Source organism: Poecilia reticulata, chromosome 5, assembly GCF_904066995.2.
Source record: "Poecilia reticulata chromosome 5, P_reticulata-male-v2, whole genome shotgun sequence".
Taxonomy (NCBI): domain Eukaryota; kingdom Metazoa; phylum Chordata; class Actinopteri; order Cyprinodontiformes; family Poeciliidae; genus Poecilia; species Poecilia reticulata.
The window spans coordinates 18,216,780-18,288,614 of NC_088834.1; the positions used below are offsets into that span (position 1 = coordinate 18,216,780).

The 71,835-nt window shown below is 38.6% G+C and overlaps 1 protein-coding gene across 1 annotated transcript; it reads left to right on the forward strand.

Annotated features, from left to right (window-relative positions):
- The first annotated feature begins 11,652 nt into the window (after positions 1 to 11,652).
- On the forward strand, positions 11,653 to 21,587 carry gata2b (GATA binding protein 2b). Its single transcript, XM_008409885.3, has 6 exons — positions 11,653 to 12,261; positions 12,456 to 12,884; positions 13,231 to 13,830; positions 15,670 to 15,815; positions 19,063 to 19,188; positions 20,573 to 21,587. The coding sequence occupies exons 2-6, from the start codon at positions 12,656 to 12,658 to the stop codon at positions 20,858 to 20,860; spliced, it is 1,389 nt and encodes a 462-aa protein (XP_008408107.2). The 5' UTR covers positions 11,653 to 12,261; positions 12,456 to 12,655; the 3' UTR covers positions 20,861 to 21,587.
- The last annotated feature ends 50,248 nt before the right edge of the window (positions 21,588 to 71,835 follow it).

The following is a 71,835-nucleotide window of genomic DNA, read 5'->3' on the forward strand; positions in this document are numbered from 1 at the left end:
CAGGACTGAACTGTAGGGTTTACTGGTATTTACAACTGCTTGTGTTTTCAGCATTATACTACTGATTCAAGACTATAACCATTACACATATGTCCCCCATGTTAAAATCTGACATAAATAAGAATAAATAGCTGATTAAAAGTCTATTGACAGAAAATAACGTCGCTGCTCCTTTAAGGAACCAGCGGCACAGACGCAGCGCCTGCGATGCTACAGATCACAAACCTGACAGAGAGCGGAAGAGGATTCGTAGGAAAAGAGCGGTGATGCTCAGCAAGGCAGGTCATTAGCATTTGTACAAAAGTTAGCATTTCACTGTCTATGACTAGTGCACTAGCACTTTTACCTAAAGTTAGCTTTTACCTAATTTCTCATTAATTAGAAATGTTTAGTATACTGAATAGAGTAGTAAAATTAAAACAACATGGTCGTGTTGCTCCACATCCTACTGCCAGCATTTGAGCTAACATTAGCATATTGGCTAATTTTAGCATATGCATCAATTTTAACATAATGAATAGTACAAGTACAGATTATTCTACCTGCTTCTGCCTCTCCACAGGTTATTGACTACGTTGCAGCTTTCTTTAGCATTAATGCTAATTTTTAGTATAAAACAATGGCTCAAAGCCGACGGGCACACTTTGGCATGCCCCTTTAAAATTTCTGCAGGAATTTCTAGTTATTTACATGTTGTTCTAAAAGATGCTTCCTAATGATTGATAATCAGGCAAATTAGGTAGCTCCAATTTTTTTTTTGGTCTGTTCTAGTTTGAGGTTGGATGCTATAAATCTTCTTTCTTTATAGTAAAGCTGGAAAACTTTGAAACCAAGCGCTGATGTTTTTATATCAGTAATTCAGAAGAGATCACCAAAGCGATGAAGTTGCAGTTCTGGGACTTCACATTTCTGGACACAGCATCACTAAAATGTTGCATGAATGCTGTAAATTCAAAGTGCCTCACAGAGTTAATGATGACCCACGCGGTCTTTCACTTCCTGTCCTGTTAAAAAATAATACATGTCCATGTGTTGCTTTGTAACTTCAGATGAAACATCAAAACAAAACAGCAAATGATGGTGAAATGTAAGGAAAAGAATGAACAACGTTAAAAAAAATTACAAAAAAATGTTTAGAAAAGGCTTGGAGGCAAGGTGAACATTTTCTTGTTGCTTACAAGGAAAAACTAAAATGGCCACCCCTGTCCGCCATTCTCCAGGGTATTTTCTTTTTCCAATCTTGCATGACACATTGAGGATTCATCAATCACAACTTACTTCATCCAGGGACAAATCTTCTCCACACTTGGTCTTGTAATCTTGCTTCTTTTGAAACCGACTCATTTTCATTGTGGGTATTTTATTGCCTTGTGTTTTGCTGACCCCTCAGCAGAACATCAGCAAAACCAAATCAGTCATTAATCACTCAAATCTAGAGTCCAATAAACAGAAAGGTCAGAAGAAGAACTCTTCCTTGTATTCCTATATGCCGTGATGGGACAGTGAAGAACGTCAACAATAACTAAGGAAAATATGATACAAAACTAGATGTCGTTCTCTTTCCAAACCTCATATAAAGATAAAACAGAAACTGATCAGGGAGGCTGCTGAGACGCTTTTCAGCAAGCAATGCTTAATACCTGATTAAAAGTCGTTAATGTACTTTTAATCTGACAAACGGGCCTTGTCTGAATGCATATGCTCATTTATTGAATATGAGTATTCCATTATATAATGCTTTATGCATTAATGTTGGTATATTACGTTGGTGTATTTATCTCACTTTCAGCCCAGCTGTTTTTCATTTATTTATTTTTTTATCTTGGAGTTTTAGATCCATTTTCAGACTGCAATTTGGTCTAAAGCTTACAAAGTGCCACCTAAATCAGTGTGATGTTTGATTTTTTTTTATTATTATTATTTATTTTTGTATGGTTCCCCTACTCTATCCAGTGCAGGAGCAGAATGTCCTTGTCTGACACTCCTGGGACCTGCCGTCGCCTCTGTTATTCAGATATTAGTGTAAAGCAGTTTTTGCCCAGCAGCTCACCGTCTTCCCAAGGAGCTGCTGCTCCATTGTGATTCACCAAGTGAATCAAAGGAGGATAAGAGGCAGCAAACGGCAAGAGAAAGGAGAAAAAGATGCTGATCAGGCTGACTCATTTTAGGCAAATCAAAGGATTATCTAATCTGATAATACCCGCTGACAAGAAAGCAAATCCAGAAGGTCAAAAGCAGCTCATCCTAATCCAGTAAAATCCAATAAATATGCACACTGTGTTTGTCAAATCATAAAACATAAAGGGGAAGAGCGTGTGTGTGTGTGTGTGTGTGTGTGTGTGTGTGTGTGTGTGTGTGTGCGTGTGTGTGTGTGTGTGTGTGTGTGTGTGTGTGTGTGCGTGTGCGTGTACGTGTGTGTGTGTTGTGGAAGAGGTAAATTAAAATATAAAGGATGTGGTAAAGCAGCTCAATGGGCAGCTGTGTTTCTCTTCTCTGTAATTTGCACCTGCAGACTTGTGGCAAAATGATGAAAACCGACAGATAAAAAAAAAATAAAAAAATCTCCCCACTGTGGTTTCACCAGCTGGAAAAGGATGAACTCATCAGAATGCCTTTAAACTCCGCTGTCGCATTGTCGTGCGCACGTTTGTGTTTGCACGTGTGCACGAGGAGCTCCTGGTTTTAAACAATGACCGAAAAGGAGATGATGTGAGACAACAGGTGGATCACATCTGGTTTGTTTGGCATTTTTCATGAATGGGTGAGTTTTATTGTGGAGAATGAGAGGAGTAAAAATCTGAAAACAGCAAGAAAATAATACAGAAGAGGGTGAGAGATCAAAAATATACCTGGAACCAGAACCATTCCCTCTCTTACTGATATGTCAAATCATTAAAGCTGCAGTATGTAACTTCTATAAGTTATTTGTTTGGGGGTTTTTTTTGTTTTTTTTTACAATTGTTGAAATTCTCATCATGTTGTGACAGTGTAGTATAAAAAAGATAATCTGTGAAAAAAAATCCATCCAGAACTTTCAGGAAAAAATCAGAGCAAGGAGGAGGGTCTTAGTGCTGTCAATCACCCTCTGCATGGTGCTGCTCATGTCCCCCTGCTCAGGCTATTTGGCATGGCAACTGATGATGGCAGATAAATGGTTTTCCTCTAACAGTAAGTTGTTTCTCCAGCACATTTTAGCAGTGAGTACATGAGATTGACTGACAGCGCTACAACCCTCCTTCTTGCTCTGATTGGTTGTTTTAGGTCAGGGCATCTCAGGAGCGATGCATTTACTCAGACGGCAGTTCAGGGAGGAGGTAGAGCAGATCGATCTTTTCACAGGTCATCTGTCATCTGTAACAGTTTTAATATGTAAGAAACATTTTTCTTCATCTAAAAGTGCATACAGCACCTTTAGATACATGTTAATGTCAAATAAAGACAACACAAAATGCATTTTAAAAACTGCAGTTTTCCCGTCTGAGTAAGTTATTGTCCCAAACTGGTTGTGTCAACTGTTGCTTTCAGACATTACTGGTGAGCAGCAATGAGCCTTCTATGCCGCTGTGGAGGACTGTTTCCACACAAATCAACAAAGCAAAAACAGAACAAAACCAGACGATCTCAGATCAAACCACACTAGTTGTAAAACCTTGGCTTTCTGCTGCAGAACCCGGGTCTCCTTAAGCCATTCTCCTTCAGGTTCTTCACGTAAAGAGAAAATAATTATGTTTCTGTTAGTATTGGATATATAATTTCCAAAATGTTTCAGTGCTGTCTTTTCAGTTCAGAAAATATTTTCTTAAAAGTCTTGGAGATTATAATTTTTTTATGGCTCGTTTTGGATGGAACGGCGTGATTTTCTGCTTGATATGGTTTTTCTCGTTGGAGCTTGACGTACTCCTGGATTATTTTTGGTAGATCAGTCACAGCTGGAAATATCTCTTACTTGGATTCCCTGGGGTCTCGAATCATTTCAAAGTGCTTTGATCCCCTAAAGACTGATAGAAAACAGAGACTGTGTTTCTCATATGGTTTTGAATTTTGTGAGATAACAGTGTGCTGTGTTGCTGTTTGGGATCTTTTACCTCATTTCAGGAGAGGCTCTCTTTAACTGAGTTTTTGATTATGCAGCCCTGATTGTTATTAATAAAACTGAAGCAAAAAATAAATAAAAAATCTAAATTTCAAAACTAAAATTTTAATTTACTCAGATCCAGAAAGCAGCCATTGTGATTTTTAGCAAACTATATCTGCAACCGTTGGCTCTTCCACAATATCTCCTAATAACTTTGGTTAAAAAAAATAAATATTTTGATGTAGGATATTGAAATGTATGCATCCTATTTTCATAAAAGTTTTTTATGTGAAAACCTGAAAACAGAACACTAAAATTGTTCTACTTTAAAAATGACAATAAATTTCCTATAGTAAATATTTATCTAACAAAAAAGTTGTCTTTTTCCAAAGTGTTGTGTAACATTTGTGTTCATAACTGGACTGAATTCATAAATGGCTCTTTGGACTGTAAAGGTTTGAAACGCCTGTTTTAGACTGGACCATAGTAAGGAGAGAGCTGAAAGAAAGGAAAAAATATGGATGGAGAGAAAACAATGCAACGAAATAAAATAAAAGTCAAATATAAAAATATAAAGACGCAATGAAGAACATCAGAGCAAAGATAAAATTAACAAACACAACAAAATAGTCTTCAAGGCAATGCATATCAAAATAAAAGCTGTGCTGTGATGATGAAGCCAGGAGAATGGAGGCTGGAAAATGGACTCAGAAACTTTAACTCCCAATGACTAAATGTTGTTTTTCTGACCAAATCCACTCTGCTGCCCACAAACCGTCACGCACATAAAGTATGCACACACACACACAGGTACTCAGACCAGGCAGTGCTGCAGGATATGGATTCCTGCAAAGACAAAATAAAGGTCTGTTGATGTGAGTTTTGATGAATCCTCACAGGTTTCAGTTGAGACGGGGCGACCGGGTCTGGCGGCAACGTTGTTATGAATTCTGCAACTCCCCAAACACCTCTGGTGAAACAGAGATTGACTGACAGCTGGCTGATGATGAGGTGTTGTAAACTCTCACTTCCTGCTGTTTTCTGGGCAGGAAGTGAAGTACTGAACCTTTGACCTGTAATCATTCTTGTGGTCACAACGACCAGCCAGAACAACTGGGCTCAATTACAATTAATTGCTAAAGATACTGATGATTGTTTGATTGATGGACAAAATAAAAATGTAATCTAGGAAGGGAATTGAAGTGGTACATCATCAGTGTTTGATCAATTCAAGGCAAAAACAAGTTTATCTAACTTGTACTGGACCCACAGTTATTACAGCAGTACTCTGTAGCTTATTTCCTAAACATTACATCGGGTAGTAATTGATGTAAGAACCAAAACTCAGATTAAAATGTTTAAAAAACTTTTTCCTAGACATTTTTGAGGTTTTTGTATGAGTAATATCAGTAATGTAGATTCAGCTCAGCTTTCCTAAAAACATGTAGTTACTATCTGTAAGATACTATCTACATAGTTACCATCTGTAAGACAGTAATTATGCAGTTTCACTGCATTATGTATATTAGTCATATAGGATTATAGCTAATAAAAACACCACATTAAATCTGCCTGCTATTTGTCTGTCACATAAAACCAACAAATAAGGAAAAAGACAGGATAGGTCACTGAGATGCTCCTATAGTGTGCCCACACAAAATCTTTTTTCTTAAAAAAAAACTTTAAAACATATGTAGATTATAATATTGTTATTCTTTTGTTATTAATTAACAATCATGTTTAGTTTAGTAAATAAACAAGACGTGCTGTAAGTCAAATGAATACAAATTCATCTGAAATAATTGTTTTTAACTAAATATTTTCTGGCTCCTCAGGATAAAATCCTTTTAAAATCTCTTACAATCCCAAATTTTGTATTTTATCTGGATTTTTTTTTTCATTTTATATTTATTAATGAGTCCAACTCCATTTTTCAAATAATATTAATAATAGTATTAATATGAAAATGGGTGGAATATCGTATTTGAGCCTTTTTGGCTTTACAGCCACATTTAGCTGGACTAAATGGTCCATTATGGAGATGATGACACACACATCAAGTCTCGTACAGCTGTGAGTGTCGTGATTTGACTTTTTTTTCTTTTCCTAATTATAGCACAGTAAATTTGATGAAATTAAGAGGCAGGTGCTTTTTCTCCGTCTATGTGACGATTAACAGACCAACAACCTTCCTCTAGGTGTCACTGTTCACCTGATTACTTTTACAAACACCAGTAGGAATCCTCTTTAAAGGGAACTCCAGGTTCAAAGCAATAAGTTTCATTCTGTTCTGCATCTTTTAAAGCAGCAGCGACTTCTGTTAAAGAGATGGATTGAAGCCCGTTTCTCTCTCCCAGTGGGGGGGGGGGAGGGTGGGTCTATGTCAGTCAATTTAGAATAAAAGAAAATGTCAAATAACATAAAAATCTAAACCAATCAAGATTAGATTTTTCCTTTAAATAATCCTTAAAAATTACTGAAACAAAAACAAAGAAAAAAGTGTGCAAAAATGGTTCTTTAATGGCCATAAAATTGACTGTTTAAGCATGTATGTCTTTATGATCTTCTTTATGACAGAAATGTAATTTTTCATGAAAACTTGTAATTTTTTTCAACTTCATCTTTACAGTGTCCACGAGTATTTGAAAAATACTCATGGACATTTCTTCTATTTCCCTTTTTTTTTTTTTTTTAAATATTAGTGTTTCAAAGCAAGATGCATAAATAACATTAAAATAAGTGTGTTCAAGTTTGACTGCGGTAGGGCTACTCAGCTGTAGATCACATTCAGAGCCTATTCAGAATAAAATGCCTGTACTGTAAAATACTCAAACCTTAGTGAATACAGCCTGTTATCTAACAGATGTATCTGCACGACATGAACAAATCTTGCATGTCTCGGCAGTTCAGTGACGAGGCATTGCGTCCTCATTTTTATCATTTGAGTCAAACGTAAAACAAAGTTTGTCAAACTGAACAGTTCAAGTGAAATGATACAGATTTTATGCGAACAATACCTGTGTGAATCAGAAGAAAACACAAACAAGAAAATGTGATGAGTAACATGAGATAAAACAAGAAAAACAGAAAGTACTGAAAAACATTCGGGGAATTCTTTTGTTTGAGATCGAAGGCCATTGTGGATCAAAATGTGTGTGTCTTTATCAACCGGGAGAAATGGAAAGAAAAGGTAAATGCACTGTTACTGCGAGGAAGAGGAGGAAGAGGAAGAAGAAGGAGAAGAGGAGGAGGACTCCTGCCTGGCTTGACTTTAGGTTTGACCTTTGTGGGAAGGAGAACTAATCCTTGAATATAATAGACTGTAAGATATGGAAAATGACTATGCTGTTATCTCTGTTACCCTGGAGACCATCAGCAGACACAGCAGGGCTGCTGCAGCTGCCAAGTTATTAAGCATCCAGTTATGGGATAGATTGGAAAAATACCTTTTCCCTGCCGTGACAGATCATTCTGAAAGCACATGCATATGCTTAAATATAAAGTATAAAGGGCATACACTGAAGTATAAAGGGGTTTCCTCTTGATTCTTAATGTCCAACAGGACACAGTGCATTTTAAAAAGCACATTTTACTTATATGAGTAATTAATTTTATGAGACAAAAATTATTATTATTATTATTATTATTATTATTATTATTATTATTATTATTATTATTATTATTATTATTATTATTATTATTAGCACCCAATTTGTTGCTTAGTTAAATAAAATAAATTATGAATCAATCAGTAAATAAAATGTACAAAAGTAACATTCTGCGTCCGTGAGTTTGAAAATTGTCAAATAAAGACTGAGTGCGAACCAACTACTTAATATTATTGTTGTTTGGATTTGCAAAAATTACCGACACATTGAAATATTATTCAAATATGTATTTTTTTCCCCCCTTGGATGAAGTCTGCTGCGTCTGTTTAGCTCGTATTCAGTCAAATCCAAGATGAAAGTAACAGGATACCACAACAAAGACGCTGAATCTCTGATGACTCTCGCAGATAACCTGGAAAATAATGAGAACCCAAAGAGCCGCGCTGATGCTGTCAAATTCGCGGAATAAAGACTTTTTCACATGCAGAACATTACACTTGTTAATAACAACCAAAAGCGCAATCCCCCTTCCTCTTTCTGCACTCCTCCTCCTCCTCTTCCTCCTCCTCCTCTTCCTCCTGCTCTATCTGCCCATCTATCAATCAAGCTCGCAGATCTGGTCCAGTAAGTGATGCATTCGCAGCATTAGCTGTATTTGTTGTTGCGAGTTTGAAAAGACGGCGATAATCTGGGAGCGAGAGATAAGAAATGTCATTTATTCCGCGGCACTTTGGAGCCTATTGCCCGGGCCGATCAGCTCCTTTTCTCCCCGACACCTCCAGCAGCTCGCTGATAACGATTGGGCTATTTATTATCTTCACAAAGAACAAAGATTAGGCGGCACCGATGAAAAATTACCCCGGGATAGGCTATAATCAGTGCGATCCGAGGAGACCAGCCATGGATTTCTCTTTCTGTGATATTCTCAACCACACGCAGGCACAGATTTATTCAACAGAATGAATATATTAGACTATAACGTCATTATAACTTGATACTAATTTTTTATTTTTAAATACAGCAAAATGTTGACATTTTTATGAAATAATAATAATAATAATAATAATAATAATAATAATAATAATAATAATAATAATAATAATAATTTAGGTAAAAATGTATATTTTTTTATCTAGTATATTTTTGTTTTGAACTCACGTGAGGGAAAAACGACGCGTAAATAAAGGCGTGGATTGAATTAGTGTGAAATCCTTTTCTTTAAAAAAAAAAGGGAGAGAGAAAGAGAGAGAGAGATGCAAGTGGATGTTCTCCGCTGATAAGGATTTTTATCGCCTATTCCAGATCAAGAAAAGAGGGGGTCACAGTCCAAGCATGTGTCTGCTTCCTACATTATCATGCTGATGAGCTCTAATACACGCTCACTGTTCTGCTTTTTCTCAGTCTGTTTGGTGGATTTCCTCTAAACAGGCTTTATCTGCAGGAAAAGGAAGGGAATTTTAAATCTGGGTAAAACGAAGATTGTCAAGCTATTGACGCTAAAATAAGCATATAAATACATAAATAAAATTAAACCCAAAGAATGGGAACAAGTTAAGATACAGTACAACTACATTAAAATAAGCACGATAGATAGATAGATAGATAGATAGATAGATAGATAGATAGATAGATAGATAGATAGATAGATAGATAGATAGATAGATAGATAGATAGATAGATAGATAGATAGATATATAGATAGATAGATAGATAGATAGATAGATAGATAGATAGATAGATAGATAGATAGATAGATAGATAGATAGATAGATAGATAGATAGATAGATAGATAGATAGATAGATAGATAGATAGATAGATAGATAGATAGATAGATAGATAGATAGATAGATAGATAGATAGAGTCTGTTTTTATTTACATTTACCTAATTAATCATGTCGCTGATATTAGGCCGCTTCGGCAGAAACATGTTGGTAAAACGAAAAGATAAACTAATTTAACATTTCTAACATAGCCAAATTGATCGAATTGAAACGAATCTAACCTAATATTTCTGTTATTCAGGGTTTGTTGTGCATTATAAACGCTTCTACAGCGTAAATATTAGCATCTCTTGCTCAAGTTCATCGGCTCGAACTGCAGAAGACCACCAAGCAGCCCCACCCTCCCTCCTCCCCGCCCTGTCCAGCTCTGTCCTCGACTCGGTCTGTCAGTTCTGTTTTTGCGGGAGAAAGTTCATGTCCTGCTGTATCTTGATTTTTTCTAAAATGCAGTGACGTCAGGAGACGGCGTCAAGCAGGCGGCTACGTCGGCCAGTCGGGACTGCACGCGCTCCCTCTACAATTATTGTCTGTCAATCATGCACGAGACAGACAGAGACACACACACACACAAAGAGAGAGAGAGAGAGAGAGAGAGAGAGAGAGAGAGAGAGAGAGAGTTGCAGTGGTGCTTTAATGTTCCACCTTTATTATCAGATTATTAATTTTAAGAGACTTAAATTAACTTGAAACATTGTAGCCTCTACTTAAAGACAGATATTCTGTCATACTTTCCTGCTAGTTAGTGAAAAGCACTTTAAAATTACCAGCCAGATTTTGGTGCAACATGAATAAAATCCACTAGGGACATATTTTGTCCCTTTAAATAATACTTGTTAGCCCCTTGTGTTTGTATAATGCTCTAAATCATTACTTGAAGTAATGATTTTCTTTAGGTAAAGTAAATTAATTACTTTACCTAAAGTAAAGTGAATGATTCCGCATTGGTGAGGTCACCAATGCTTCAAGGCCCAGAGACTCAAATGCAACTTTGGACATTTTTTTATTTGTCACTTTGCATATTTGTTCCGTTTCTGCTGTTGTCATACTTAAATATTTCAACTCATCAAGCGATTTTAAAAACACAATAATTTTTAATAATCGGGGCACTCTTTAAAAGTGAGACATGCAGGCTGACAAGATGAAATTGTATCCCCACTCTTTAATTTGAATGCCTGCTTCAAACATAATGCTAATGAAAAAAAAATTGGATCATATTTTATTTATTATTAGTTCGTAGAATGCCAGTTTCTTTACATTTTAGATGTAGGCCTTACCAAGCTAAACTCGGCTTGAATGATTCAGGTCTGCTGATTCTTTACGTAGATGCATAGATGCAATACCTGATAACAGCTGGACAAGATCTAAGGCCACACCGTACACCTTGAGTCTCGATGTTATTCTCAGTCATTCAAATTCTTCTCTTGTTTATAGGTATGCCAAAGATGGGCTGTATATGAAAGCAAGAAAATATTTTGAACAATGCAATTTTAACATTATGCATTGTGAATGCATTTGCCTGCCCGTAAAGTTTGCTTTGCTCCCCATGCATGACTCTATCTTCAGAGAGATCACTTGTGAGGGAGTGTCTCAGATATTTGACCCTGTCTGTCACCTAGAGGAGATGTCCACAACGATAAAAATCAGGAAACCAAGGTTTCTTATCTTCTTTTGTTTTTACAGTCATTATGACTTTTTAGGGCATTACATTTGACATCGTACAACATAACAAGAACAAATAGTCAAGAGCTTCTGCAGGCCAGCACTGTGGGGTTAATAAAACCAAGAGACGGCATCATGTGGTTACAGAACATCTCTATACAGGAAAGTCATCAATATGAATATTTTTAAGGAACATATGACATAAGTAAGTTGTTGACATCTATCAATTTCTAAGGTTTTGGGATCCTATTGAACAACATAGAGAGCCATTATCAAAATAACAGAGGGATCACTATTGGGGAATCGTCCCAGGAGCGGCCAGTCTAACGAAATTACTGGTTGCTTTAGTTAAGCTCAGACTTCATGATTCAAGAATGAGACTGGGAAAAAATGAATCCATTATAGAGTTTTTTGGCCAAACCCCAACTAAAAACATGATGATCTCCAGACTTTTGACTAATAAAATATTTGAAAGTATGGATCCCATTGGGTCAGGTGTAAAACTAACATTAAAAAAAAAAAATAGCTACAATCAGGCATGGAGGTGGTAGTGTGATGGTCTGGGGTTGGTTTCCTGTAGCCACGACTTCTGCTCTCAAATCTGCTCTCTCATTAAACGAAATGCAGGCAAAACAGAAGAAACAGGTTTTTCTGTGCAATTTGTAGATTAAAAAATCATCAGTGGATTATCATTAGTAACAGACCTATTCTGTTGTTTATATCGCCCAGATACAAATACTTTTAGTCAATTTGTCGCAGAAAAAAAAAAAGTTAAGTTTTCTTTTGGAAAATGGATTTCTTGTTATTTATTAAATTACGCAAAGTCTGGCAGTCAGACAACGGGCATTCATGAATATAATAGAAACATATCTCCGTGATTTTCTGGCCAGAGGTTTTGCCTCTGAGGTTTTGTATGGAGGCAGACTTCAATTGGCTGGGTCCCAGCCAATTTAGACTCCGCCCTTGACTCCTTAACTAGGCTGGCCCCGCGCTGTCAGCCGCAGTTATGCGCGTTGGTTTCAGTCCCTGCGGACGCAGTTTACTCCGACAAACACTGACTAATAGACGACCTGCAGCGCGACGCGGAGACAGGGAGCCGTTTCTCCAAAGAGGTCAAAAGCACCAGCCTAAATAGGTAAGGCATGTTTATGTTACTGTCACGTTGAGCAAGGCCGCCTGCTGAGTGCTTAAAGTAACAGTGCACGCCGACGTGCGTCTGTAAGTGATGAGATTTCAACGTGCATCCATTCAGATTTTTAAAAACCAAGAAGCACGCAAACGTCGCAAAACGCAACTTTAAAGTGTTAATTACATGTTCGCTTCTTGCAGGTTTTGAATGCAAAGCTTTGTCCATGCCCCAGAGAGGAATTTAAGCCACAACATCAGTAGTCTTAAGCAGCCCATGGACACTGTCAAGAGCTCTTAAAAGGACGCTATTTTCAAGAATCTCCCTGGATATTAATTCTCTTGATTAATAATAAGAAAAGGCGCGTCGGGGAACCTCCAGAGAGAAAGAGAGAGAGAGAGAGATGGATGTAGCGGCTGATCAGCCCCGCTGGATGCATCCCCACGCAGCCATGCTGAACGGACAACACCCGGACTCTCACCACCCCGGCCTGGGTCACAGCTACATGGAGCCCACCACACAGCTGCTCCCTCCAGACGAGGTGGACGTTTTCTTTAATCACCTGGACTCGCAGGGAAACCCTTACTACCCAAACACAGCCAGGGCCAGGGTGTCCTACAGCCAAGCGCACGGTAATTTGAATAAAATACAAAAGGGTCTTTTTTTGGCAAAGTTCACACTGTAATCATGACGTTTTTTTTTTGCCTTTAAATTCGTGCAATTTTAATGCAAACAGCAACTCAACGTAGACTATTTTTGGTGGGGGGTGTTATGTGGATTTAAATAGGCCATTGAATTACTTCTTTTGGCTTGCACGTTTTATTTTACTTGAGTAACCTAGGTTACATTATATATTTATGCGCATGTAAATAAGGTGAATGAACCCTCTGAATCAACAAGTCTCCTCGCATCCAAACTCCCTCAACCAACATCATCATCTCATCTTTCTTATAATAAACTTCTGCTGTTGTTTCCCAGCTCGTCTGACGGGGACTCAGGTCTGCCGGCCTCATCTCCTCCACAGCCCGGGGATCTCATGGCTGGACGGAGGGAAAGCAGCCCTGTCGGCCCACCACCACCACAACGCCTGGGCCGTGAGTCCGTTCAGCAAGCCCAGCCTGCACCACCCGGGCTCCGCTTCCCCCGGCGCCCTCTCCGCCGTCTACCCGTGCAGCAGCAACTCAAACGCGGCTACCGCATCTTCTTTGACGCCGCCGTCCCAAACCAACTCCCACCTGTACACCTTCCCCCCTACTCCCCCGAAAGACGTCTCCCCAGACCCGGGAGCCGTCTCCCCTTCCTCCGCCGTCGCAGCCAGGATGGACGAGAAGGAATCTATCAAATACCAATTGTCTTTATCGGACAGCATGAAGATGGAGGACTCGAGTCCGCTCCGAAGCAGCCTGGCCTCAATGAGCGCCCAGACCCCCTCCACGCACCATCCCATACCGACGTACGCCCCTTACTCTCTCCAAGCGGCCCACGACTACGGCGGCAGTCTGTTCCACCCCGGCAGCCTGCTGGGCTCCTCGCCCGGCTTCTCCCACAAGAGCAAGAGCAAGGCGCGCTCCTGCACCGGTGAGCAAACACCAAACATCAGTCCAAAATCCAAAATGAATTCAAGGGTATTAACTCTTAGAAAGAAAAAGAAAAAAAAGAGAGGGAGAGAAATAAATAAGAAAAAAAGAGCCTGCATGTGCAGAAAAGGCTGCCTGTCGGTTTCATGATTTTATGGAGGGTCTGCAGGCTGGGATCCTTTAATGTTTAATCAGATAATAAAGAGAAGCAGATTAACTCTGTTTTTATTAAATTTATATTATAATGTGCATTATCGACATATGTAAACCATGGTAGGTGTTAAGGCTTCCGGTCAATTTGCCCGTTCACAAATTCATGCGCATTCCCATTTTGTGCTTCTTTACTGTGTATCGTTATATTTACCCTGTTAGATTATTACTTTTTATTTTATTATTATAATTTATTTCGGAAAAAGCTTCCAGATCTCAGATATGATTAAATATAGTCGTTTATTGCGGGTTTTAATTCAGCTGAATTAAGCTTAAGAAAAAAAGAGAGAGAAATAAATAAAATATGCAAAATTTCAACTACAGAGCAAACAAAAACAAAGTGAGCAGCTCATGAATATCATTTACTACTGTAATATGATCGCATCTCTCTAGAATAGCTTACGAATAGTTTGTAGAAAATTACTTTAATTCTAATCGTTCACGAGAGTATGAAGCATCCCGAAATTAATTTCGGGTACGAAACGTCCAGATCTTTTAAGGCGCGAAATGGCGAAGAGATCAGCATCAGTAGGTCGGAAAATGTTAAAAACTGACAGCTCTGTTAAATGTATGAAATGATTAATGATTAAGCGACCACTTAAAACGCAGTTTTATAAAACTAAAAATACAAAAAAAAAGAAAAGAAAACATCGTCCATCAATTGACTGTCAGGATATTAATTAATAATTAATTAATTAATTAATAATTTTTTTTCATGAGGAATTTCTATCATAATTTCGTGAAGAAAATAAAACAAACTTAAAACGTATTCCTCAACAATGAATAATTAAAACCTAAAATTCACAATCATTTTAAAAATATAAAATATTTTCCTTGCAAACTACAGAATCAGTGAGTAGTTCGTATTTGTATAGGACAGAGGAGAGTGACTTGTAAAACCCTCTTTAGTTAACTGTGACTGTGTAATTACGGCTGAGCTGACTGCTGCAGCAGCTGTAGCTGCAGCAACAGCAGGTTACAGAGAACTGGATCCGGACCAGAGGTGTGAAAGGAAAATCCACATTCGGAGCTGAGAAGAGTGGGAGCCACAAACCCGATATTTAGACTGGGAGTCACTTCTCTGTTACATAAGGCGCTGTCCTGATTGTTCAGAGACACTGTCCTGACTCACTCTTATTTGATTACAGACCAGAGATTCAAGCATGCTCCTGGTTTATATGCGGCGTAATTATACACCCGGAAGCTTATTCAGCATCAAGTTATTCAGCTTTAATAGAAAGATGCTGATTTCATGTCTTAAACAAAAGTTTCTGTTATGATACTGACCTTAATTATTTCCAGTGTGTTTGATTTGTGTAGCATCAGGGGTAATGTTGAAACAATTGTTGTAATTTCCCAGATCATTTTCAAACATAAATTCTCTCTCTCTCTCTCTCTCTCTATATATATATATATATATATATATATATATATATATATATATATATATATATATATAAACTTACGAGTGCTCTGCTTCATTGTTGAGATTTTAACACACAACTCTATTGTTCCTTGAGCTGAATAAAACTGTATAACCTTGTGTTTACAAAAAAAAAATCACCTATTTGACTTAACTTAATTTCTCCTTGATAAACTGACCTGTGTATGCATGCATGTTCCCTGTCAGAGGGCCGTGAGTGTGTAAACTGTGGAGCCACCTCCACACCCCTGTGGAGACGGGACAGCACCGGACACTACCTGTGCAACGCTTGCGGCTTGTACCACAAGATGAACGGCCAGAACAGACCGCTCATCAAACCCAAACGCAGGCTGGTGAGTCCTCCACCCCCTTCGTACAGAAGCCAGCGTCGCTGTGTGTGTGCGTGTTTTGCGAGACAGAGTACATAAAGAGAGTGTAAGGTGAAGGGTGAGGGGAGAGGGAACAATTCCTGGAAAGTTATATTTTCCCAATCGGTTTCCAGGAATTGTGCTTCTCGCTCACCTATTGCTCCTTTGGCTCAGGCAGCAAGCAGAGAGAGGCCATCTGTGGTGTTGCTGTTATCATTATTACGGCCACCTCTGATACTGCCATTGATAGCAGGCCAGATGGACTTCGGTTCAAACAAAACACTTAATTCTGCTATGTGCTTCTTAAACCTGGAGCTGAAAATGTAACACCGGCTGACATGTTGAAAGGAGAGTGCTGCTCTGCTCCCAGTAATAAAGGGTGAAATATTATTATTTTACCATTTCTTCACACACGGTGATATTAACTGTTTTTGTAGATTGTAAAAAGTCATCCTATCTTCCAGGTGATGATTTTTTAAAAGTCACAGTTAATGCAATGGGAATCAGCCCCACAGAGCTGAACACAGGTTTGTGTTTGTCAGGAAACATTTTAAGAGATTTTCAGCTGCATTTGAGATCAGAATCAGAGATCATGTGCTGTCCTTAAATATGACGGGATAAGCAAACATAAACAAACAGAACTGAATAGGATAAGTAAAATAGAAAACAACAAGAAGGAAAAGAAAACATTACCAAGTAGAATAGAATATTCATCATTTTTTCGTCCCTGTTTATGTCCATTTCACAGTAATATGAAGTCAAGAAATGTGCCTGCTATACGTTTAAGTTTACCTGCATCAAAAACTGATACAAAAAACAAAAAACATTCATATTTTAACCCCAATGATGAATGTCGCTTTATTATTCAGTTTTGAATCTCTCAGATTAGCAGTGATGCAACCTATTTATGCTGGGATGGAAAATGATTTTAAAAAAAAGAGTTGTATTCTTTTGAAAATTTCCCAAAATGTTTAAGATCAGCAGTTTGTTTCTCTTTGTTTTTACATGAAAAAAAAGCAGCAATGTTGCAACCTCAGATGAAATCCATAGAAAAATTACAGCGTGAAAAAAACCCAGTGGTTTGAACAAGATGATAAAAAGTAAAGAGGCCTCATTCACCTGCATTCAGGAGTGCTTGCTTACGCATAAGAACTGATTCCTTTAAAAATAAAAAAAACAGTAGAAAAACAACTGCCTGCTTCATATAAATTGTACGACCTTTCCCCCCTCCTCTCCCCGTCTCTGGCTCGGCCCATGCACACAGAGACGGTCATATATCAGCTCTGTCTTCCGTGTGCAGCTCGGCCCGGGCTCGCAGTGCCGCACCGTGCCTTTCGCTCAGCGGCGGCAGTAGCAGCAGCCTTCCAGTTGTTTCCTATCCGGATGCCTGACCGCTCCAGATAAAGCTGCACGACTTCCTCCTCTGGCCTCCTAACTACAGGGCTACACCTCACTTTTTTTAGTGGTCAAGCTTTCCGTCCACCACACAGAGACAGAGCAGCGCAGGGAGTTAAAAAAATATAGGCGCAGCAGGGCATTTTTGGAAGATGACATATGTGTCAGAGGGCATCGTTTCATTATACTATGCAAGAAAAGCAACAACAAAACATTACGCAACAACAACAACGACAGACAGATTTTATGTTTACATCCTCTAACTTAATGTAAATCAGGAGTCAAATTAGTGTGTTCTCAAAATAAACAAGGCTTAATTTATAAAGCTGCTGCTACACTAACTAAACAATCTGTTGGATTTAATTAATATGGTTTTGTTTTTAACAAAGTGCATTAATTTGACTGACAGATTCTAATCGATACTTCTGAGCATGGTTTTAAGATAAACAGCTATAGATACTTTTAAAAAATTTGTTTTATTCAATCAGATTGTAATTGTTTGGTGATGTTAAAGAGACAAAAAATAAGAATTTGCGAATAATCTCTAAAATGTTAAACTCTTTTAATCGACTATTTAAGTTAGGATGCATACCTAACTAATGTAAACCATAGATATGTTGTGCTGTGTATGCATGGTTTGTCCTGGCCCATTTTGTGGCCCCTATATGGAAGAAATAATTATAAGTTTCTTATTTTATGCACTGGCACAGAAACAATATATAAATAGTCTCGTTGACCAATTAAGTTTCTACTTTCAGAGTTTTACTTCAACAATGAATGGTGTTTTACTTTTAGCTTCGGCCATATTGAGACAGGATCACAGTTCCCATCTGTTAGGTCTGCAGCCTGCAGCTCCGGAGCCATGAGCGACTCTGTGCCTCATTTATTATAATAAACAATGAAATATTGCTCTGTTTTTTCATTCTGTACATCCATGAACAAGACACTGTGCCCTCCCTGGTTCCCCCTGCTAAATTTGGAATATTACCAAAAACTGTATATTTGCAATGAGTTCCTCAGAAGAAAAAGATCCGTTAGCTAGCAAGTTTGACTTAAACATTAGCACTGTTGCTAATGTAGCTAAAACAAGATGAGATGAGTTTCAAAGCACACAAATCTTCCCAACTACAAGTCAGGTACTTAGTTTTTATTAAGCTCTCACATTGATTCATATCACAACTCATGAAAATATATAATAATATAAACCAAAACTAACAAATGAGAGTAGCTAATTCGCTGAGTCAAAGTCAGTAAAATTTCTCATCTCCTTGTTTAGGTTCGACTTCTTATCTAAGTAAAATAGTTAATTTCATTCAAATCTATTCATTCTTGATTACTGTATTTGCAAACTAACATGACTTATCAAAATGTAAACAATTTCTCTTGCTAATATTATTCAATGCATACAAAAAAAACCCTTCTCACAATATAAAGACAAAATTCACATGTAGCTAAATATGAGCAGTGCCTTTGTCTTATTTTGCATGAAACTCGATGATTCATAAAGGTCATTGTTTCATGTTTTACACACAGATCCATTTCAAATCCAGTGATATGAAAATAGGCATAAATAAAGGAATTTAGTTCATGCTAACTAATATCAATTATACCACACAGACAGGTTCAGATGCTGTAACGTACAGTCAAAATGTAAGGCTGTGGTCAATTTGTCAAGTCACTGACTTTGCTGCAATCACTTCTTTGCAACTATGTAGCAACAGTATGATCAAGTTGGCAAAACAGAAAAAATAAATTAAACGTTTTCTCTCAAAGTCTCATTGCTTGTCTGCTTTTGGTGTTCAGCCCCAGTCAAACCTGAATCTTAATTAATTTGCAGTCGGCTGCCAGACGAGCGGGGACCTGCTGCGCTAACTGTCAGACAACCACCACCACACTCTGGCGGCGCAACGCGAACGGAGACCCGGTGTGCAACGCCTGCGGCCTCTACTACAAGCTGCATAACGTAAGTTTCCTTTGAGTGCTTGGCGTCAGCTCATTATGAAGCTGAGTGGACGTGAACTGAACGACTCCACTGATGGTCGAGTATTTAGACAGCAATGCAAACTAGAGAGAAGAGGAAGAATTGAGGGGTTTCCTATTCAGACACTCTTGCTCTCCTTGGTGTTTTCTTTCTTTGTGTGTTATTGTTTCCATGGTAGGCGTAATTCCCTTGAGAATAACAATGGCGGGACTGTTGTTGAGGCTTCCCTCCACACCAATAACTTTAACTCAATAACATGTACAGGCTGGAGGTTTACATTGGAAAAAACAACAATTGACTGACTGCATATTTTCTGTATTTAGGAAGCAAAACACACCACTTCACAGAAAAATTTTATTCTTTATTATTATCTTATATATTTCTCCTGGTCAACAAATGCGCAGTTTGGTTTTGAGATGTACTTACTAAAACTTAAAGTCCCATAATGCTTTATAAAGTTACATAACTACTGTTTTTGAGAGTGTTGTTTATGTCCAGTTCTGATGACGTTTCTGTGTTATCCAGCTGACCAAACATTCTGGACAAATTGAATTATAATTTAAATTTGATGTGATAGTTGTCAGATAAACAATTAGAAAACCCACAACAATCTGAAAGGGATCAAGCTTATTTTTGAAAAATTACAAAATGGAAAATTATTAGAGCACAATATGAAACCAAGGGTTTTTTACACTCTTTGCCTTGAAGGTGATTTACATAAGTTCCACAAGCTCACACATCACATTTATTTGTTTGTTTGTTTTGATTGTAAAGCAGAAATCCAAATTCAGCACTACCTTTGCTGCTCTTTACAGATAAACAAATCTTGACATTAATTAGTTAATTGGGGGGATATTTTCTCAGGTACTAATCCTGCAGCTTAATGAACATTCTGATAATATTTGTCCAATAGTATTACAGTGTTGCTTTAACAAAAGAGATGGGCGCAGTTCCTTCAGCTTCCACATCTCTACCTGTCCAAACACCCAAGTTAATCAGCCAACAGACTGGTAGTGCAAAGCAACAGGTGGGGGAGGGGCAGCACTGACTTACTCTATGCTTTATACAGCCGGGGAACCTCTAGTTGTTTCGTTTTTGAGCTGGATTTTGTAACTTTAACATCTTAAAAAACTTCTTATGCATTGATACTGGTAACCAGCACATACCTGAACGCCACTTGAACATACTTGAATTCTGTTGGGTGAAATCTTTTTAAAGTCTTAAAGATGAATCTTTTCCTCTGATGATGGATAATTATGCTTGTTTAGATATGACTCAGATAAAAGCTCGTGCTTTTACAAATGTTCTTATTTAATTTCTAATCAAAGGCATAACTGACCTCCTCTTCTTGTCCTCGTTTCGACAGGTGAACCGGCCTCTTACCATGAAAAAGGAGGGGATACAGACTCGCAACCGGAAAATGTCCAACAAGTCCAAAAAGAGCAAGCGGGCCAGCGACAGCTACGAGGAGTTTTCCAAAAGTCTGCATGACAAGAGCTCCTCCTTCACCGCCACCTCTCTGGCCAGTCACATGACCATGGGCCACTTGCCGCCTTTCGGTCACACTGGACACCACATGTTCCCCACGCCCACCCCGATTCACCCGTCATTCGGACACCCGCACCACTCCAACATGGTGACGGCGATGGGCTGAGGAGACGGGATTTTAGCATCCTGAAATGGTTTCATATAAGGGGATAAGGGTTTGAGTAAGAAACAGGATGTAAAGACCTGCTGACGTGCAACACGTGTGTCTTTATCGACCATGTGTCTCGATCGATTATAGCAGTCACACATTGTGTAAAGAAAGGCCCTTTTTCTCCTCTATCAACAGGTACAGAATTTGCTGGAGAAACATTGGGCCTTCTTATTTTTTGTTAAGTTTTTTTTTTATCTTTTATTTTTATTGAGGCACATAAAACATTTATTTGCACCATGTAGTTTTGTCCCCAGTGACTGCCTGAGCAGAGGCTCAGCTCATCTCAGCTCAACATGTGCTGAGCAGGTTCCCTAGTAACTGTGAATATTGTAAATGTGTGAGACTGGAGGCTGCATCCCAGACAGAAAAAAAAAAATCCTTTTACCGCTTAAAAAATGCTGGCTTTTTGGCTCATGGACGATTTTAAAAGCATTTTTCCACAAGAGGAAACAATAAAGGTTTATGAACTTTAATGTTAACACTGTTTACTATAAATATTGTTATTGTAATTAATATTGTTATTCAGATAATTTATTTTCACTATTGTTTTTTCTTTTGTCTATATCATCTGATTTATAATATGGATGCTGTTATCACAGTTATGAGTATATTTTTAGCTGAGGCGCTTTGTCTGAACTGGTCAACCTTTATACTCTAACAAATAAAGAGATTAAGTTCACTATACCGTCTTCCCTGCCTGTTCAGTGCTGTGAGTCTTTGGGGTGAAAATGGATTCTGACGCATACGGACAAAAACGTACAAACGTACACACGGATTTGGTTCTATGTGCGTTTTAGATACAGTTTTCTTGATCGTCTCTTATGAGAGTTTAGCTAATCAGTGTCAAGAAAAATTAACGGCTTTGCAAATTGCCAGTAACATTTCAAGTAGCATCTCACCTAGATATGTCAGCTTCCCAAGCTGCATTTCTCTCAAATATCTCAATTATGCTCAATGAAATACAACCGCGAACAAACGATTGTTTCGCAGATAATTTGTCAAATAATTGCTGCTATATACTCCTATGAAGAAGCCTACAACTTTTTGTGCTTTTATTTGGACGTGGAAATTTAATAGCAATACTGACGAATGAAAGTAATACATAAACAATGAAAACCTTTTAAATTGTTCGGTGAAATGTGAAAAAATGTGGTGAGGTATAAGTTGGGACATTGCCACATTCATTCACAGTCAAAATTACATAAATGACATTCAGACGGGACACATCAGGCGCATGTGAACATAACGTCATCATCCAGCGTTGCCTTAACAGTTGTTTAAGGCCTTCATGTCGTTGTAGGTTATGGAGCTTTGAAAGTAATTTGGAATCATCAAGTGCACAAGCAAAGGAAATTCAAAAGAACTGCCTGTTTGCAGAGGTCTGGCTTTTCCAGCAAGTTCAGTCTGAAAGCTGGTGAGACGAAGACCTGCAGCAAGAGCTCAAACCCCAGAAAACGTTAACAGCAGAGGTTTTGGCTCGTCTTCTTCATCAGTGTGCAGTGAGGAAACATTTGCTCTCTGAGAATAATACGAAGGCGAGACTAATTTTGAAACCTTCTCCTACCTCCACACTAGACTGGTCGATATCAGCAAGAAGTCTCCAACTAAAGTAGCTTCAGGTAAAGGCGGTAAGATGGGATGATATGCTGCTTTACCTGGTGAGGTGAAGGTCCCAGCAGGAAGACCCAGGACATGATGGAGGGACTATGTTTCCTGGCTGGACTGGGAATGCCTGGGGATTCCCTCGGAGGAACTGGACCAAGTGGCTGGAGAGAGAGAAGTCTGGGCCTTGGCAGGGTCTAGACTGAGGCAAGACCAAGGACAACACAGAATGAGTGACAAGTCTTGTGTATCATAACAACGCAAGTTAATACAAGTGGACTATATCAGAGCACTTTAAGTCATTAGTTGACAAAGTGGGTAGAAAACTTTCCCAAGTATGGATAGAAACCGAAGCTCTGACTTTCTTTAAGTAAAGTCATATTAAAACATTTTCAGCAGTCAATAGTTTACCTGCTGTAGATAAAAACTCTAATTTATCTGCAATGATCCAGATTAGTTGCTCCCAGAGACTGAAACTAGCCGCTAGTCTGAGCCGTGCCAACAGGGACTCCTGGCTGTGTTGCGCTACCAGTGAGCTTCCATGTGAAACACACACTGCAGAGCAAATCGTGTTAATCAGAGTCGTAATCTGACTCAAATGGCTGAGTGGTATAAGAACCGCTGGAGCAGCCAGCGCTAAAGACTCTAGCCGACCTGATGGCATAAACCGGTGGACGCAGTCTTCAAAACTCTCGTATCGTTCTCTAACTCAGTGCAACCACTTTCCTTGCTTGTCTGTCATCATGACTTCCTCTTTCTGTCTGTTATGTGTTCTTGGTGTACCACGTTTCAGATTTCATCTTGTTCTCTCCCCAGTGGTTTGTTCAGTGCCACAGGGACGTCTGCTCTGAGCTGTTGTATATTCTGCAGGTCACGGAAAGGTCAGCTGAAAGGCAACATAAACAGCAACGACACTTGGCCTCCAGCATAAACTCCTCTCAGTGATTGGGTCCTAAGGGTCTTGCTGACTTGCAGTAAAGTTGCTTGTTTGATGTGCAAAAGACTGGGTCAAAGAAAACAGTGCTGCTGTTTATAGATTTGTGCTTTCTTTAATGCTGAAATTGTGCCTTTAAATCACAAAGATAACTTGGGTAAATGCATAACTTCATTTTTTTTTAAATCACTTTGTGTTCTGTCTATTTGTGGAAAAATAGTTACTTCCCTTTTGATAAACTATAAATTAGCTGATATTAACCATATCTTTTTGGGAAAGCACAGTTCGCTTTCACAAGGCCTGTTTCCTGCCAGTCCTCTTCGCCTGGAGAATTTCCATTTTTTGACATGAACTCGCAGCATTTCATACTTGTTTTTGTGATTTGCAGCATTTTCCCTTTGCTTGAATTTCATGCGGTTGCAGTATTGTTTTTGCTCGCAGCATTTCTCTGTTGCATTTGTTTTGGAATTTGCATCATTCATATGTTTGCAGCACTTTTACACCTGTCAGCCACCGTACCACAAACACTTCTCGGGGAAAAAAAAACATTTGTGAACAAACCATATCATGAATACCAATGAAAACACAAGAAAAAGTTAAAGTTCCAGATAAGGCTAAGGAAAAGTGAGGTTGAAACATTTATCCAGCCAAACAAGGGGAGGGAAGCAGCAAAGAGGTCTATAGAAACTCTGGAGGCGCTGCAAAAATCCACAGCTCAGGTGGGAATTTTGTGACAATTATATTGGACAAAATCGTAGTTTCCACATGTGAACGCAGCAAATGAGGAGAAGAAGGAACCTACGTGTGAAATGCTATGTGTGAGGAAACAGTAACACTCCAGATCACACTGACTACTCAGTCTACTCAGCATCAAGCTGTGGGGATATTTAAGTTGTTGGGCAGACAGATGGAGCTAATTTCATGGGTTTCTGGGAAGAATACCTCTTAGAAGGAAAGGACATCAGAACACTGCAATGAGTTTTATCAATTTATTAATGTCAGTTATCATATTTTAAACCCATTTGATGCATCATGCTAAGTGACCTGAGACAAGACAGATTGCTGGACCTCATCTTTGAATAGTTTTATCACAAGGGAGCTGCCAAGCCGACAAAACCCAAGATTAAAACATTTTATACTTCCCTCCACACATTACTGATGTGTGTTCATGTTAGCAGCTGCTAAAAACAGGACAATGCAGATGGAGCTGCAATTAATTAGTGTAGCTCAAAGCAATCGCATGTACTAGAATGACCCAGTCAAAGTCCAGACCTAAGTTTAAATGAAAACCTCTAGTAAGACTTCAAAACTCATGTCGACAGATTGTCTCCATCAAGTCTGACTGAGTGAGAAATGTCACTTTCTGGATGTCAATAGAGACATTCTCCAAAAGTCTTTCAGCTTTTAGATGATACTTTGTATTGCTATTTCCCATAAATATAAGGCGAGAAAAAGTGAAAGAGTTCATGGAGTCTGAATATTTTTGCAGGGAACGGCATGTGCATTTTGTTCCGTCACTGAGTCTGGGTATCTGAAGCAGGAACAAAGGATGCAAGTCGCTTTGCTCCAGCAAACACTGACATATATGGGGCAAGGAAAGAGCTAAGTACCTGAGATGTTTTGTCCTTCCTTCCCACTGTCCTCCCGTCCCGGCCTAGATAGCCCGCCTCTCAGATTTCCTCAAGGCTCAGCCTTGGGCTCTTTGTCAACTGTGTTATAAGATAGTGGGGCCCAAACGCCCAGTCCCACGGGCCCTAACACACAGGACATTAACCCAGTGCCTACAGTGTAGCACTGTCAGGCAGATGTAATTCTCCCTCCCTCTCTCCTGGAGCCTCCCTCCACCTTTCATTGGCGCAACAGGCGAAAGAAAAGAGGTGATTGTTTGGGGACAAGAGGGATGAATTTGTCTGCCTCAGACAGGAGAAGAAAGGCCGTTTGAAAGGGACTTGTCAGTAGTCGTGGATCAGGTGGTTGGAGGGTGTTCCACTTCTCAGAGAAAACGCACCGTGTGTCAGCACGCTCTACCTCTTTCTGCCAAGTCTACAGCCACTCTATGTTAATCAGTGTGGATTAAAATATACAATTTGATTCGTAGTGGTTATAGGAAAGGAAAGTTCTACATTTGAACTGCCTTCTTTCAGCTCCTTTACCAGAAAAAAACTATTTACCTGGACACAGTCATGTTTTGATTTTATTGTTGCTGCTTTTAAAATATCCAATTTTAAGAGGCATGATTGTGGTTCACCTTGATGGAAGCCAGAAGAATTAGTGACACATTTCCAGACGCAGTCGAGGTATGCACGCAGTCCCCAGAGGCTCTGAGAGTTTTGTTGGTGGCTCTAATTTTTCCCCAGGGATCCTGAGGACTGGTAATGCAAGCTTTTTCTTTCACTTGGCTCCTTTGTCATTTGTTGCCTCTTAACATCCAGCCGCAGTTTAAATGTTAGCATCCACTGATTCGTACGCCAGACGGATGGGTTACTTTTCCCTCATTTCCGACATCTATCGCAGCTTCCTTTAGTAAATAAAACATTGTATTTTTCTTGCATCTCCTACATCACCGTCTGTTTTTTAATCTACCCTTTTAAAGATCGCCTTTGTTTTTGGCTCGAGTAATTTAATTTGTTGGAGAAACAAGCGGTCTAAGGAGTTGCTGTCACACAAAGGTGGGAGTTATAAATTTCACTAAGGAGCTGATTTAGTACGCCCACCCAGTCCTAAAGCCCTCATTTCACTTGGCACCTGGCCTCTCTTTATCTTGTCTTTACTGGAAAACTACAAAGTCATATTTTCAGCCACAAGATGGCATTTTAATAGGATCCCAGAGTAAGTATGTGACCTCCAGTGAGTGCAGTAAGTGCTTCCAGGACAAGGGGTCAGGAAAGTCTTCAAAAGAGGCACTTAAATGGACCCCAAAGTTGTGGCTTAAAAGAAACTTGTTTTAAATGCTTACATTACTAATTGCTCCTTAACTCATCTTTATTCACTATAGTAATTTGCAAGCGCAAATGTAACCCAAAGTTACATTTGCTTGTCATTTAAAATTCAGTGAGCTTGTTATTTATGACAAGTGGCATAAATAACACATAAATGAATTAGTAAGATAAAAAAAAAAAATTCAACTTTTTTAATAGACAGTATAAAGCTGAACATGTAAATATATTTATACTGATGCTAGCCAGATAAATGTCAGTGTTTTATGATACTTTTTGGATTTTAACTCTCTGTGTAAAATGATGAAAACTTACAAACAGTGAGTTTAATGTAGGAATTTATCAGGTTATTTAAGTATATTTATCTATCACAAAATGTGCTAGTCGTCAAAAATATTTTCCTTTAGGTTTCAAAAGTATTAAACAACGTGCGTAAATACAAACGAGTCAATTAAAAATGACTATTAGTTTATAATATTGACATTTTAGTAACTTCAATATAGAATTTGTTTACAAGTAGAACAACTAATTAAGCTGTTAGTATATTGTATATATATATTGATTAGCTATAGAAAACAAAATAACAAGATATAAGTGAGAAATTATGAAAGGAACTGAGAATTAAGACATATTTTTAGCTGATTAAAACTTAAAATGAATGTCTCTTTTAAATGTAAACACATCATTTGGAAGTCCAAACATATGTCATCATGACTTTAAAGGAAAATTTTGGTTGAGAAAAGCAAAAAGGAGACCTGAACTTTGAACGAGCAAATGCGATTCAGCACTTCAGAATCAGCCGAAATCAGAACCGTTGCCGACTTTGACGCTGCCAGTAAAAAATATCTCAATTTAGAGTCAAGGTGATACCTGCAACTTTTAAGTTCTAGCTTCTGGGTTCAAATTAGATTTTTTTTTTTTTAAGCTTTCTTGCAAATTTCATTTTAACCGCAGCAAAGCAGCGGAAATAAAACAGAGTTATTCAGAAGAAAAGATTTTTATTCAATCAAGAAGTTTCTTTCTGATAGGTAATGAGACAGGCCTCCATCAAAAGATGCAATGAGATTGAAAAAAAAAAAGGTTTAAATAAAAAATGAAAAAAACATAAAAATACAAAAAAATTTTTTTTTAAAGTTTATGTTTTTCTTCTGAACACGACTGAAGCCGGGTAAAAGATTTAGGTTCTAAAAGAGAAAAATGTATTTTGAGACTTTTAGTAGCCATTTTGGTTGCTGTCCTAAATTCAAAAACTTTGTGCCAATTAAAAATATCCACCTTCTGTTGTATTACTTTTTAAAACACGTTTGACTGTATGGTAGGACTTGAAAACATTAGTAGTCAGAGGCGGTACTTGTTAATAAATGAGAATCGTTGATCTACTTATTAAAATTCAGTGAGCTTTTCCAGTCACCAGACCCAATGAACTTCATGTTCCGGTGCAAATTCCCAAACAATAGCAGTGGTGATATAAACTGAATTCAGCATCTTAAATCACGGCTGTACTGACCTGATGTAACTGACCTCCAGGGAAACGGAAAGCTTCACTTTCATAAAAGTATTATTCAAAGAGCAGCTGTAAGTGGTTGAGTAACACGGGGAACATATGGCTCATCCTGATCGATTTCCATCAACAGGGCTAATCTCTGCTGCCCGCTGAAACAGCCCATCTATCAGACAGTGACGGTTTATGTCAACAAGAGTTACACAGGTGTTTTGCACACACCTGCTTTCTGCTGAAATCATTACAAACACTGTCTAGAAAAAAAATAAAATAATAAAATGTATTTAAAGAGGTCAGCATCACTTACCATAATCTGGTAGGTGTTGCTTACTTTTGAGCCAACTTCAACAGCTACAAAGCCAGCCGAAACCAGTCTAATAAATTAGTTATCTGTTGCCTCTTAAATACTTCATTATCTTCTCTACGGTTTAATAATTGAACGAGTACTTTAAAGTGAATTTACTGAGAGGTTTCTCTGATGCCTCAACCAGCACTTGAGGCACTTGTGGCCATTGTGGCCCAGAAATTCACAAGCTGCACAATACTAAGAAGAAATGTTGTTTAAGTTATATGTTAATTAATATAAAGATGTTTGTTTTTGTTTGTTTTGTTTTTTTCTCTCCATTTTTGCTGGTTGTGTCTCTAAAACTGCTTAACTATTTTTTAATAATTCATCTCAGTTTTCCCAATATGTGAATTGTTTTAATGGCTCCAAAGTTAAATTGTGGTTAGGGAACCATCTAGGTTCTGGTTTTGAAAATGACTGGAATAAGCTAGTCAAAGAACAGTTTTATGACATTTACATGAGTCGCAGAGTCCAATTAAGCTCATTGCAAATCTTAGCTGGGGACGTCCATGCAACGGTTTGCATGCCGCTCTTACTGCATCGACAAACCCTGCAGGGTAACATGAGTCTCTACATTAACTGTAGAGATGATTGCATGTTTCAGGATTTTTGTCATTTTTTTTGTCTGAACTCCTGTCTTGTTCACTGCTGTAAAAATCCTCACCACAGAAACTCAAACACTTCTGTCAGTGTTTGAATATAAACTTTTGAAGGTTTTGAAATCTGATTACGTTTGTGCAGAAGTATTTTAATTTGTTCATTAAAAAAAAATAATTAGATTGTTAAATGACTATGTTTTATTGAAGAGGTGATAATCAGTCAGCATCTTGCCTGCAGTAGATAACTTTCTCAGGGTCTTCTTTTTGTATAAATTCAGATTAGCTGACCGTAGAGACTGAAACCGTAGAGACTGAAAAAATATCAAACCAGAGTAACTATTTTAAATTTAAATAATGTAACTATTTTGTAGACTTTTCATGAACAAAGCCAACAGTGTTCTGGCCATAAAGAACCGAAAACATTACATTTACATTTATTTTTTTATCACACATTAGTTCTTCTTGCTAACTACTACATTTTATTTCTGTTGTCGAGCTCACACTATGTCACTATTGAAAGCTCTTTTTTTCATGTAGCTTTTCATTTCTCATCAGGCCTCCCCTCTCATGTTAGAAGTAACAGGATCTATCCTGGATAAGATCGGACACAGGGATAACACTGGAGGAACAATCTGCTCGGACTGACGCTTACGTAATAATTGCAGCTGTCGTTTTTTGTTTTTTTTTTTTAATCTTTTTTGTGCATCCAGAAGAGATGTTTATTTTGACTTTAAGTGTGCACTGCACAGTCAAAGAACACAAAGTGTCCAAACTAGAAAGTATAATTACAAAAATCCATATTGAATCTTCTGGAAGTGTTTAAAACATCTAAAGTTGGTGTAATCAGTTAGAGTGCTAAATACATGCAGCCATGTGAAGATTAGGAAACCCTATGACAGCCTGACCCTTTTCCTGTCATAAATGTACATGAAACTGAATTTTAAAAAATGTAACAATAACAAAGTTCAAATTATTCAGTGGGTGTCTTTTTATTTAAGAAATAAATTATAATACAAACCCATATTGTGCCCCTCTCCTTGGAATGAACATTGTGAGCCTCATATGGTGACTAACTTGCACTGTTTCAACATCGGATAGTAACTTCTGATTGTTGAAGTGAGCGTGCCCATCATAGTGAGAGCCAAAAAAGCTGATTATTAGTCTGGTGCCGGATTATAAGAGGTCTCAAAAGAAATTAAAATGAGCCATTGTACTGTATGGAAAACAGTCAAAATATACAAGAAAGTGCACGCAGGTACAGTAAGAGGAATGCTGCACAAGTGTTTATAAAAAATATCTACATGCCGCATGGTTCCATCGAAGATGTGGAAGGAAGAAACCTAACAAAATAAGTAAAGGTGAAGACGAACTGGATCTTGCGACTTGACAGTGGCTTAAACCATACCGGCTGGGAATCAAGAAATGGAAAGTCTTGTCCTAGTTAAAGTCCAGATCTTGATCTCATAGAAAGGCTTTTGGGTGACTTGAAATAGGCTGAATATGCATGAAAACCCACAAACATCTTGCAGAGGCAGGTGTCCTAACTTTATCTCCTATTAGATTAGACGTCTAATCTTCCACAGTTTTGTTGATAGCTTTTGTTTAATCAGAATAGCTTGATCATTTTATGCATTTTTATCTTATATTTCTGTATTATCACCATAAAAATGCAACACATTTCCTGCATATTGCTTGTCATACAGTGGGACTTGATGCCAGGCATGTTGCTCTTAAAAAGAGAGCTTAAAGCAGACTTGCAGGTGCAACAGGATGCAGTCAACTTAAACAAAATTTTTAGACAAAAGAGATTTTCTAGCTCAAATTCTGCTATTTACAAAAAAAAGCCTATGAAATGTTTATAATTTGCTCAAGAAGTTGCATTTAGTGTAATTTATGAAACTCAGATACAAGTCTGAAAGTCTTGTATCTCAAACTCATATTTACCACCAACAAAGGCTGTGTTGACCAGGTAACCAGGGATTTTTGGCAGCTTGGACACGGAAATAGTCAGATATTCAAACTGATAACCTTAAACATTTCCATGACATCAGTTTGACATTTGCATCATGTTGGGTGAGGACTTTAAAAAGCTTTTAAATCGTAACATTAGAGATTATGGAAAGGTGGAAGACTAAATCACAGCATTTGCATCCACCAGATATAAATATGATACTAAACTTTCATTTTACATATTTAGAGTTGTTCTCCACTCTTTTGTTTAAAAGCGAAAGTATTTATGTTCATCGTCGTTTGATTAGATTAAAACCAAGTAGGCCTATATATGATTCGGGTTAGGCAAAAGTTTCCATATTATGAAAAGGCCAAACAACAGTTCCAATTAATACCAAGAATTACACACAAAGTTATAACTTAGCTACTTTCAACTTGGATTACAGACATGCGTAACCTTCTCAGCTCACTTTTTAAAAACTTGAACTCATTGCCTTTTTGATGAGTGCATCTCTTACCAACTTCCATTTCCTCTCCCTTATATTTCTTTTATTCTTTTTTTCTCCATTCATCATTTCCAAGGTATTATTCTTTAACCCATCAATCAATGTGTACAGCTCCATATTTTTTGTGTATCTTTTACATTTTCCTTAAAAAATTATTGATTTTATTTATTTTTGAAAATGCACAGCAGCGATGAAGCATTGCTTTAATGGCATCCACATTTAGTTGTACTATAAATATGAATATGAAATATATTTATGTCAGATGCAAAAACAGTACAGTTAAGAAAAAACTGTTGGCTGTTTGGTTTTTAAAAATTTAAATGATGAAGATGGTCAAATGGAGGAAGAGGAAAGAGATGGCTAAAGATGCTGTGCTGCTTCTCTCACCTTCAGACAAAGACAACTAAATAAAAAAGATTAAAAACAACAGCATTCCTGCATTTACTATGTAGATTCCAGTACATAATGTATCAAGTCACATCATCAACCCAGCAGAAGAAAAAATGGCGACCTCCGTGGTTGAAAAATATATTTTTTGAAGTAATTATGAATTTTTACATTTCACAAACACCTTTTTTTTTAGTTAACAAGACAATTACAACATATTTAGGCCAATGTGTTCAACTAATCATGGATCCCTTTAAAACAGGTTGTTCACTCACTGACACCTGCTTAACACAGTTAAATGGGGTTGAAGGATGGAAACCAGGCCAAAAGAAACTGGAGACAGAGATGTGAGTTCTGAGAGAAAAAGATCCAGCAGAAACAGACACAGATCTTCCTCTGCTGAAGAATCTGCTGCATCTCTGCTGTTGCCTTCCTACAGCTCCGGCAGCTTCTTCTGAGCAAATCATTTAAAGACTATTAAATGTTACCATCAGGACTCTGCACTGTGGATGAGCTGGTAGCAGAAGGAAAGTCCTGTCTGTTTTCCTCCCGTAGTCCACAAACATGGCTGGTTTTATTGCATGTAGGTGTGAGTATGGTTGTTTGTCTTGTGTCTCTGCTACGTTACCATGCGATGGATTGGTGACCAGTACAGAGTCGATCATGCCTGTATCATGACTCTACCAAGAATCCTTCCTCCTTCTTTCACTTTATAGTTTTGTGTTAGGTGAGTAGATTGTATTAGAGATATAAGTTTATATTATCTATTATAGTCTATGAAAAAAACAAAAAAAACAAATGAAAATTTGTTGCCAAGCTGTGTTTGTGTTTTCTCCCAGTATAACAGAGGGTTTTCCAGGTTTTGCAGTTGCTAACAAACTCAGACATCATGCAATTCACAGGAATGTTTGCCCTTATTAAAACCTTTCTATATTGTTGGAGTGCTGGTTATTCTTTTTTTTTGTAATTCTTTCAATCACAAACCCATTTACACTTCTTTTTTTTACATTGGATTTATTCACACTATCTTCTCTTTAGTTTCTTACCACAGTCTGAAAATAGATTAACTAGTGGTTGCAATTTCACATTAAGACTTAAGTATGGCATTTTGTGATGGACTGAAACTATTCAAGACAATCCTCATCACTGATTGGGAACATAAAGTTGAATACTATCCACAATTTTCAGACTTCACTTTGAAAAAAAACAAAAAACTGAAACCATGTATATATATTTTAGTTTGTGTTTATTTCACACAAAAACTCAACAAAATAAATTGAAGCTTTTGGTTGTAACAAAAAAGTGTGAATACTTTAACAAAGCGCTTCATCATAGTCTAGCAGGACAAGGTGGTGACAAACTGGGCGAGATTTGGACGATATCAGCCATTACAAAATAAATATCAGGCAGTTTCCTATTTCTTCTTTAATCTGAAAGGCTCCCAGTGAACATCTAAAACCTTTTTACATTCCTCTCCATTCACGTCCTTCTTCAGGTTTGTTCTCCAGACCTGCTGATGTGAGAGTCAGATAGCGTCCCGGCAGCCTCCTTCCACGCTCTTCCATCAAGCAATGAGCAGACGGATGGGGGCAGGAGACCGGATTCAGCACAATGTGCTTACTGTACCAGCGCTGGAGCAGAGGGGCCACGCTTAGGACGTCACATCAAGTTGACCCCCCTCAGACGCTGACCTTGAAGAACCTCACTCGCACAAAATTTAGCCCTTTCGTGCATGAATTATCACCCTTTGTCTCAGGATTTTTTTATTTTTTTATTTATTATTTAAGTGATCAATTGTAATTTTCTCCAAATACAAAGTTGTTATTTGAAAAATACATTACTAGTATTGTTCTTTAGGGGTTATCTGATGTCACAATATTTTTTTTCTACCTGCAAGAGTCGTTTACAGTAGAAGGAGGGACCGGGTCGGTTGGCATGCAGTTTTGACTGTCGGCCATATTGGATTTAACAAAAATAATTTCTTGCATTTGCAGCTGATGGCCAGTAGTTGATAGTATATTTTATGATGCATTAGTGTCCACTTCAGTGGTCTGTGTGCATTTATAACATAAAAATCCACAAGAAGCACAAGAAAATGACTTTTAGACAGCTGTCCACTGTAGTGACCACTATGCATGAAAGGGTTAGCATGGATGGTTTTGTCACACAGCGGTGTGACAAAACCATCCAAGCCCTGTAATGCAAACCTCCTCTCAACAAACAGAGGCACGTGTGAGTTACAACCCCACATCTATAATGTGAACACGCATTCAGTGTGAGAGTTTCACACAGTAAGCCTGGCCTTATTCAAGCTCATAGAGTGAAAGGGAATCCATCCGACTTCTCTAAACTCAATCTTTAGTGCATAAAGCACGATCAAACTGCTCACTTACACCTTCTTTTTGTGCTTTTTATTGTCATTAAAAAAAAAAAAATACTTCCTTCATGCACCAGTGCCCTGGGCAAATGTGGGAACAATATTGCTCAGATTGCTGTGGCAATACAGCTAAGAGGCTTCAGGACAATCGCTGTGGATTGAGTGACTCACTGAGGTTATTAGTCCATGTTCTGAAATCTCATACTCAGCTTTTCCATTCATCTCTGCCTGTAAATTAAACCTTGTTCTGTGATGTGCTACTTTTACATCTCACGACCAAGACAGTGTAGGCACAGCAGTAGAACCATACCTTTCCTGGAAGTTTAACTGAGCTTGTCATTCTTACATGAGGTTATGTCAGGAGAATCTGGGTTAATGTTGAAGACTGTAGTCAAACCGAGGCTTATCGTTGTAATTGACCATATTAACTTTAAAATGTCTGATTTGCTTAAATTGCTTTCTCTAGCTACACAAAACATGTTCATTACATTTTTTGCACAAAATAATTTTTAGGTAATGAGATTTCAGTCTGGTCAGTTCAGCCTAGTTTGATCTCCTTTCAGAATGAAATGTTTCAGAGCATCTTTAGATCCAAATAAGCTGCTGCTGGCCACGCCCCCAACTCAATGTTCACACACACATGAAAATGGCTGCGAATAGATGCGCAATTATAACACCATACATTTTTGAAAAACAGAAGTGGAGCCTCCTGCGCATCCAAGAAGAATGCAGCAAGTGGTTTCTGCATTCTTGATAAGAGAACACGACGCATGCAGTGGTAAAACAAGCTGACCAAACGCACACAAACTCTGCTGAGGTTGCTAGGTGATGGACTGGGCTCCCCTGGTGTTGCTAGGCAACAGCGCTGTGTGACTCAACAATAGAGAGGGTTTTAAAATGGCTAATTTTCTGGACACCAAAAATTGTAATTTATTGCCAAAAAACGGCTCAAAAAGTTAATTTTACATAATAGGTCCCCTTTAAGTTATTTACAAAACTGGTCAAAAGAAATGTGAAGCTTGTGATGGACTGGCCACCTGTCAAAGGTGGGGTGTACTTTGTTTCTCACCCTGGGGGTCAGTGGAGATTTCTGACTTCTTTGCTGGCTCTAGAGTTCTGAATTTTGAACATCATGACTTTTTTGTACTTGCAGTTTATTTCTCAGCATCCTTGCACTATCTCTATTTTGTACAAAATTAGGATGACTTCCATAAAACAGCATGTTTCCCCAACATATTTTGAAATATAATTGCTTAATATAAACATTGGTAGTATGAAATGTGCCAAAGAAATGCTAAAATTGGAATAAATTAGATCATCCCCACATTTATTTCCAATAAGACTCTTAAAACTGAAGCATGGAGATGGAGGTCTCTTGGTGTCGTAGATGCTTTGCTGCAGAAGGACCTGGACTAAGACCAAACTCTCCTCAGACCTTCAAAAACTGGTAGAGGGCTGCATAAAACCTCTCCATCAAGTTACTTCAACTTCAGGGGTTAACACCAATTCTTTCTTCAGTTTGCTGATATCTTTTTGCTTAACGAGCCAAAGATTAAATGATCTGTTTTCAGTCACTTCAGTCACTAACAGAAAATATATATATTTTTTAAAAACTCTTTTAACCTAAGGCTTTTGTGTTCAAGGACTTTACGTGCCTTGAGACGGTGTGGCAATCATCCATTCACCCTTTATTCTCCATTTTCTTTTTTACGTGTGGCCTCTATTGTGTGACACACAGATTACATGGCACACACTCTCCAATGGCTGCATCGTTCTTACATATATGTGTCTGTGTCTGTGTGTGCGTGTGCGTGTGTGTCTGTGTGAAACATGGTTCCGCAAATTTCTATGACAGGAAGCCAGGCTGGAGTCAGCCCACACACCAAGGATGCTGGGACACTGGAGGCCCTGTCCCCCAACCGTGGGAGAAACTGAAGAGGTAAGAGGAAGTAAGAATCAAGTTGCTATGTTACATATGTTGGCCTGTTTGGGAGTAAATGAAGAAACTGCATTATTGGTGACTTTGAATAGTAAGAAAGCAAATATGATTGAGAGGAGACACAAATCCAACACATTTAACTCCAACTTTCTTAATAAAAAAAACTATAAAGAGGGAAAGTTGGCAAAAAGAAGGAGTAGGCCGGTGCATCAAGCTTAACTTTTTAAAAAGACTTGAGGACCTTTTTTAGTTTGCAGTGCATTGCAGTGTGTGTGTGTGGGGGGGGGAGGGCATGTGTGTGTGTGTGTGTGTGTGTGTGTGTGTGTGTGTGTGTGTGTGTGTGTGTGTGTGTGGCTTTGAATTCGATACATTGTAAGGACTAGTTTCCTGTCACACTATGTCGTAGGAACCAACTGCTCCTAATGGGGCCCAAAGCCCGGGCCCCATAACAAGAAATGCTGGATTTGGGTGCAAATCGAGTGATGATTAAGTTTAGGATAAGTGTCAAGGTGGGGCTGTAGAAATAGATGAAAAATGAATGGAAGTCAATGCAAAGTCCTTATGAAGATAGAAAGACATACTCTGTGTGTGTGTCGGTGTGCGTGAGCGTGTGTGTGCTGTTCAGATTAATTCTCCATTGTGAATGGAGAGGGAGGGCAGCAGAGGATCATGTGACAACAGTCAGACTGGACCCGGCGCCTACACGCTTCTCGGAGGTCACGCTGGGTCGTCATGCGCTTACTGTGCCCAGCGCCAAATGCAAACAGAAACGCACGCTCCCACCAGCACACACAATCACACACATAAAGGCACTTATGATGCATTACCTTTTAACAAGGGGACACTAATATGCAAACTGAGATCACATGAACAGTGACAGATCCTCCCTTTGTTCTCATGACATGTTTCACGTTTATTTGTCCCTCTGGGTTAAAATGCTTTTAATTTTCCATCTGCGCTGTTACATATATAATGTTCATATCAATACTGAACATGTCTTTGTGTCTTCATCTGCCTCCAGTGGTTATTTTCATTCTACGGCCTACAGAAATCATCACACAGTATGATCCCGCTTTGTTGTGTCTCCATGTTTTCAGAGCAATAACTGGTCTGAGCCCAGTTCAACATTAAGGAAAGGCGATAAAAGGAAGGAGATGGAAAAAAATGGCCACACCTATGAAGCCCTCTGGTTAAAAATTACAGATTTTGATGTAACATGATATGCAATGCCTGATTCAGTTTAAAGTTGCTGCAGTGAAGAAGGCCAATGAAAGGCGTCACCAACTAAAACAAGTGATTTCTTGTCATTTTGTAGGACAAGAAATCACCAATGCTATACCCAAACATAACAAATGCAGGCAAAATGACCCAATTTCAACTACTTAATTATAAAACCTTAGAAGAAATTATAGATAAATTATGCTCCTGTTCCTGCTGTATGGATGTCCTACCCACACATTTCTTTAAGAAAGTCCTGCCTGTCATTGCAAATGATCTGATCCAAATACTGAACTCATCGCTGTTTAGAAATTACTGCTTTTTTTTTTTTTAATCTCCAATTACTAACAAATGTCACTTCACCCAGACATGCTACACTGGCCTCCAAAAAATGCAATTAATTTAATACAAGAAGAAACAAAATAAAAAAAACACTTGCATTTCAAGAGCCCTAATAAGTGTTCAGCTTTGTGTTGCATGACCAGACTAGAGATTTGAAACAAATTGATATGCAGTATACACGTTTTTAAAAAAAAAGCTGTCAGTGCCTCATACATTAAGAGGATACTGAACAAGTTTGAAGCTGATGAGAAAACAGGTCCGGAGAGGTTTTAAAGGAACGACGCGTGAAACCTCAAAATGGAAGCTTTGAGCCAAAATAGCTGATTTCCTGTTTGATTTTCTGGAATGTGTTCACACTTTGATGACATTTTGGGAAGGCTCTGCACTCCACAAGGACGACTCAGACAGAAAAGGAAAGAAAGTAATAAACACTTGCATTTCAGTCAGTCTTTGCCCTGCTTCCTGTGCTCTTCTCTAGAATTATAGTAATTTCCTGCTTCAAGGTGACAAAGCTTGACATTAAGCCACAGCCACACAATCTGTCAAAACCTCTGGATCATCTTAATCACTTTTTATTCAATATAATTTAATTAACATGTGTGTAAAACCTCACAGTGGGTTGGGCTTTGGGCATAAATCCCAAAAATCTTTTCCTGTCCTTAAAGCTTTAATATTACAATTTTGCTAGCTGTGTATCAAACTAAGTGAAGGGGTACGATGTTGAAACTATAACATTTTTTTAAAGCCCAAAAAGCATGTTAAGTTTCATCTGTCCTGACACATCTGCAAAGATTCACAACTTTTAAATTCTGGACATGAATGTTTCCCAGAGATTGAATAATAACTTGCGTCATGATCGGCCTCAGCACAGCCTACAATTAGGATGAGCAAGACTGAAAGGAAATATTTTGTACAGCGTGAAGAGACAGGCTAATAAGATGAAGAGGGAAGAGCTTGAGAGCAGCACTGGATCGGGTTTCATCGTGTTTTCATGGTCTATTCCCATTACAGTAATGTGCCGAGACCACTTAACTAATGTATACAAGTATAGTGATACCTGCAATATAAAGCATTACACAATGAATTAGTCAGAGAGCCGGAGAGGGTCGTTTAAAAATGTAGACGCTGCACACTTAACCTCCGACGTCGCTCAGCCTTCTGCCTTTGTGAAAACACACACGCAGTGAGATGACTAACTTCATTACCCTCCCCATTCCTCTTAGCATGCACAGTGATTTGAAACCTAATTACCACACCAGAGCCAAATTAAAAGCTTCTCCTCTCAATGGCTACAATCCATCTGCTGACAAATGAACAGCGCCACTTCCACCGTGCTAAAGCTCGCCCTGTCCATCTCTGCATTCACACTTCATTCATCCCATCGCTCCTTCCTTTCAAACGAGACCGAGGCAATAGCTTCCACACAAGTTGCGCATTGTTCCACTTATGCTGAAATCCATCAAACTGCAGACATAAATTACTGTGAGGATGGGAAAAAAAAATTGTTTTTATGTGTAAGCTTGGTGTAATCGTTATGCAAAATGTCCTTCCAGCTCTTCAAACAGACTTTATGGAGTTTATTGTTGAGTCAGCTGTCAGTTCTTTTGAACCAGCATCATGCGCATTTTTGGTTGGCAAGTGCTCCTTATGCTTATCAACAATATATTTAGCCATATAGCAGGAGGAAATGTGAATACATGGATGAACTAAGTCCATATTTAAACTAAACCCAAAAGTTTGTGTCAGGTAAAAGATGCATTAATTGTAACAACGCCTCTCTGCAATAAAAGCCTGTTTAGTTCCTTTTACATAGTGGCAGTTTTTTGGGAAAATGCTATTGATTTTTTAAGCAACACACTTACAAATAGCTTATTCTGCAAGTGCCTCGTACATTGTCTACTTTTTGGATTGGATTATTGAAGTTTGAACAAACAGTTGGGAATTTAACAATTTATACATTCACCAAAAAGGGAATCCCGGTAATATGTTGGAGAACTGTTCACAGCTGAAGCAGCCTGGCACTTCCTCCTTAACGCTGGCCACCAGCTTGGTCACATACTAACGTGGGATGGTACTGCTTTCTTCAAACCAACATTTGTTGCAAATCAGTCAACCTGTTTGTGTTGGTCACTCAGGCATGAACAGCAGAGGCTTTTAAATGAGTCGAGGTCAGGCTATTCAATCTGCACTCCCAAAGTTCTGGAGGCGGCCTCTCATAAGCCGTGCTATGTGGAGGAAAGTAACAACATCTTGGAGGATGGATGCATGGAGTATCTCTCTGGATTGACTCCCACTAATGAAGAGAAGCCTTGTTTTTACCTAAAAACAAGTTTTTCTATTGCTGTCCATTAGCACACAAAGTAAGGTCCATAAGGAGGTGAATGAGTGAACCTTATGTGGGAAAACTTGAATGATATAGAATAATTACATCAGCTAGTAGGAACACCTTTAGGATGAATTAGAGTGGAGACTGTGAGACCTGACCATCTCATCCAACATCACCTCAAAAATTCCCATATAAATTTGTCTAAACTTTGTAAATAGTTTCCCTTGTGGAGTTGAAGCTGTTATTGCTGCATGTCTGGAAAGGCAACTGACTCAGTGCAGAGTGTTTTACTGATTTAATATCTTGTAGCGTGATTTCTCATTATACTTTTACCCAGTATACATCACGTCACAAAATGACACAATTTTTGTCTCATGTTTATGCCTTTACTGTGTGGTTATTTAACTTTGATCCCTGGCCAGCCATCTGAGTAGTTGAAATTTCACTCACTGATTATTAAGGACATGTATCAATTGGAAATCAGATATTTTTGGGATGTAGGAGGCCATCCTTCATCCAGTGATGCACTACTTTAACAGATAGCGGGGGTTCCCAGACAGCAGGGTTATCAGACTTGCGCTCTGCTCACTGCCACTTACTGGAGATTGGACCAGATTAGGAATCCCACATTCACTTTTACTGCTACACTGTGTTATCTGTTCTCCTCTGTGGTATTTTTACGCTTTACAAGAACATTTCTTTGTCACTATAGATCCCATTTGGCCTATTTGTCACTTCTCATTCAGCTACTTGAAGCAGTCAATGAAAAGCCAGTTTACGACGAGACGTTGTTTGACCGATTCCCCCAGACCAATAAAAACAACCGATGCTAATACATGTAAAGTGTACTTTGCTAGATTGCGTATGCTTTATCCTAAAATGGTTATCACATAGAGGGCAAAGTGCTCTTCACTAAAAAGTCTTTATCACTCTTCCATCACAGCCGAGCGAGTTTGAATTGATGGCAGATCGCTGGTGCTTGGTCTGCAGGTACTAATGCTATTATTATCCTCCTGGTTCCATCTCCTATCTGTCCATCCTAATCCAGTTAGACACAATGAAAAAGACTCAGAGGGCTACAGCAGACAGCAGGAACCAAAACATATTACGTCCACTTCTGCGTCACTCAAACCTTTTTGTCTCTTTTACATAAGTGGCAAAAAAATAAAATGGTGCCATGATAGCTTAAGGTTGATCATTTTCTTTCCTACTTTGTGGTGTCTATCATAAAGGACATAACAGATACTGGCTTCATATAAACTGTCAGTCTTTTATTAGAGTTTCTACTTGTGTTATAATTTACAGTGAATTACTCTCCCATGCGGCTTCATACACGTTTAAGTTTTCACATTTTGTTACAGAAACAACCGAAAACGTAACTTTAATGTGAGAGACAAATGGTTCATAAATAAACATGATATGAGGCACCATGACAGACATTGGAGTGACAGAAAGGAGAATTGAAGCCACTGTTTTTCCAACACAGCCATGGTCTCCACTTGTTGAGGTCAGGTTTATTTGTCTGTGGAAGTAGCAGACTTAGTTGGGGCTCATACACGGTGATATTTACAGAACTTGGAAATATCAACAATCGATAGCTTTGAAATGGACCCATACTTTCTCCCTATGTCGTCTTTGTTGATTTGATCAAATCACCGACTTTGCCTGAATTAACACCTTGTGATTTATACCACTGTCATGTGATTCACTTTACTTAAACGTGTTCAAAAGTCTAGATTCTTACCAGGTTTTTTGTACATGGTAGGCATGATAGTCTACTTCACATAATCTTTTTCTCCATGGTTACTAATCTTACTTATTAAGTGCATGAATGTTGATTCTCTTACCTTGTAAACAGTGTTTGCTTTAAATCCATGAATACACTGAGGGCTGCCAGTTCTTACAGACGACCCATCGCACGATTTGCAATAAAATGACCAGTTTGTTTGTGCCGCCGACAGCGCAGCACGTTATGGCTATGTTTACAGTGGAATCAAATAAATAAAAGCAATATTAGACTATGATGTCTGTTTTTTTAATTACAAGAGTTAATGTGTGCAGAGGTTGTTTTGACAGCTATCATCCTCTCTACTTTCTGAAAAGTGTGATGTCAAGTGTTGATACAAGGCAGTGACATTTTAAATATTGTTGAAGTAAGAGGTAAAATATGAGGTAATGCATTAATGCAACCAGAAATAGAAGGAAAACATGCACAGGATGCAGAGATGCAAGCCAGCATGCTGTGCAAACTAACTAGAAAAATCAGCACACCTTGAACAATGAGCAGAACATGGTAGGTGCATTATGTGACTGCCTGTCTTTGTGTTTTTGTGTTTTTCTTTGTACAAGGGTGGTGGTTATTTTTTATTTTTTTTATGCAACTCCATAGTTTGACATTTGAGCGCTGAGCTGCATTCTTTGTCGAATCAACAAAGCTGCTTTGGTATAGAGCGTAATCTTAGACCGGGCTGTTTTCCAAACTGAGTGCAGGTTGAGAGAAATGGGAATGAGACGTTTGAACCAATAGGACAAAGATAGAGCAAACTGATGTTTCAGATCGAGACTTTTTGAACACTACACATCCAAGAAGTAATTTCTGTATGCTAATATTTACACATTAAGTGCTGTCCCACTGAAGCTAATATCTAGGTTTCTGCACCATTTTTCTGCTTCCCCATCTCTTCTATCCTTACAATTAAATTGCTTTTAGTTTAATTTCCTCTTTTTCTTGAGTATGTTTTACTGCTTCTTTACAGGAACCTCCACTTCAGCAAACAATCCAAGGCACCTGAGTCGAAGGTTAACCTTTGGTGTAACAGTAAACACTAAAAGAGAGAGAGAAGAGGGTGTAGGAATCGCATCTTAATACAGGCCATAGATGGAGGTGTAAACGGAGGAGGGACCTCAGTGGCTTTGTCCTGGCAACCTGATACAATGAGGAGAGCAGGAAGAAAAAAGGCTTCACTTAAAAAGACATTCATACCATCTAGTTTGTGCTGAGACTGTGAAATTGTTGTGGTTAGGAGGCAGGAGGTGGGACTGAGGACACAGGCCTACAGGAGGCGATGGACAGGCGAGGTGTGGGAGCCACGGCGCTCCATGACGTCCACTGATGTCTACCTCAACCTAACCATGATGTTGAAACAAGAAACCCAGTAGGGACAGCATTAGGCAATAACTATTTACTCCACAGATATTCTTTTTTTTTTTACACTTAAGCACTGCAGACTGCAAACCATACTTCCAAATAAATAAAGTACTAGTACCATTGGCATATTTTCTCACATATAGTAGCAAGACATTTTTCCCAAGATTTAAGAGAAAAATGTTTTGTTTTAACTTTACTTTTTAATAATTGCAAGAATTATTTACTTAAATCAATCTCCTATATATTGTTGAAAAGTTACTTGTATGTTATTTTTGCACTACAATCTAGACAAACAATAATTTGATTTCATGTTTATGCAGCACAATAGAGGCTCTACAGTACCATCTATGCCACTAGTTTTAATAAATTCAAACTTTCAGAAGAAAAAAAATGAAAAGTTTCTACAGTAGTTATTGTTCCCTTACAAGCGCTGACACCATACTGGACTTTGAGGCCGGGGTTGGTGAAGAATCTCCATTGTTCCTTCAAGGTTGGGAAACTTTAACCAGGTAAAAGGTAAAAACAAAAAGAAGTTGACCTAACTAAATTGTGGTTAGGTCATACAATTTATGACACTCATTCACGGTAAAGCTCAATATAGTTAGGCAACCTGTGGCAATCCAGTGTTGTTCTCAGTTGCTTTGAGTCTGACTGAGCTTGAGATGTTGGCAAAGAAGAATGAGCGAAACCTGAGATGCTCCAAAAGACTTGCAGCTGTAATTGTAACAAAAGGCAGTTCTGAAAGGATTTACTCAGGGGACTGAATGCATATCCATACCACAGCTTTTATTTCCTGACACCGAAAAAGATGTTCCAACCAGAAACATGAATCAATTTCCCTCTTGTTCAGTAATTTGTGTTGGTCTATATAAAATCCCCGTTTATGGTTTTAAAATGGCAAAATGTGGAAAAGTTCAAGAGGTTTGAACACTTTTGCAATTAACAGAATGTCTTTTTTTGTCTTCAAAGAGATGTTACTGGAAGGCAGGTTAGCAAGATACGTGAGATGCATCAAATCGTCACCAAACTCCAACCCTAAATTTAATGTTTTCCAAAGATTTACAGGGGAACATGTAAAATGCAGCCGAGTCCAACCTTCGGGCTTTAATAAATTTGTGCCCCCATTATTCTCGTTGACATTAATTACAGATTTAAGGCCCATTTGCAGAGACTCATTGCTCAGTTATTTGTACCCTCCACTTGAGTTTAATAATCTGTGCTTTCAAGTTGGCCCCCTCTTTAACAGAGCACTTCACCTCATCTCAGTTAACCGGCACGCGATCTGGAACAAATCCTCACCACACACACTCAACACTTAACACTTGACCTCTAACTCAGCCACACACCACGAGTCGCAGGAGGTTTGACAAGGATATAAATAGCGCGAGACGAAGAAGAGAGCCGGAGATTTAAGAGCAAGGCACACAGGTGGCGTATATTCCTCTGCTCTTATTTCTTTCAACATTCAATCAGAGTCCTGTCGCTATTATCGCACTCTGATAATGACAGCGGCGATTAGATCGCACCTTTGTGTTCTTCATTTACATCTGCCAACATTTTCTTTTTTTTCCAGACATAGTGAGTCAGATCAGGCTTTGCATGAGCGTATTAGGAAGAGAGACGACGAGATATGATTTCTCACTCTTGCGCTGTCTTTGTCGAGCTTCATCCCGAGCTCCATTCACTGAGCCACGACCTTTTTGGTCTCTGCTATGTGACAGAGTGGGAACAAGTTGTCAATACAAATGAACCGAAAGAGACGGAGAAAAGCAATTACGATTTCCCTTTAATCCCAGCTGGCTCCTAAAGTTATAGATTTAGACCCGATCTTTGCTCACCTTTCCTCCACAGTGCGCAGTGTGCTAATCAGGATAGAGTGAACAGGGATCAGGTTTCTCTTTCACTGATCAGGATAACAAGTCTAATTAATCCAGCATCTCTATTCAAACTGACGACGAAAGAGATGAATCTGTGAAAGGAGCCGGTTTCTTTAAAAAAAAAAGGGGGGGCAACAAAGTGTGGACAGAGAGCTATTCACCCGGCAGGAGACGGAGAAGGCGAGTCGACACGGAGGGTGTGGGTGCATCGGAGGGCAGGTCTGGATTAGTTTCTACCTATTTCCCACCTTCAGCGAAGGAATTAAACTGGTGGGGGAGGATTGGGAAGAAGTGGGGGGCTGATAGTTTTAACAGTCTGAAAGGAGTCCAGATAAGGAGCAGAGAGAGGCTGGGCACTGGGGGAATGGAGATGGGAGGGAGAAGTTAATTACCTGAGCAGAGGGCACAGAGAGAGAGGTGACTGGAATGAGGGAGGAGAGATATCTCACATGGCTACCCTCCAAAGTCTCTGATGCATACTGAAACAGATTTACAGGCAGGGGGGAGTCTGGGTTGTTTAAGGGTCCTCATGGTCCCTCCATGAGCACAGACAACACTGGAATATTAAATGGAAATCAAAGCGAGGCACTCGTCGCAACACGGAGCTCCAGACCTACAAGACTAAGCATGAGAAAGTGTTTTAAGTCAGCAAAAGCATCCTTCATTCACACTTATAGTTTATTTTCTATACACACAACTCTAGGTAAGTTGACAAAGTAATGCCTTATAGTTAAGTAGAAGTTAAACCTTGTGTAGCTCCAATTGCAGTTGTAAGTCTTTTAGGTTATGTGTCTTACAGATTTGAGGACATGCACATTTTTGCCTATTCATCTTTGCAAGTTAGCCTTCCTTCAGTCAGGTTAGATGACCGAAAACTCCCACTGCATAATGCTGCCACAACCGTATTTTACAATGAGGATGGTGAATGCTTACATAGCTTTCCACAGAGCAGTGAGCTACAAAGTTCAGTTTCACTTTAGTCTCTTCTGACCAGATACAACATATTTACCGTGTTTCCAAGATTTCTTGCTGCAAACATTAAAGGAGACCTGTCATGCAGAATACTTCCATTTGGGTTCCTACTGCTTCTAAAGACAACTCAAATGCTTAAAAACAATAACAAAACAAAACAAAAAAAAAAACCAACCATTTTTTTTAGCAATATGTGTCTAGAAAATTTGTCGTTTCAAATATCTTCCGAATGTATCGGCACAAATCAGCAGGCACTGCACCTCACTCAGCAACCCCAAGCAAAGCCCAGTCCGTCACCTAGCAACCCAAATGGACCGCCAACGCGTTTTTTCAGCTGGTATTACCACTGTTGGCACTGTACAATGGCTGCTGGAAAAGTAAGTTGAGGTGAGGGGCGTGGCCAGTGGCAACTTATTTGGATTTAAAGTGACAGGACGCCCTAAAAAGCTCATTCTGAAAGAATCTCAAAATAAAATAGGACTACATAAAACACATTGTGTTCAAGGAAGCAAAACACCATCCCTTACATCTTTCTTTCATCAACATTTTTCTTCCTGCCTCTGTCTATAGTACAGATTTGTGGAGTTCACAACTAATAGTTCTTGTTTCACATTCTCCCACCTGAGCTGTGGATCACTGCAGCTCCTCAAGAGTTACCATGGACCCTTTGCTGCTGCTCTGACTAATGGTCTCTTTTCCTGTTCTTTCAGTTAAGATGGAAAGCCATGTCTTGGTACTTTTACACTTGTGACATTCTTGTTCCTTCCTCAGATGATGAATTGAACAGTCCTTTTTTGGGACTTTGTTTATTAATTATGTGATTTCTGAGCCAACTGGTTGGATTGGGGAATTGGAATAAAAGGAGCTAGATACACATAAAATACCCCAAAGTTTGTTGACTTGACGTGACAAAATGTGAAAAACTTTAAGGGGCATACATACTTTTGCAAACCACTGTAAAGCAAATATTCGGCAGGAGCATCAGGCTTAATATAAACATCTTAAAGAGTAAAAGATCTCTAGTTTCACAAGCCACAAAGAGGAATGCAGGGAGCGGGAGAGTTAAAGGATATGAGAGGAAGAAGGAAAAGCAAAGTCCCATTAATAGGGTGAACTTCAGAGCCAAATTACAGAGGCGCCGCAGAGATAGCAATCAGAGCGTGGCCGTGCACCCTGGGTCTGTTAACGCAGCACTCAGTGCATTTACATCACTATCATTACTGTCCTTATCAACATCATTCAAGGCTACATGAAGCCCAAATAAAAGCAGTAATGGGCAGCATTAGCTCACGTTCTGAAAGGTGAGAAGTCGAGTCCGAAGTCACATCACTGAAAAAGGCAATCCAAAAATGTCCGCATTTTTGCAGCAACCAACTACGAAAGGAGGAAGTGGTAGAGCTACGGCCGTCTGTGATTGGTCCCCGTAGACCAGCCCCGCGGCTCATTCGCTGGCTGGACGGTAATTTTGTTAAGGGCATGGGTTGCTTCCTGTGCTGGCTAAACATATTTGTGCAAATGAGGTTTGGGATGCCTGAGGGGGAGAGGGGCCGGGAAGGAGCAGTGGGGCCCGAGTAATGGAGCCACTCTAACAGAGGACCGTGGGGGGAGACAGAAGAGATGGGGTGGGGTTACGGAGGGAGGACAGGGACGTGGAATGAGAAAACAAGGCCGAGGTAATGGAGGTTAAACGAAGTGGAGATAGAGGGAGAAGCATGGCCGCATACAGCCTCTATTCGCTTTGATTAACGGGCCCTGCTTTGAGTCACTGCTCTAATATTTCCAGACGTCAAACAAAGTTGACCCAGTGAGCTGAGAGCTGTGTTCGTTCTGACCTCCCGGGTCACTGCTGGCCTAATGTCTCTCGCAAAGCAGAACAAAAACAAACAGCCGGCCTAAATGGCTGAAAATGCTCAGACTCAAAGAGGTGTTATATGTTACGCTAACCCCAAAAGTAACCTCTGTTCCACACTTGATCTCATTCTTAAAAAGGAAAAAGCTGCAGTCCTTTCCACACTTTTTCCAAAAGAGACAAAAAAGACTATGGGTGTTTTCACACCTGATAGTCTGGTATACGCTCCGTTTGATTGGGGGCCAGAGTTGTAACATTTGTTACGTTTTCAGCTGCTACAATTTGCTTTCGCCCTGCACTGTGTCAAACAAGCCAAAACACTTTGAAAAACTTGTTGACAACACCCTCCGCGCCAGTGGTGGTGTTACACCAAGAACCACTGAAGGAAAAGGCACAAAAAGCTCTGAAGAAGACATGAGAGCAACTTCTTCCTTCGCAAAATGTAAACAAAAATTCAGTAGCATCAGATTTTAGTGGTGGCTAGATTTATTTTTTCTTTTTGGTAAAAACTTAAGACGTTTTTCCTGATAGAACTGGACTATTAGACGTTTGTTCAGGTTGCATTTTCCCAGAATGTCCCACGCTATAGTTCACTTCCCGCTACTGGAATGGCATTCGAAAAGTTAACTTTTTTGGTCCGCATCAGAGTTCGATTCCTCATTCACACCTTTCCAAAAACAAATCGGACTTTCTAGGCAAATGAACTCAAGTTCGGTCAAAGCGGACCAAACAGGACTGATGTGAATCCATCCTAATTTTGCGAAAAGCTGGGAACAAGAGCCGCTGTTTAATGTTTGCTAATAAATCCTGATGAGATCTCCCTCGGTCAGGTCTGGATGGCAGGGGCAACTCTACCCACATGATCCAGTCCTGATCCAATTACAGCCAAACAGTGACAGTTACCAGCCCAGCAGACAGGTACCCTCCACTCCGCCGTCCCCTGAGGCCGGCACGCCCCTCTCTCCATCCCATTTGGGCTCCACTGAGCCCTTTGCTGGACCTTAATTGGATTGGTCAGCAGTTAAACACATTACAGCAGAGCAGTTAGGCACTTGATATTTCCAAGTTGTTGGCAGTAATTTGCTCCTATTAGCAGCTTTTACAGAGAATAAGAGTCGGTGCGCAAACAATCGACTGAGTAGGGTTTCACCCTGCAGACAGTATGTGTTTGTGTGCATGTTTTTGTGTATAAAAGGGTGTTTGTTTCAGAGGGAGATTCAATTTGAGGAGTCAAACCTAATCAGAGGACACAGAAGTCTTACGGGAGCGTATGTGTTGTAGTGGGTGTCAAAGGCGGATCCCGGAGGCTCTGAATGATCTTCATAATGGAAACTGAGGGCTCATAGCATCATAAGACACTGAGCATCTAAATTAGCGAAATCATAACACAAATATGGTCAAAGGATGCATCAAGGCATTGCTTAGAATTGGTCTCTTTGTCATGTACGGCAAAAACGCAAAATATTTTGGGTGTACTTCCTAATGTAAATCTTAGTATACTTGAAATAAGACAAAACTAATTTTCAAGTAACATTTGAGAAAGATATGGGAGCTTATTTTCAGTCAATAATTCCTTAATATTGATGAAAAAGTATTAGTTCCACCTGCAAATTATTTCACTTATAGCTAGTGGAAATAGTACTTTTTTATCATACAGGATTATTTGCCTCTCATACATAATAGCAACAACAATCATGTTCATAACTGTAAATGAAAGGTAAAAAGTTTATTTGCTTAAAATCCAACTCAGGCCTCCCCTTACTTGCTGCCCTGGGTTACTGCCCAAGTGGTCTAAGAGGTGCTGCTTCAGTGCAGGTTTTACCTGAGCCCCAGCTTTTCAGGATTATGAAAGAAGAAATTACTTCTTGCTCCTGTCATTTTTTTCTTTTTAGCTTAGTTTCTTCTCTTTTTGCTGTTCGCATTGAGAGTTGGGGCACACTGAAACGTGAAACAAAGGATCCAGGTGGAGAGGCTTCAGGACAGATACGCTGCAGATGAGGAGAGATGACTGAAGTCCGGGGGTTTCAGGGATCGTGTCTGGGTATCTGTCTGTGAGGAGGACCTTGCCACCTGTTGTAGCCGACATTCCTTCACATTCCTGAGTTCATGCAGACAAAGCGTGGTGAGAGGGCCAGGAACTGACCTTGGCTCTGCCTGTCAACAGTTGATCTCACAGATAGAGACCACAAGGGTCCAGACACACTGAGGCATAATTCAAGAATACATAAGGAAATCACTCTACATAGGCATATGTTGTTCTTCGAGAAGAAGTTGAAAACTTATTCACTTACTTGGATAAATAAGAAACATTTCACTCTAATTAGTGAAAATGTGAAAGCTGGATTAAATTAACTAGTCATGTTTCCACTACAAATGTGTGAAAAACTTTGTCAGTATTCCTCAAATCACAATTTTGCAATTGCGGTGTTTCCATTAAACAAGAAACGTCAATGAAATCAAGCATAAAAAAGTTTATTCATGCAATAAGAAATTTAAAAACATAAATCCATTTGATGCAGTTGTTGATCATGTGACTTGTGTGATGCAAAAAACAGTGTTTCCATTGCGGTTTTGTTAAATACACCAATTTTTATACTGCCATTAAAAAATACATAAAAAAAACATCATCCTGGCAACAAAACCTTTCAATCAAAAAAACAAAAATAAATTTGAGACTATCAGGTTTTATTAAGCAAATTTATTTTCAAAATGTCAAATTGTGCAATTACATGGTCACTGAAAACGCAGCTAGTGACTCTAATGGTATTTTACTTCCTCTGAGTTTAGCTGCAACATCTCAAACTGTTTCTGACGTAGCCTGTGTACCCAGGATCGCACAATGAATTAAAACAGTTTGGCATCTTTACTTGCCAAAATGCTTTAATTGCATGACATTTAGCGTGAAGCTAAGGCTGTAACTTCATTTAACAGATACATTTTGCAGGTTTGAATTAAAAAAAGAAGATTAGTGAAGTTCCCATTTAAAAAGGAGGAGGTCCTGGTGCATCATCTCAAACTCAAATCAATCACACAGGAGAAGTTTGCTTACTGCTGGCAAATCCATTTTTAGTCATCTTTACTTTTGTTTTTGTTGATTATTTTTATTTGCATTGATTTGTTTTATTCAATAAATGAAATATATTAATTGTGATGGAAGAATCTCTTTTTTCCTAGGATGCAACAAACTTGTAAAATTACACTACTGCATACAGATTAGCCGATCAGTGCATCACAAACCGAAACCCAGACACTGCAGCTTGACCTGCAGTGTTTTCTGATTAAAGAAAATCTATAAGCCTAAGTCATGCTGAGGGTTTTTAATTATAGTGCTGTGTGTCCACCTCGGTTTCAGACGGCACTGAGCCACGGAGCATTGCAGCTGTTAACAGAGTGGAGGGACAGCAGGAAGAGGTGGGGCAGAGAGCCTGGAGGACACAGCAGCCATGAATGGAGCTCATTCTCCCTGAGAGGACTTCAAACGGCGTCGCATCACTCAGCCGGGCGGAGCACCCACCGGCGGCTGAGCCACCATCAGCCCAGAGGTTTCAGATGCACTGAGCACGCTCTCTCACACAACGTACTGACTGACGAACCAGCCGGTCTGGGCCAGCAGAACAGTAGTCACACACACAGCCAATTTTAGTCCCAAACTTACTCTGAAGTGAAAAGCCACACAAAATCATTTGTACATCCCTTTCAAGTGAGTTGCAACATTAATTTCCATGTCTGGAATATAATAAAACTAACAGGAACTTGCTGAAGATTAGGGCTGGGTGTATTGATCTGAATATCTATACTTTCAATAATTGGTGTTGTATCGATAATGGTGTGATAAGATCGATACTTTTGTTTACAGTTTCCCTTCCATATGTCCTCCAATTACTCCAATATCCTCACATAAAGCCAAATATAAAGAGCTTACATTTTAAATTTGAGAGCAAGATTTTATACCTTTGTCATATTTGTGCTCAAAACATCTACTGTCTTTCAAATATAATCCGACTAATTCCCCCTTATTGGTTCTGTGATTATCTATTCAGCCAGCTGAAAAACTTAACATATAAACCTCAAATTTGACATATTAAAATAACTGAATATTAACTACTGACAGAAGAATAGCATCCTTATTTAGGTTATATTCAGATTACAGTTAGAAAACAAAGCCAGAACAGATGCTTTCTGAGGGATCTAGCAAACAAGCACCCAATAGAGGGATGTAAAAGCACTTTGCTGGAAACCCAGTCTGCTTGACTAATGACTGCTTGTGACAAAAAGTGCTATTTCAAAACACTTTTCACTTTTTTTGAGCCTAATATATTTTAAAGTTATTGCCTCATCAAAAACATAACTGGAGTGTTGCTTTGACTCTTATTAGTGTTTGAGAAACCCTTTCATTTTCCTTGGCAGCCATTTTGGGGTGCGTAAACATTTGCTCCCACAAAGTGCCGCCTATTTCCACAAAGCTCCTCCTTTGAGCTGCAGTCTCCAGCTGAGCTTCCAACTCACTCACATTTTCAAGACTTTGGACCCCACTCAGCTCCTCCAGACTAGTGGCAGCAGCAATTAGCAAACGCCTGGCGTGACTGTGGATTTTCTGAGCTCATCATACAAGCTACTTCTCAGTCCAACTCGCCTAAGAACGGTTGTTAACAGCTTTATAGAAGAAACTTGCTGTAATGATGTGCTGAAGACAGAGTGTCAGAAATAGTAGGAGCTTCTTAAAGAGACAGAGGCCCGATTTCAAGGTGTCAAAAGTGCAAAGTCAAATTTCTTTTAAGTCATGTTTGAGATTTGCAGCATTTTTATAACTGAAGATAACATAGTTACATGATTGTCCTTTAAATGGCACTATGTCTCTGGAAAATACATAATATCAACCCTTTAAAATTCTGGGTGTACTTAAATGTTATAACTTTTGCTCCAGTTCTGACCTGCATTTTTACCCCGATGTGCACAGAGATGCATCATTATATTCCTCCCAATAACAAAATAGCATACTTTTTAGGAGCAAGCCATGCAACTGTTGTGCAAGTCTCACTTTTCTTCACATAATCAGTAATTGAGGTTTTCTCTACACTTACACAAATGCACCTATCAAAATATTATGAAGACAACATCTGTCAGGTTTCTCTATTTCTTCAAGACTATTACCAGTTACTTTACCTGCAGTAACATGTTGTTTGGCGCTAAAAGGTCACTTCCACAAAAAGCTATAAAATCATGGAAGGAAAATTAAAACACTGATATAGAACAGACTGACAGGAAGTTTGTGTTTGGAACAAGATGGAAAAAATATCTGGCCTTATTAAGACTTGCAAGGTGCTGTACTGCAGTACATTGTGCTGCCAGTGCCCTGACTTTCCCTGGAAAGAGTTTTCATCTGCTGATCTCTCTTACAGTACAACAGGTGTATCTGTTTCCTTCTTTTCCCTATGGAAAACAATGCTGCAACTTCCCCAGCCTCCAGGTTCTTAACCAACAATGGATAATGCATCAAACAAATTATCCAGCATTGTACCCGTAACAGTCATTTGCCTCAGCAGACAGACACGGCATTGTGTATTGTGAGAGCATGATGTTGATCCATCTCATCAGCAGTCAGTCAGGCAGCATCTTTGAGGCTGAGATGGCAAAACGGTGCCTCTCATTGGGCCTGTCCTTATGTTTGTGCTCCAATTATACACGTCTTCTTATCTGCCATGCAAGCCCTCTGACCTCTGACTGAGGGTCAACATTTAGTAGCCCCCCCTGCCAACATACACAATAGGTCTCCATTCAGAAGGCAACAGTGGGCAGAAAGAAGAACAACAAGAAAAGAAATGTTCCCCAGACATCAAACTCCATATCTCCCCATCGTTTCCCCTCATCTGCACGCTGTGCAGGCTCTGCCCACATCCTCCTTTGGCGACGAGACCCTCTGTCTGCCGCCCTCTCTCTAAAACAAACCCTCTCAGCCCACATCCCCCAGCTATGCAAGACCAGGTTGTTTGCTGTGAGTGAACCTATGCCAGAGAACACAGCTTTCTGCACAAAACCAGCCCGTACATCTTTGCAGCAGAGCAAACACCTCTGTCTGAATTCCAGCTGATTCTAAAGCATCCGAGTGTCACCTGCCGCCTGATGCCACCATCACTGTCTGTCAGAGGAGGGAATGGAGCTCCGTGACGAGGGGCGAGGGAGCACAGCCTCAACCCATCCCGAGGGCTACGGAGGCAAGACTAAGGTAGTTAAGGATGGCAGCAGAGGGTGGTGGTGGGTGTATACTGGACTGGTGTTAATGTGTGGGCGGGTGGGCAGAAAGGATTTAAATGGATATTGACGCCCCAGGGGTAACCTGGCAACAGGCTGGAGCTGCTGTCAGATTAAGATCTGAAAGAGAGAGATAACCACTTTACTGCCCCCTGGACTGAGCAGAGCTGGAGGGCTGCAGGGTGTGTGTGTGTGAGTGTGTGCGTGTGTGTTTAACCTGCAGAGTTAAACACACAGACAGGAGGCAGCTGCAGAGCTGCTTCTAAAGATGTGCTTAAAATGCCACACAGCAAAGAAAATCCATCCATAATTGACAGCATCGCTTCTATCTTGCACGATGTAATGCAGGAAGGCGACGCATTTACACAACATGAACACATGGAAATATTTGATGCATAACAAGCGACAAAAGATAAACAGTGTTTTTATTTATTCTAACATGCCTGATTTAATGACGGCATAACAATTACATGCCTAAACAAACTCGGCGTAGAAATTTGCAGCAGTGAAAACGGCGGTGTGATTTCTTGACGACACCAAAAGCAAGCATTAGCGTCTTTATGTAGTGTGACAGCAGAATTCACACATTGGAGAAACTCAAAACAACATTTTTGAGCAAAGTCAATTCAATTAACTGCCTCTTTATCTGATAATTTTTATATTACAGTACACTTTTAGGTGGCAAAATTATGAATTTGAACCCAAAAATTTGCTTGATGAGAGCTAATTTAGGACATAAGAAAGGAGAGGTGTTTAATTTTTCACATAGTTTTTGGATATATTCAAATTATCTTTGATATTAAATCTAGTTTGGTGATCTACATCATTGAAGTGTGGCAATAATGGCAAAACATAAGAAATAAGTAAAGAAGCAAATAATTTTGCAGTGATGTAAACTCAATCTTTGTATGTTTCTGTTGTTTAGCTACAATGTTTTGTTTATTGATTTATTTGAATGTTGTTTACACAAAACTTGTGTGAAGGGGTTTTCTGTCCAATTCTTTTACATTAAGAGTCTAGAGGTGCAGATTACATGTGGCGATTTACTTTGGAAGGAGCCACTTATTCTTTAGGGAAACCTTTTAAGTGAAAATAAGCAAAATACAGATTAGTGGGATCTAATACCGATAGAGGAGAGTTAAAACCAAAATTGAAGGTGACAAGTAATCAGACAGAAGATTGATGAATGCAAAACCTCGTTGAAAACAAATTTGTATGGATGTCCGCTCCACTGATAAGCTTCCGAAGTCAATCATTCTTTTCAAAAACAGTAATCAATAAATTATCTTTCTGATCTACAGCCCAAATGCCATTCAATTATTGAAAGTCCCACACTATGAAAAGTGTAAGCTAACACAAATCCACACTAATACAGAGCTGAACACACTCCAAGAGCTGAAGATGGGCTGAAAGGGACACGCGAGCCCATTCGGGGCCTCCAGGACTCCGGATTGAGAGGGATTTGAGGGACGGCACGCGACCGCGTCACGGCAGCGCCTGCGTCTCCCGTCAGCTGTGTTTGTGCAGAGCCATGATGGAGGGAGGGAAGACCGGGGAGGAGCCGAGTCTTTACACAAGGACAGCTTCTACATAAAAGAGTTCAGGAAAAAAGAAGGGGCATGTAAATCCACTTGACAGGGAAGAGGGATGGGCTGAGGGGAAAGGAGGAGGCCTGGATGAAAGTTGAAACAATGACTTTTTTCTTTTGTGCAGGTGTTTTTGTGTGTGCACGTGCACAAAGAATAAAGACGGGCGCCAAGGCAGCATAAATAACATGGAATGACTTAATGACATTAACCAAATATGACGTGTAACGATCTGCTTTCTCCTTTTGTTTAACTTTGGCACAATTTGCATTTGCCAGCTAGTGACTACAGGGAGTGCGACAGTGGATCTGATTAAATTCATAAGTTTGACTTTTGTTTACCAAGACTGCTCGACGCGTGTTCACGCTTGCTCTTCATTTGGTTAACAATACATTTTAAAAAATAAATGAGACCGCAAATGGAAACAAAATACTTTTATTGCAACCACAAATCCAAATGAAGTCAGAAGAAGATAGTTGGTTTGGGGAGTATTTTACAGTGAAGCTGTAAAATCCATTTTATGTGGTGACTGTAAACCTAAATCCTCCTTTAAGAAACAAGTGTGGTCCAGGAATCTTCAAAGCATATTTAACAGCACTGGCAGTTTTATTTTGATCTCTGCCTTTATGCTATCAGTGAATTGATACAAGATTTTAACTGATGTGAAATTCCTTCCTAAATAGTTAGCAGCAAATCACCTCTAAAGCAGCAGATGGTGTATATCTTGATTGGGTGATGTTAATGTCATTACAACTGAATCTAAGCACTGAGTAGATATTCAGAACAAATTAATGTGTGGATGCGCCATAACTTTATCCACCTACCAGAAACAAAACTGAAGTTATTATCTTTGGACCCAAAGGGGAAAGATCTAGAGTCAATGCACAGCTTCAGTTTTTTCCAGCTACAAACTAGCTGTAAAAGTTGGAAGTGCAGGTTTGGGTCTATTACTACACCAGAGTCACGTAAAGACAGTTACAAAGTCGGGCTTCTATCACCAGAAGATTTCAAGAATTAAAGGATTAATGATCTTGAGAAACTCATCCATGTGTTTATCTTTAGTTGAATTGATTACTGCAACAGCATCTTCACAGATATGCCTGAAAAATAAAGAAAAGATCAATCCTCCAACTGCAGCTGCAGACTCTGCTGCTCATATTCTCACTAAAACTAGGAAGACACAGACACCAGTTCTAGGGTCCTTACACTGACTCCCTTTATCTCAGAGAATAGACTTTAAAATACTGCCCTTTCTTTCTTTTTTTTTTTTTTTGATTAAGTGAAACATTGATCAACAAATTTGATGTGTACTGATCATTCTGATGGCGGCATTTGACAAAATGTTTACTGCTTGTTTCATAATCAGTCACTGTACAATATTTTTATGATGTAAATCACTTTGAACTGCCTGGTTGCTCAAATGTCTGACTTGACCGTTTTGGGAAGGAACTGATGATTCTGTGAGACATTTCAGAGACACCAAGTGTTGATGTAGGGACTGGTGACTCTACAAACACAAAGAAATAAACGTGAGAACCAATAATCAAACCTGCTCATTTTACTGCAAATATCACAGAAATTTTTTTTTTTTAATAAACAGGAGCTAAACTAGATGTGGAGTGCGTTACTGACCCCTAAACTGCAGTTCTCTGTGTCTGCGATACCCAGATCTCATTTCGTTTTCAAGACTTTAGGCCCTAACTCTGCACTCTCATATCTCCCTCTGGCCGATTTAGGGAATTATTCAAATGAAGGAGAAACTTTTCTCGATAAAGACCCTCAGATGTTCTTTTGAGGGCCTTTGAAGGTTGCAGATGGAGGAGGAATTCCTCTGGAGTGGCTCTCTCATTAACAATGATAATTAAGATCTGCGTGTGTTTGATATACGGTACAGCATTAAAGGCTTGTTGCTGTGGGAGAGAGTTGGGGGCAGTAAAAATTTTCCAATGTGGAAAACCCCAGGAGCGTTTTAGATGATTTGCCATTCAGTTCCTTTCTGCCTGGCCCGACACTCGCTCCTCTGTTCTCCACAAAGACAACACAGGATTGTAATATTAAAACCTGCTGCCTCAAAAAAAAAAAAAAAAAAAACGAAAAAAAAAAAAAAACAAGTTCAGCAGGAACAGAAACTTCATCAAATGTAAATACTTAATTTCCCTTATGGGGGTTAGCAGAACAATACTTTTATTTTTTTTTAAATAGTTTGAGAACACTTGAAAAATTATTATATAAATCTCATTAGCTTAAAATCGCCTCAAATAAATCATGAGTTTACTTTGGATCCCAATGAGTCAAAACTTCAAGTCTAGATGTGCATCAGGATGTAATGTTGAGTATTATTGGTATGCTGGTCCTGAACTCTGCTATCAGCTTCTTATCAGGTCGCTTATGCTCCATTGCTGTAAAGTACTATGACCTTGCAATCGCAGTCAGTGAGATAAAGACCAATCAGAGCTGGGAGAGCTGATTAAAGCCAATCAGAGACGTAGAAAGGGATAAGAAAGCAAAGCTTCTGGTGCAGGTGATGAATCCGGGAGTCAGAGCCATGCAAATCATGGAAACGCATAAACACTCAGATGTAGGCACATTATTACAGCAGAGCAAAACAAGGAAACTCTTATATTCAATACCTCTAAGTTCTTGTATGTTACCTAAAATTTCTCATGAACTCCAACAAAAATATTTTACACATCTTTGCCTACAAATGTGGCATTGCGACATTTTAGGGACACTGACGGTGCTTTGTTGAGGGACGAGGATCTCTGCCAGCTGTCTGCACATAAAAACATTCATTAACATTCTGAATAATTTAAAACACACTGGTGATGATACAGGGTTTACACCAGAAATGACTTCTCTAAATGTTATAAATTAACTACAAATGCAAAGTTCATGGATCAAAAATATTCTTCTTTCCCACTTGCACTACTCTTCATATTTTTATCTGTCTTAGTGACATAATTTTAAAATAAAATGTTATTATAGTCCTTGGCTAGCCTTTTAGTCAATTAATTTTTTGTTCTTAATTTATTGAACAGCTTCTTTTTATTGTAAGGGAAAGTCTTTCAATTTGAAGATTAAACTGTGTTGCTGTAAATTGTTTCATAACTGCGATAGCTATGTAAAATATTTTACTAGTCTGCCTTTGGTCACCATTTTGTTTATTTTTCAGTTTTCTATTGGGACATTTTTACTGAAAGCTAGAAGCCTTGTACATAAGACGTCAATACATCTGAAGCATCAAAGGAACACATATTGAAGAATATGATAAGGATCCAGCTTTATTTTAAAGTTTTGTGACTTTGGATTAGCTACATATCAGAACCTAATCCTATTGACTTGTGATATTTGTGATTTGTAATATTCGTTCAAATTGCAAAAATAAGTCCATAGGCAAAAAAAAAAGTTACTGAAATAACTTTTTTTTAAAATTTGAATAAGTGTACATTTACAGATTTAAATTGAAGACAATCGGTGAGTTGAACACTAATCTTACAACTTTTAAAGTGTGGTCAAAGATGAAAGATGCCGCTTTTATGTAGATCCATACAAAAACCAATTTATGAAAAATTCTGATATTGAATAAAGTATAAGAATGTTTCCATTCATTTTTGTTTTTCAATCTAATTCCAATCAAACTCCTTAAACTCCCAGACTTCAGTTCTGCTGTGTTCCTACAGGAAAACGTCACCATGGAAACTATTTGATGATTAAACATCCCAGAACCTGCCACCTCCTCTTCATTTCTCTTTATTCTTCCTTATTAAAGCACAAAGCGCTGTCAAACCTCTTCTCTGTTTAGTTGGCCTTGTATGTCTGATATTAACAATTAATCACACATGTAACATAAATACAAACTTTACAAAGTTAATTTTGTTTACATTTTTCCCCCCCAACACTGACCTGATTTTCTTTTCAAGTATGTGAACTGAATGAGTGATGAGGTTAAGCAGGGTGAAGGGGAAGAACATTTGAGAGACTTTCAAAACTCTTTTCGACGGAAAATGAAATCCCGGCCAGAAACAGGATCACAGGCTGCAATTACAACAGCCTGCTGCACTGATGGAGGCGATAACGTGCACTTCAGGCTGCGTTTAAAGCTGGCACTCTGAACCTCAGCTCACCCTGTCTTCTTCCACCAGAGCCCGAAGCACTTGAGGAGGAGATCTGGACTCCTTTCAAAGAGGGTGGCCTTCAGGTCAGCTAAGAGTCAAGTGCAGGAAGAAGTTGGGAAGTGCACGACATAATCAAAAGTTCTGATCTAACATTAAATCTGCTTCAGTTTTTTTTTTCCTTAAGTATTCTTTTGTAACCCAAACTTTTTTTTTTCTTTTTTTTTTTGCATGCAGCGTGTGCAGCCAAAAAAGTGACTTGTTAAAAGAAAACATTGCATTTGGGTTATGTTGGTGTTGGGTAAGAAGAAAGGTTTTCAATAGTTAAAAAAAAAAAAAAAAAGTGAGCATTTCTTGGAAAATATGCTGCAGAGTTTTAGTGCTGCGCCAATCAAAACATCTGCAAATCATCTGCTCATAGCTGCAAGATGTGCTTTAATAAATAGGAATTTGTGCATGTGTTTAATAAATAAACATATTTCATTTATCAGAGGTGCTATGGAACAAAGACCAGTGTGTATCCTCACAATATTTATTTTGTAGACTTTTTTTCCCTAATTTTTTAAGGCATCTTTAATGGATCTTAGTCTTTTTTTTTTTTACAATTTCTCAAGAAACTTTAGTCAATCAAGTGCTTTTATGTAATTGCAACCCATCTGTTATTTATGTCAGTTTCTATTGCCATAAATATTGTACATGTGAATCGTGTTGGACGAGACTTATTTGATGATTGAGGCAGTAACATGAAATGTTGCCTGTGAATTTCTGAACAGAACCTTACGAAAGTTCACCATCTCTACAGTCCGAGAGTGATTTAGTTCAAAGTGTATTCTTGTGTTCGATGGCCTAGTCAAAGTGCAGTCCAACTGAGAATTTATAATTTGAAGTCTCACTTTCAGAAATACTCTCAGTCCAATGTAACCAAATGAATGCCATACATTTTACATCTTTAATTATTAAAGTCTGTGAATCCATGTATTATTTCTCTTCTACTATGCAATTATATTCTGCTTTATGTCGGTTTTTCCCATGAAAAGTCAGCAACATATTCATATTTGTGGTTGTTATGTGACAAAATGTACAAAACAAATGCATGAATATATTTGAAAAGGTTGAACAAATGATGCTAAAATATGCCAGATTCCAAATAAAAACAATTAATTAGAATTTTTTTTAAATAAAATACATGTAGTAAAAATATTTGAAGTTTTGTGTTTGACAGCGTTCATGCTTAAAGACGAGCGCCAAACTGCTTAATGGTAAAAGTCTGATTTGCTGGAGGGTTGCTTGGATCAGACATGGAGTAATTATTTCCACGTTAACAGTTCACATGTGTGCTGCACTCCGGTTGAACCCTTTAAAAATAACATTAGAGAAACCCCACTTAACAACAGTGGCTGATCCTGCATGCAGCTAATCATTGATGCTAATTTTGTTCTGCTTCAGATTGAATTGTTTAGACCTCCTGGTGCAGAATTTCATTATTTTGTTTCCACAAGTCACCAGTTTGGGAATTCACCAACCAGAGTTCATGAAACTGAAACTTCCTGACACTTTTAGGCGTCAGCGATCCCCGCTTTTCAGTTTTTATATCAAAACAATTTCAAATCAACAAGACGACCTGTGTGAGTGGCACACAAAAGTCCAAAAAGACACTTTAAAGAATGAAGATCAATTTCACAACAAATTGTGGTCTGAATTCATCTCCATTTCCCCGTCCATTCCCTGGGTGGGAGTCCATTTCCGTTTCTTAATACATAAATAAATAAAGGGGCACAGAGAGCCCTGAGAATGTGGAAGGAAAGCGACGGCGTCAGAGTGGGCAAAAAAAAGATAAGAGAATAGAGTTGGACAGACGGTGAGAGAAATGAAACAGCTTTGATTGTCTCCCGGCTCGGAGAAGCTGAATCCCGCTGCGACGGGCCAAGCCGCCCGCCCCCAGCGAGCCCATCGCCCCGTCCTCCCAGACAGGAGAGGGAGGCCTCAGTCCAACACATGAGCCGCAGAATATGACCTGGCAAGTTCAGCAGGAGAACAGGGGAGGAGGAGAGAGTTAGTGTTAATTGATTGAATTACACTCTGCCAAAAGCACCATGTGTGGGGCTGACAGTGCTAAAGACTGACGGACTGTGGTTAGAAATAGTGACGTATACAGATTAAGGGTTTTATTTATTGTATTTAACATTAAAGTTCTGCCATTAAAGAACTCATTTCGGAGTTGACACAAAAATGTATCTGAGCAAAAAAGAACCAAAAAGGACACGTGAGGTTAATTGCATTTGTTTTTGTTTGGTGCCAGCCTGACGACTGCAGAGGAAAATAAAGTTATGCCTTTTGGCAACAGGATTGTTAGCAAATACATCTCCATTTGTTTCACTGGGATCGTTTTTCCCTCTCTTCATCCCATCTCATCCCTCACTTTTCCAGAGAGAATAATAATAGCTCAAAGCAGCAAAAATAATTAGGCTTCCAAATTTATTCATTTAATTTAAAAATGGTCACATAAAAGCACTGTTAGCGAGTTTATTTTCCCTCGATGCTAATTCTAGCTGTGAGTGTTTACCGTCGTATCTCCTAGAGTCGAATCAGTGCCGGCAACAGTAGATTTGACTGCCAATCATTAATAACCCTGTAGGTGTCATTACTTGCACATCAACAATGATCGAAGAACAACTATGTGAATCCTACGGACCTGAAAGTAAATTCATGTTCATTGGTTTCTATTCGAAGATAACCAAAGTCAAAACAAATAAACAGTTTCTGAAACAGCATCTTAGAAAGTGTGTTTATGGGTAGTTTGACCCGACTGATCAATAAGTCAGCAATGTTGGTTCATATATGCAGTAAAACCAGATATTCACATACGGTGTATAAAAAAGACACAAACTTTTGTTTTCACTGTTTGACATTAAACCAGACCAAACCTTTCCAGTTTTTGACCAGTTATGGTGACAAATGAATTCTAGTTGCTAAATATTATGAAAAAAAACATACATATATTTTGGTGGGTTTAGTTTTTAAAAGGGATTTTTTATTTGCCCACTCAAGTACTTTTGAGCTGATGAATTTGTCCCGTTTGGCAAAAACTTTGAACACCCTTGATTCAGAGTATTTGACTGGCCTGATGGTCATGTGTTTTGACTATGGGAGGAAGCCGGATCACCCAGAAAGACAGAACAGAGGGAACATGGAAGCCCTATGCAGAAAACCGCCAGGCTGGGATTCAAAGCTGATAATTCAGTGTCTTGATAATTCTCAAAATAACCTTACAAACCTTTACATGCATGAGATGCATCAGCCTAAAAAAAATCAATTATAATATTTGAATTATTGACACAATCAATGAATTGAAGAGAATAATGGCTGTAAGGGAGATAAACCTTAGAACAAACGAAGAAGCAAATAGAAAAGAACAGGCAGACTTTAGTTATTGCACCTTATTTAAACTGTGCTAAATTCACAAACCATAAAGTTAAAGACACTCCAAGTTTGTCTGAGCTAAACTGAGGGTCCATTTACAGAACAAGAAAGCTGAAATGGGAACACAGAAATATAAAGCAAAATATCTCTGGCAGACACTAAAAGAAGTGACACTAAAACGTAAACAAATTTAGATTATTGATTGCTACAGTTTATTAATGACTTCTCAGTCGGGAATATAGATTTTTCTTTCTCCATTTGTTTTATTCCTGCACCTCTGTGTTGTCCAGAGAACAGGACCAACATGTGAAACTCTAATCTGACATTGTTATTAAGAAGATCTTTGCAGATCACTTGAGGTCACGCTGCAATGTCACTAGTCCGACCAGTTTTCTGCAGACAAGCGCCAACAGATAACACCCCGATGTGCATTTGCTTATATTTGCATCAGTAGAGGCAGAGCCAAGTTTTCATACTGGAACATCCAGATGACATGAAGCTCCCATTGTTAACGGACACCTGGGGTCATCTGCAAAACCCATGTTCCAGTAAAATGGTAACTTCCCTGCAGTTTTCTCCACTAGATAAGAATCACAATGGAAAGTAAAGGTTTTTAAAACTCTAATCCTTCAGGGGTCAAGGTAAAGATCTAATTTGAACATCCAGAGTAAAATCTAATGTGCAGCAAAACTGGAACGGAAAATCAGGAGACAGAAAAACCAGCATCCTTTAAAACTGGGCCATCCAAACATGCTTTTTTTTGTCCTGCAGTAATCATCAAATCTCCAGCATCAGAGGGATATTGGGGTTTGAATGTAATTACTCTATGGCGCCTTAGTCCAGGCTGTCACTGCTAAGGTCATATGAATGAGCCTCCATATTTGTCTCTAATCGAGCCACTAATCTGAAAGATCTAAGAGCCTGAATCAATCCCCTATTCTGCCTCTATTGATCTCATCTCCTCGTCTACCAGTTTCACTCCAGCTTTTTCTTCTCCCTGCCATGCTCTTTGCAGTAATGGATACTGAAGATGTCAGGCAGATTTAACATTTATTGCTTATTTAAGACAGCTTCTGACCCACATGTAATACCCCCCCCACCCCACCACATCTCTGAAGGCTCCCCTGAAAAGAGGAAGTTGAGCGTCTCGGAAAGCGCAGTTTAGTGGCTGTCATTCTTGGTGTTGCTGCAGCAGCAGAAGCAGCAGCCATGAAATCATCAAGCCTGGCTAATGGGAGCCTTATCTCTGCAGCAGGCCCTCATAATGCCTGATCACAGATTCTTTCTCCAGGTGGGAGTTATGTCATTAAAACTCGACATAGCTCATTAGAAAAACAACAGCTACCACATGGTTGGACCCAAGAACAAAATATTGAAAAGTTTTCAAGGTCTGGAAGCGTAGACAGAGGAATCAAAGTGATTGAAAACCTGATTGTAAACTTTTACATGTGTATACTTATACAGTGCTAGCAATTATGTGGATGGCTATCTGCACACGTACAGACATTTACGCCGTAATTTACATGGAGAGATTTTCCCAGTCAACTTACCTCACTTTTTAAGCGCATACGAAAGAGATGACCATGTCACGTTAGAGGTAAGAGAAGATAAAATAAGTGTGCCATACGACATGTCTAGTGTTTGTACAAAAGCATGCCTATCTTAAGTTTGAGATAAAATATGTGTTCTCTTCAAATCAGGCTTCTTTGTTGCCCTCTAAGAGGAAACTTAATAAGAACAACAAACTCAGGTAAATGTGAACATTTATTGTGTCAATGTACTGATGAAATGTTTGTTACTGTGTGCATGTGTCTTTTGTGGCTGCCATCTTGGGTCCATGTTGAAGAGAAGGCCCGCCTCAAACCTTTTACCGCCTCAAGCTCTTTTATAGGATTTATACCTAAAGTAGTTAAACGAATAAAGTGTCTTGAAAAATTTACATTTTCATACATAAGATGTTTTTCTGATAATTTCTTATTGATAAATAATTGTTAATATTTACATTATGTATGTGAAAGTTTGTCGTCCCCCCCCCCTCTCTCCCGCCCCTCTAAGGCTGAGATGATTGGCCAGTTTGAATTAAGAAGGCGGGGTTTCACATGCATATTTGTAACATTATCTTTTTATAAATGTGAAGTTTGTCAAAATGTGTTTATTTATTCCTTGAATTCATTTTTGTTTAATCAACAAGTTGTTTCTCCAGGCATTTATTGGTGTTTTAAGTTCTGTTATGTTGCTTTGACAGTTGGTGGTTACCGTAGTAACCGGTAACTGACAGCTCCTCCCCCTTTTTCTGTTGCTGTTTGTAACTGTGGGGCAGAAAAGCTGCTGGACTGATGTTAACCACCAACTTGACTTTCTCTTTTCTTAGAATAAATACAGAGAATCTGAATGTGTCTGTGTGAAGTCAACCTATTGGACCTGAGATGATACAAAGAATGGTTACATATAGCTGGACTGCTGGATGCCACAGGTAGATTCATGGAAGGGATGCCATCTTGAAAGCTGCTGTGATGCCTGACTATCCATAAACCAGCTTTGTTTGCTGCACAGACAAGTCAGAGTGATGACTGACCTCTTTGTGTGAGATATCTACTTTAACTTTCATAATTAAAATTTAAGCTAAATTTGGAGAGATAGCTTGAGTTAAAACAAAAAAAAAAAGATTTTAGGGATCTGTAGATAGCAAGTGCACAAAGTTTATAATAGCAATCCATTCATTGTCTATTTTAAGTTAAAACCTGTTCATGGTCACAGATCTGAGGGTGTCTGGATGTTGGGCTATATGGACTGTAGACAGGAGACCATTCATACTCATGTTAACAACTGATAGTATCTAAAAAAAAAAGGAATTATGTTTTTGCTAAGGGAGTCATACCATATAAGACAACATTTTGAAAAGTTATACATCACTCCATGACCAAAATTAACACAAGAATGTAAACATATAGCTAGTAGTGAACTGCATCACAGTACAGTGAAGATGAAGGAAAAATGTTTTCATTTTCGCTCAATGTTTTCTTCTTTTACCACCAAACTCCGATCTTTGATGGCTTTGGTTTGGCATTGTTCAGTCTTTGTTGTGTCTCAGTCTTTTCATTGGACAGACCATTTCCTTCCATCTCTTAGTGAAAACAAGGTACAGTCTACCATTACAGAAAAGCTCAATGCTTTGGTCTCTCTTTGGACAGTTTGAAGCTCTTAAAAATTTGTATATCTGCACAGCTGCTGCAGCAGGTAAACATTGGACCAGTCCCTGTATTATAGTGAGTCAACTTGGTCAAGAAAGAGTTGTTAATCTCAATGGATTTCCTCGTTAAATAAAGTTAAATGACAATAAGTGGAATATCTATTATTTTCAAACTGTTAATCATACTAGAGTGATCTGGGACCCTGCACTCAAACCAAAAGGTATCTTTGGAGGACATTTAAATATAAGAAGTCTCGTACCCAAATGTGAGGAAATAAGAACATCGCTAATGGGATCTAATTTGGATTTTCTATGTCTAAGTGAAACTTGGCTAACCGATAACATTCCAACTAATGTGATTGATGCACCAGAATATACATGTTTCAGAAAGGATAGAGTTGTGGGGCGAGGAGGGGGAGTATTAATTTACATAAAAGACTTATTTAACATCAATGAGATAGTCATAGATGAGCATATGTCAATAGAATATGTATTTTTAAATGTTTGTCTTTCACCTCGTATGAATTTTAATATTGTGGTGGTGTACAATCCACCATCAAGTTGCAGCACAACGTTTTATCATAACTTAAAGGAATTGTTAACAGAATTTAGAAATAACAGTGAAGTAATCATCTTGGGGGATTTTAATATAAAATGGATGGACAATAAATTGAAAAAACCACTTGGAGAACTGACAGTAAAATTTGATTTTCACCAGTTAATCAATAGTCCCTCTCGTATCACTAAAAACAGTCAAACTTTAATAGATTTAATTTTCTCAAATAAACCTGGTCGACTCGTAAAATCCTATAACTTGGTGTGCGGCTTATCTGACCACAATATTACTCTCATTGCAAGAAAATTATCTCAAAATCGTTTTGTCAGTCGCTATAACACACAGAAACAGACTGTAATACAAATTCCAAGACAGGATGTACCCAAATTTGAGGCCAAATTAGCTAAGGTTAATTGGGATGACGTTTCCAGCCAGAATCAGATAAATGATTGCTGCAATACGTGTATTCTTAATGTTTGTAAAACTATGAATAAGTTTCTTAAAAGCCATACGAAGGGACGAAGAAAAATACAGCTACCTTGGGTATCGGATGACATTTGGCTGTTAATGAAAAAGAGAGACTATGCTCTAAATGTTTTTCTTAAAAATAAAAGGACCGCAGATTACACAAATGTCTTATCAGAAACTGGAGGGAATGGTAAGACGATCTGGAATCAACTAAACAGTTTACTGAATCCCAATGCAAACACTAAACATAAATATGAGCTTGCAATAGCAGAAAAAACTATGACTGATCCTGCTAAGCTAGCAACTATGTTTAATGATTTTTTTTCCTCTCTTGAGTTAAAGACTTGGCATCAAAGTTTCTGCCAGCTCCAATGGAAACACACGGTACAAAACTGACCAAAACGTGTTCTGATTTCTTTGAGATTAAGGAAATTCATTACTCTGATGTTCAAAAATCCATTAATAGCTTAAGTATTTCTCACGCAAAGGATATGTATAATTTAGACGCTATGTTTTAAAAAAAAATACAGTAACATTTTAGTTGAACCTTTAACTCATATAGTTAACATTTCCATCAGAACAGGGCAATTTCCCAATGCATGGAGAAAAGCTTTGGTGAAACCGATTTTTAAATCAGGAAGTCCACATGAAATCAGCAACTACAGGCCAATAAGTCTGGTTCCAGTCATGTCAAAAGTGCTGAAGAAAATTATTCTGGAACAACTACTACTGCATTTAGAAAGTAACAATCTTCTTCATCCGCTTCAGTTTGGTTTCAGACGTCAACATTCCACAGAGACCGCTGTAAGTCTGCTGCTTGAAAAGGTTAAACAATCACTTTAAACAATCACTTGACAAGGGACAAATTACTGGTGCAGTTTTTCTTGATTTACTGAAATCATTGCTGATATAAATTTGTTATAAAAGTATTAATGATTGCACATTAAAAATTAGGTAACTTTATGTTATTAAAGGTAAAGTTTAAACGGTAATGATTTCTTGGTTAATGTCAAGTTGTCATAACAAAGACATTTTGAATAATGTCAACTTTGTATTAAAAGTGTCATAATTTACCGAATGACGCTTTATGACAAGAGTCATAAATATTCATGAAGGCTTATTCATGTTCATGACAGGTGCTATATCATGTTGATGAAAGTGTCATGACAGTCTTATTCACCCCCTTCAAATAAAGTGTTACCAAAAAAACATTCTAAATGTCTTTACTTTAAAAACATCAATACATAATCCTTGATAAATAAACTCAAGCTGGTCTTAGCTGGTCTGAGAAAATGTTTTTTGCCGCCATACTGAACATCTTTAGTTTTTAGTCACACTCCTGTTGTTTGCTGTACATCCTCATAAAAATAACAGGAACTATTCCCTATTTATAGGATCTATTCCCTATTTATCTATAAATACTCCCTATTTATAGATAATGAGCCAGGATCAGCTGCATGTGTATGTTTACAGTCTGGCTATTTGTTTGGTACAAATATCCAATGTTTTGTGCTACATTTAGCACATAAATAAAATGCAAATTCATAATTTAGAACCTGTGCTGATAAGTGCTGTTAGAGTGGAAAGTACTCGTAAAAGCTGCACATTATAGGATAAGGTTACTCATGAATACAAAAACAAAACGGCACTTGTCTAAAATGTCTAAGCTGATATCTGAAAGTTGCTTCAGAAGTGTAAATAAACAAAACTGCAAAAGAACAAAGGAAGGGGTTTAAGAAACTTTTTTTTTTGTTTAGCAAAACTCTAATCTGATTTGTTCTGTGGAGCTTTCAGTAGCCCTTTAAATTTGAGCAAAGATTACATCTCACCAGAAAGTCAAACTAACAGTGACAACTGTGAAAGTGCCAAAGCAGATTTCTACCACTATGAAATCAAATTTCATAGAAGTTGATGCAAATGTATTATATTTTTACAGCATTAGTTTTGAATCAGATATGTCTTCTGCCTGATTACATTTAATATTTTCTTTTAGTGACTACATTAGTGTCATAACTTTCTTGATAAGGTACATGTCAAACTGTAAATAGCCAACAACTTCTCTATAAGGATAACACAATGTCATTCAGATGTGATTTTGGAATGAATGTTTTCTAACAGAAGTTTAAATTAAGTACAACAATGCTTTTTTAAAGATTTCTTTTGATTTAAGATGGCTGAAATCCACTTTAGATTTTCAGCTAATTTGATTAGCTGTTAGCTTGATTATTTGGAGGATATTTATCTTTTGTTTCTAGAACTGATGCTGGTGGTTGGTGGTGGTTATCTGCTGGTCGAGCTTAAACCGATGAATATCGCTGGGATTTGCAATTATTGTTGTGCTAGCTGCTTTTTGCAATACCAGTTGTAATTATATATTTCTCCTTCTCCAATAAAGGAACAATGTCACAAAGAAGCCGTACAGAAGCAGCAGATGAGTGTCACTGTTTTATGGAGATACAAACCATAAAAATTACTAAGAAATTGTTTATACCTTTAGCTTTCACCATGTTGTGACAGCCATGTTGGTTCTGAACATGGGGCTCCTCAATGACTTCCAACTTCTCAAGCTTAGCTAGCATCAAGGACATTCCTGTCTATGAAACTCAACCTAAAATAATCAAACATATCTGTGTAATCTGACTTTTCCTTTAAACTTATATAAATTATACTTATTCTAGCTACCTGCATACGTTTCCTAGAGACGGATACCAAAACAAAACAAAACATTCACAACAAAGATATAGTGTGAATAACCGACCAATTTTGCTCTAGGGCTGATAACATATTCACAAGGGCGGCATTGTTAAAAAAAAATAAATAAACCTGCAAAGCTCTTAAAATAGTTTTACTAAAACTAACACTGTCATCAGGCAGGAAAAAAAAATTAGGAGGAAGAGTCATTCAGAGGCTTCCTTTAGAACAAAAAGAAGAAGGTAAACAGAACCACTGTGTCTATATTTGTGTGTGGTTTTTAGTTTATTGGAAATGTGAAGAGGGGCAGGGAAAACATAGCTCAACAAAGAAAATGAATGAGTAACTCGGGATGCTTCCATAAGTCAAAACTACATCCAGATGAGTGAGCCGGTCAGCTAACCCTTTCCATATGATGAGTTCACAAAGGGTTAAAATCAACCCTCCAATTTATTAAAAATGCTAAAAATTGACACAGAAAAAGCATTTTATTTAGCTGCTGTCATTACAGAACTTAATAGTAAAATTAAAGAATATGACACTGTATCCGTACACTCTGAGGTGAATGTAAATAAAATTGTTTCTTACAGAAAGGAAGCACAATCACATCTCTCTGTATATTGGGGACCATCACCAATGATGCATATTTTTGAATTACTTTTAACTTTGAATCAGGAAATTCTGTGTGCTGGCTGTTTCTGTATTAATTGCACTGCAGAGGAGAATATAGTTCAAGAAGGTGCAGAACAGGAGAACTTTGAAGTTTGCAGCAAAAGTGTGTTCAGTACACTAACCCAGGGTTTAATCATCATATTCCAGTGCAATCAAATGACCTGCTTAAAACCAGCCTGCACATGCATGCTTTGGGCCCAAACAAAGTTGTGCAAAGTAGAGATAGAAAACCAAAGCAGAATAGAGACGGGATCAGTGATTTCAGTGCTGCAACTCTGGAGCTCACCCTAACAATGTGGATCTGGTTACTCTTTTTAGCCGTCTGGGCAGATCGGAAGCAAATACGACACCCAACCCCCTCCAGATATTGCTGATGAAATAAAACAACCATGCTAACTAGCGCAGCAGTCCCATTTATGAAATTTAGCAAATGGGCCGGGTTTCCGTCAGGGCCGTCTGACCTGTCCCTCAGATCGTTCCCTAACGGCCTGTCTGACTTCTGCACACAAGGAAAAGAAGACAAAGAAAAATAAATAAATCCTCGGTTATAATGGCTCATTTCCATGGGAAACTACTCTTAAGCCTTAGGCCCTGACATCAGGGTAGACCGCTTCTCAAACCCCCATCCTCCATTAAATTTCACCATCCTCACAGTCTGAGCAAAAGAATGCCAGGTTAGCTGTTAAAAAACGAGTCCCTTTCAAGTCAACCCAACCACGACTGATGTCTAAATACTCTTATTTAATGGTTTATTTTCTGTGTTTTACGTGAACGTTTGATTAATAATAAGACAAAATCCCTTCTTTTTTCTTATGAAAATAAGTTCTTGGGTAAATGTCAAAGCCCATTTATCTACAGCACCCTCCATTAACGTTCTTGGGGTATTAAATTGCTTTATTTTTCCACACGTTTTTATAACTTCACCTAAACCCGCTTCGAAGCTGTAACATGATAAACAGTTTGGGGGTTTTTTTATTCTGAAATGCACAGCTGTGAAGTCAGATGAAAAAAAGAGAACAGAGCGCTCTGTTTGTCGTTATCAGGGCATGCATCTCCCATTTGCTGTCACCCATGAATGCTCTATGCTCCTCTGTTGTCTCCAAACTGCTGTGGGCATCTATAAAACGCTGTTATGTACACACACCTGATGATTAATATGCAATCCTGAGGCAGTAAT

What these genes read in the sequence shown, in the direction of transcription:
- gata2b (XM_008409885.3), top strand. Translation starts at nt 12,656, where the DNA reads ATGGATGTAGCGGCTGATCAGCCCCGCTGGATGCATCCCCACGCAGCC. An exon ending in GTCCTACAGCCAAGCGCACG is followed by an intron (nt 12,885 to 13,230) that starts GTAATTTGAATA and finishes GTTGTTTCCCAG; the next exon opens with CTCGTCTGACGGGGACTCAG. An exon ending in TCTACTACAAGCTGCATAAC is followed by an intron (nt 19,189 to 20,572) that starts GTAAGTTTCCTT and finishes TCGTTTCGACAG; the next exon opens with GTGAACCGGCCTCTTACCAT.